Source organism: Alnus glutinosa, chromosome 2 (genome assembly GCF_958979055.1).
Source record: "Alnus glutinosa chromosome 2, dhAlnGlut1.1, whole genome shotgun sequence".
NCBI classification, from domain to species: domain Eukaryota; kingdom Viridiplantae; phylum Streptophyta; class Magnoliopsida; order Fagales; family Betulaceae; genus Alnus; species Alnus glutinosa.
This window is the reverse complement of record NC_084887.1, coordinates 7231841-7303299: the sequence shown is the minus strand read 5'-3', so window position 1 is coordinate 7303299 and position 71459 is coordinate 7231841. Positions and strand designations below refer to the sequence as shown.

The following is a 71459-nucleotide window of genomic DNA, read 5'->3' as shown; positions in this document are numbered from 1 at the left end:
GTATCTGTTTTAACAAACAAATCACAATGGATATCATTTTTCAATCGAATGATTTGATGTATTCATTGGTTAAAACATATCGAATATTCAACTTTAAATAAGTAATTATTCAATCAAAAAACATACATCAATCAATTGAATTTGGACTTGAACAATAAAAAGAAAAACGAGATTATATAAACAAAATAATTAGAACGTACGTTATCAATGACAAGATTTCATCTACAACCTTAGTTGAAGATTTTAGCCTCTCATGACTAAAAACAACACGCTAGCTTCAATCGAAAACACAAAGAAACAAATTAAAATAATGAAGAAAGAAAGAAGAACAGAAACTAAATAACTTCAAATAAATTAAAGCGATAAATTAAAATGACAAAGAAAGAAAGAACAGAAACTAAATAACTTTAAATTAAAGGAAAAATGAAAGAAGTATAAACTTACAAAAGAAAAGAACAAGATAAGAGCTAAAACAATGTTATGAAGAAAATTGATACTCTAAGTGATGCCTAGCATAGGGTATTTATAGCAGAAAATTAGGTTAAACCCAATTTTTACAAAATGACATCTCTACCCCTCAAAACCCTAATAGGAGAAAAGAATGCTAGGGTTTAGGGCCATATTTTCAAAATGGCACCTTTGCCCCTCAAAAACCCTAATAGGAGAAAAGTGTGCTAGGGTTTAGGGTGTCAGCAGCCGTCAAAGCATTGAAATCTGTGCATGCCACGTTAACCCTGATAATCACTCGAGCAACTATCTGGGTATGTCGCTCGAGCACTTGTGCACCTTCCAAGTGATTGATTCTCTAAAGATGTTGCCACGTCAACCCTAACACCCAATCTTTGAATGGCTCTAAAGACTTATTCTCCTGCTTCTTTGCAAATCCCACAAAAATACTACAATTTATCTCAAAGTCCTGCAAAATACTAAAACACCAAAACTAACTAAGAAATTAGAAAATAACAAAGTTAAAGGTTTAACAAATGCAAATTAAGAGATCTAAATATACAAAATTTGACACTCATCAAATACCCTCAAGTTTACATTTTGCTAGTCCCTTAGCAAAACAAAATGAAAAATTAAATCAAAGCAAGAAACATAAATCCGCTTTAGTGGGAGAGACGATTGCATTTTGCGTATGCAACAAGCCTTTTAAACCCCTAGGATTCCCTAGAGGACGAGTGAAGTCTCGTGAGGGTTTATCAGGAATGATACCCACAAACATTTTAAAGCACTATGTTGTTGTCAAAACAAAAACTTCCACACAAACACATGATTCATATATCATGAGTAGCCTTAACAAGGTGAACATCACAAATCATTTAACTCATAGCTGGGAAATTGAGATAACACATGCTCCAATAAGTGCAAAGTGAGATTAACATAGACTCATGAGGTTTCAATTTTTCTCAAAGTTTGTATACTCCAAAATTTATAGGAATTTTATCAAATGAAAAATACCAAGGCTTAAATTAAAATGTAATTTTTTTTTTTTTTGGTAGGCTGTGCAATGCTTAACTCTCTTAAGCTTTCTAATTGACCTATAGCAAGTGTTGGGCCAATGACTCCCAAACCAGATGGTTTTATGGCACTAGATGTAGAAATATTCCTAAGAGCTTAATTACTCAAGTCAAAAAGGTTACAAAGCCAAACTAGTCATACAATCAATCAAATTTAAATTTCGCATCTTTTTACGCAACACTCAATGCTTAGTGAAGCAAGAGGCCCGGTTACTCAATGAGAACTCAAACTGATGAATTTTTATTTTTTATTTTTTTCAAGCCAAGGTTTCATCAACAAATCATCCTACAAATCTTATGATACATATTCCTCAATTCAAATTTCATGCCTCACAAAACCAATGCTAATGTGTTTGTAAATTTCAATTAAAACAAGTGAAGTCTCTCTAATCCAGCAGATGAGTCAACAGATTTAGATTTCAAATGATATGCAACTTTCAGGATGTTAAGCAAATCATAGTAAGATGTAATCACGCTCAATCAACAACATAGCAATTTTTTTTTTTTTTTTTTGAATAGGGTAAACAGAATTATCCAAGGTGTGACCAAGTTAGTTCCCAGGAAAGTGAATGGGGTCAGAATGACACTTTTAAATCCTAAAACTTTCCTAGCCAAAACTTTCCCAATCATTGCATTATTGGATAATGCCATAAGCTTTTTTTTTTTCAAAAAACATTTACATAAAAGCAACAAAACAACAAAATAAAAGACAGAAACATAAATGTCTACCCCACCCCCAAACTAAAAAGACAAATTGTCCCCAATGTGACCAGAAATACAATACCAATTGGGTGACGCAAGTCAAGTGTAACGTAGCAGAAATTCTCCCCCAAACTTGAATGATAGACACTTATCCTGAAAAATACAACAATATCAAAACTAACAATCAAGTGACAAAGAAAATAATGAGGGTTGCCTCCTAAAAGCGTTAAGTTTTAAGTCTTCAGCCAGACTTTCCTCTAGAGACAACAGTTACTCTAAATAGCTTGGATCCTTCAATGGGGTCGTCTCAATTTTCGAACTCTTAAACTCCAAGAATGGTTTCAGCCTTTGTCTATTGACCTTAAAAGTCATATCATTCTTAAGGTCATCGATCTCAATGGCCCCATAAGGAAAAACAGATCGAACAATAAATAGGCCCGTCCATCGAGATCTAAGTTTACGTGGGAAGAGATGCAACCGTGAATTGTAGAAAAAGACTTTCTGACCAGGTTCAAAAGATCGTCTTAGAATATTTTGGTCATGGGCCCTCTTCATTCATTCCTTGTATGACCTGGCACAGTCATAAGCATCATTCCTCAACTCCTCCAATTCATTGAGTTGGAGCTTCTTCTGTGAGCCAGCTTTCGTGAGATCGAAGTTCAGTTGCTTGATGGCCCAATAAGCTTGATGCTCTAGCTCCACCGAAAGATGACAAGCGTTGCCATAGATAAGCCGATAGAGGGACATGCCAATTTGGGTCTTGAAGGCTGTGCGGTATGTCCACAGTGCATCATTCAAGTTCAGAGACCAATCTTTCCGTGAAAGATTTACCGTCTTTTCAAAAATTCTCTTGATCTCCTGACTAAATACCAACACTTGTCCACTAGTCTGAGGGTGATATGGGGTTGCAACCTTGTGTGTGATGAAATATTTCTTCATCAACTGCTCAAAAATCCTATTGCAGAAATGCTTACCTCCATCACTTATGATTGTTTGGGAAGTACCAAAACAAGCAAAGATATTGTCCTTCAAAAACTGAACCACCACTTTGTGGTCATTGGTTTTACATGCAACAGCTTCTACTCATTTGGACACATAGTCCACAACAACATGGATATATAGATAACCAAAGGAGTTTGGGAAATGTCCCATAAAATCAATGCCCCACACATCAAAAATCTCAACAATCAGAATGGGTTTAAGAGGCATCATATTCCTTCTAGAAATACTCCCTAGCTTCTAGCAGCGCTCACAAGAGGTATAGTAGTGTGAGAGTCACGGAATAAGGTAGGCCAATAAAATCCACACTGTAAAATCTTTGCAGCGGTATTCTTTGCACTAAAGTGGCCTCCACATGCATGATCATGACAAAAGGAGATGACATTAGATTGGTCATGCTCAGGGATACATCTCCTAATGATTTGATCAGGACAATACTTAAAAAGGTAAGGATTGTCCCAGAAAAAGTACTTCGCAATGGCCATAAACCTGGATTTATCTTGCCGCCCCCAATGCAAAGGCATGTGACCAGTGACAAGATAGTTCACTATATCTGCGAACCACGGTGAAGGAGTGTGAGCAATGTGCATCAATTGCTCATCAGGGAAGGTCTCAGAGATGGGAGTGACTTCCTTAGTGAATTCCACAGTCAATCTAGACAAATGATCAGCCACCTCATTTTCGAAATCCTTCTTATCCCGAATCTCTATATCAAACTCTTGCACCAGTAAGATCCACCAGATGAGGCGAGATTTAACATCTTTATTGGAGAAAAGTACTTCAATGCCACATGATCTGAGTAGATGATGACTTTGGATCCTAGCAAATATGATCGAAACTTATCCAAACAAAAACGACTGCCAACAACTCCTTCTCAATGGTAGAGTAATTGAGTTGGGCATCATTCAGAGTCCTGCTCACATAGTAGATGACATGGGGGAGTTTATCAATACACTGCCCCAAAACAGCTCCAACTGTATAGTCTAAAGCGTTGCACATGATCTCAAATGGTGCACCCCAGTTGGGTGGCTTGATAATGGGTATGGACGTCAAAATCTTTTTTAGAGCCCCAAATTCGTTCTTGCAATCCTCATCAAATATAAACGGGGTCTCCTTTACCAACAATTTGCATAGAGGCCTGGTGATTTTGCTAAATCCTGCATAAATTGCCTATAGAATCCTACAAGGCCCAGGAAAGAACGAACCTCTTTAACCGTACGTGGGGGTGGAAGGTTAGAGATCAGATCTATCTTTGCTTTGTCCACCTCAATCTCACGATGAGAAATGACGTGGCCAAGCACAATCTACTGCTTTACCATAAAATGACATTTCTCCCAATTTAGCACAATGTTCTTCTCTTTGCACCGTACTAAGACCAACGTGAGGCGGTGCAGACATTCCTCAAAAGATGAACCATAGACGGAGAAGTTGTCCATGAAGATCTCTAGAAAACGTTATACCATATCGGAAAAGATGCTGACCATGCACTGTTGAAAAGTAGCGGGTGTATTGCATAACCCAAAGGACATGCGATGATAGGCGAAAATTCCAAAAGGACAAGTGAAAGTCATATTCTCCTGATCTTCTGGGCCCATAGGGACCTGGTTGTATCTCAAATAACCATCCAAGAAACAATAATAAGCATGCCCCGTCAAGCGTTCCACCATTTGATCAATAAAAGGAAGGGGAAAATGATCCTTCCTGGTGGCGGCATTCAACTTGCGGTAGTCGATACAAACTCTCCATCCTGATTGAATACGAGTGGGTACCAACTCACTGTCCTTGTTCTCCACTACCGTCCATCCAGCCCGCTTTGGCACAACATGAATTGGGCTCACCCATTTGCTATCAGAAATTGGATGTATGATGTCTGCATCCAATAACTTGATCACTTCAGCCCTTACAACTTCTTGCATAGCTGGGTTAAGCCTTCTTTGTGGCTTCTTCGATGGTTTGGCATCCTCCTCCGAATGTATCTTGTTTATAACCATCGAAGGGTTGATTCCTTTGATGTCTTTAATGGTCCAACCAATAGCCTTCTTGTGCTCTCTCAAAACATCTAGTAATTTCTCTTCTTGAGCATCAACTAAGTCTGAGGTTATAATTACTGGTAAGGATTCGGCTGGACCTAGGAACTTATACTTAAGACTATTAGATAAGGGCTTAAGTTCCTTCTTGGGAGGCTCAGGAACTACTACCTCCTCTTCCTTACTGCTTGATAAGTCTTGAATTATTTGATTCAAGATCCCTTAACTTGCATTTGTTATACCTAGTTTGTGTTGTAAATATAATATTTCGTGTAGTTTTGTGTTTTATCTTATTTTCAGGTCTTAGTTGAAATCTAATTCAAAACACTTGAATTAGACCTGAAAATACATCAAGGGTATTTTAGTTAATTCCAGAGTTCGAGATTGCTCCTGCCAATTGAAGAATCGGCTAAGGCAAATTGATCGATCGACTTTATAATCGATCGATTGAAGTTCATCAGTCGAAGAAAAGTCAATCAAAACTCGATCGATCGAACCAGGACAAGCCCGATTGCGATCGAGCGAAATGCAATCGATCGACTTTATAATCGATTGATCGATTTCTCCGTCTTCCAGAAAATCAGATATTTCAAGATCTTTTGAATTCTTTATGCAATTCAAATCATAAGTTGGATTTTGTGGACAGAAATGGACGCCGACCAGCTCTGTTTGTGTGGCTAAATTTAATTCTTGATGGTCTTTTGTAAATCCAATTCTCTATATAGATGAGATTAGAGATTTATGTTAGATCATGCATCTTTTGAGGTTTGTTCGGATTTTCTCAGGTGTATCACTTTAATTTCTCATGTTTTAGTCTACTTTGATGCACGATTTCTGGGCTTAATTCCATAGAGCAATTTCTTCTTCTTTTTCCTCTTTGTTCTTCATGTTCTAGCTTAGGTTTTTCTCCCTTTTTGTAATCCGAATTTCATAGTTTTAATATAGTTGTTTTTTATTCATTTCTTTCTTGTTTTTTTACTGCTTTCCTTTAAATTCATGCTTAGATTAGATTCAATTCATGTCTAGCTAAATTAGTTCTTAGGGTTGATCAAAATCCCATCCAAAAACCATGAAGTGTTCTTGATATTCTTAGGATTTTCTTGAGATGTTCAATGATTGTTAAGGGCTAGAGGATATCAAAACCCATGCTAAAAGGTTTTGTTATCAAGATTCCAATCTATTTATTCATGAAAAAGAGTTAAACTTGTCTATGAGTTTTCCTAGATTTCTTGAGTAAAATCAACATTCTTAGAAATAAGAATGATGTCTTTTGCAATGGTTCTATATGACTTGATGTATGATTACCTATTAGAGTCACCTTATAGGGTATGTTAGGGAACACCGATCATTTCATATCTTTGGTAGTGTAGAATGTCTTTCCATTGTAGTTTAATCTTTACATGGAATAGACCGGTGTGAAACTAGATACCTTATGATTGTGGCCTAGTTAGGGTTTTCGTATATCTTGTATACTTATTAGGATATGTTGTAGAATAGTAAGCTAGGGAGCATTAATCACTCCACACCTTTCACAGTGTAAACGTTTTTCAATTATAGACTAATCTTTACGTGGAGTAGATTAATGTAAAACTAGGTTCTTTATAACTACGTCTTAACGAAAGTGTTTCACGTCGAGGTCGTCGTAATGGTTGACGCCCATTACGCGCTCATATCATGCATGTTAGGAAGATCCATATAGACTTTAAGCATTTCTTTGGTTGAGGATTGGACAAGATCAATAACCTAAGTTTTCTCTTAGTTTGTTTTCATTTTCCGCTTTCATTCCTTCACTTTATTGTTGTAGCTTCAATTCTACAACCCTTGCTTTTATTTTTACTCTTAAGTTAAGTTAGATACGTTCCTTTAGATATCCTATTATGCAAAACAACCAATAATCTTTGTGGTTCGATCACCCTTACTATAGTACAATCGATACGTACTATTGCGAGTGGTAAACTTATAAATTTAAAATCCACGTAGCTGGTTAGCCCGCTACCAATTTTTGGCGCCATTGTCGGGGATTAACAGTTGTTTTATAGGATATTTAGGATTGTATTTAGTTTGATTTAGTACATACTGGAAATTCTGTTTATAAGCTGTTTTCCTTACTGCCTACTTTATGTTTTTGCTGTTTTTAATGCATAATTCGGTTCTGTCTGTTTTCTGCAGAATTATGTTTCTGCAAAAAAATCGATCGATCGACTTCTGTTTTGAGCAGCACTGCTTTTCTGCTGTCTCTGGACCGAATCTACATTTAATTTCTTACTATCCTGTGCATATTTAGACTTTAATTTTGTTTTAGATTTATTTTTCTGCATTTCTGTTGCATTTTTCTTTTCTGCAAAGAATCGATCGAGCGATTATATAATCGATCGATTGAGGTTTCGAACAATCGACCAAAATGTCGATCGAGCGATTTTTCTTGCAGTAGCACTCCAGTTGCTGCTGCATTGTCTCACTGCAGAATCGGTTAGTTTTCTTCCTTTTTCATTTCATTTATTTTATGTACCTTGTATATATAGATTAAATTTTGTTGGTGCATGTTTGGTCGTTGTTCATTATCATTGCCTATTTTTCCATACGACCCAAACTTAGAGCGGATTTTTAGACGAAGTAGATCCAAACGGAACTCACGTCTAAGAGCCCATTCTAATTCACTAATGGCTGAAGAACCAAAGCCCGTGTTGTTGAGGGACCACTATGTTCCCTCAACATACACACCTACTTCAAGCCTTCAGTTGCCGGATATTACGACAGCTCATTTTGAAATTAAGTCCGGATTTATTCAAATGCTTCCATTATTTTACGGACTTAATACTGAGGATCCTTATAAGCATTTAGATGAATTCATTGAAATCTGCTCCACCATAAGGTTGCAGAATTTTACAGAGGATGCTTTAAGGATGCGTTTGTTTCCGTTCTCCTTAAAATAAAAAGCTAAGTATTGGTTGACTTCCTTAGAGACTAACTCCATTACTTCTTGGGCTCAGATGCAACACGAGTTCTTTAAAAAGTACTTTACCATAGGAAAGACCAATCATATACGAAAAGCCATAACTGGTTTTTCACAGATAGAGGGAGAACCATTTCATGAGACTTGGGAGAGGATGAAGGACCTTTTACGAAAGTGTCCACATCATGCTGTTCCTAAGTGGCAACTTGTACAGTGCTTCTATGATGGCTTGACTGAGCCTCATAGACAGATGGTAGATGCCTCATGTGGGGGTACTTTTATGTTGAAGAGTGAGGATGATGCATGGACACTTTTTGAAAATTTATCAGAAAACTCTTTACACCATTCATCATCCGGTCGTAGGACAAACACCCAGAGCCAAACTCTTTATGAGGTTTCCCAACCTTTGGACTTGAATGCCAAAGTGGATGCCTTATCTAGAAAGTTAGATCAATTACTTGCATCTGGTTTTGTTCCTGTAACTGCATCTCATATACACACACCACATGATGCATGTTCATTTTGTTACGATCCATCACATCAGGCCCGAAGTTGTCCTATTATTGGACAGTCTTCTGAGCCTCCTTTTGAGCAGATGAACGCAGTTTACTCTAGACCGGTTAGTGATCATTTTAATAATTCTTATAACCCGGCCTTGAGAAACAATAGTAATATGTGGCGGCCTAATGTTCCACAATATAATGGACTGCAAAACCAAGCATATCAGCAGTCCAACAATCAATTTTATCAGCCACCACATAATAGTCGTCCTCCCAACCCACAATAGCAATCAGCCCTTTCACCTCCTAGAAATTCTACATTTGAGAAAAAGGTGTTGACCAGTCTCAGTAAATTTGAGTCTCAGACTCAAATTCTGAATTCTCACTCTCAGTCTATAGCAAAGCTAGAAGTCCAACTTGGACAACTAGCTAAGTCCCTTAATGAGAGAGAGATAGGGAAGTGTTCTAGTCAGCCTGTTACAAATCCTAGGAGTGGAGGGGTAGCCATTGATCCAAAGGTGGGAGAGACAAAGACTGAACCAATAGAGCAATTAGAAAAGGAAAAACTTGCCAAGGGTAAGGGAGTGTTTACCGAAGCACCACACTCCACCACACAATTCCTTGAGGCACATTTTAAACCTGAAGTGCCATATCTACTATGTCTCGAGGATCCTAATTGGAATGGGCACGAAACGATAAATTTTTCCCAACCACTGCCAGACACAAATCCATTCATTAGCAGTGAGTTTTGATGGGTCTGGCTGAAAACGTTAAACTTAGCGCTCCTGGGAGGCACCCCATTCATTTTGTTGATTGTTTATATTTCATTTTTATGCTTTTTATTGATTTGCTGTTATTTTTATACTTAAAGGGGTTTCGATCGATCTATTTTTATTTCGATCGATCGATTTTTGTTTCGATCGATCGACATCACCCAGTAGGCCACATGACCAGTTTTAAAACACATGTGTTCCTCATGTCCTCACATTTCCTTTCTTTTGTTTTGAGCATGTACTTTGATAGACATTGTGTTTTCTTTTGGTTATTTTCTGTTTTCCACAATGTACTCTTAACATGCCATTTTGATGTAACAGACAGAATTTTTGTTTTCATACTGCCGTTGGGAATGTGAAGTTTTTCTTTTATTGTATATTACTTGTATATTACTCTTGTTTTTAGTTTTGTTTTTCAGGTTAAGTGTTTTTACCTCTAAGTTTGGGGGTATGCTTTGAGCCATACCTCCCCATTCAGGTTTTCCTTATCCCTTAACCCTGTTTTCATTTTGTATACATTGGGGACAATGTGTTATTTTAAGTTTGGGGGTTTAGAAGTACACTTAGTCTGAGTTTTGTACAGAAATTTTTGAAATTTTTTCAAATTTCTTTGTGAATATCTATGTCGTTTTGTAGAAATTAGTTGATTTATAATTGTGATTTGTTTTTCATTAACAATTTTAAAATTTTGAACACATGATCACACAATTAGAGATTCTAAGTCTACTTAATTACTTTTGGCTATGAGATTCACTTGTGAAATTTGAAAAATCATGACATACATTGGCATATTGTTTGAAGGGTATGTGCTTAAGTAATACCTTGCATATTTGTTTTGAGTGTCTCAGATAAAAATCAAAATTACTTGTTAGATGGATGACGTGGGCATAATATATATATATTAAAAAAAAAAAAAAAAAACCTTCATTGAGTAACCGGACCTCTTACCTCATTAAGCATTGAGTGTTCACTTCAAAAGATGTAAGTAAATAAAAAATTGTTAGTTTAACTTCGTAGTTCTTTTTGACTTGAGTTATTAAGCCATTTGGGATGTCCTACATCTAGTGCCCTAAAGCCATCTGGTTTAGGAGTCACTGGCCTAACACTTGGTACATAGGTCATTTAGAAGCTTAAAGGAGTTGAGCATTGCACAACCATAATAAATAATAAATAATAATATTAAAGTATGCCTATGCCTTAGTGATTCCATTTGATAAGAGATACAGAGAATTTTGAGACACTGGAGCATGTATGTAGGTTATATTCTTTGAAAGCCTCATAACTATATGTTAATATCAAACTGCATCATTTTTAACATGTGAGATCTTAGCCGGCCATTTGTAAGCAAGTAGACTATGATTTTCTGAACTGTGTGAAGATGGAGTTTATTAGTTTAAAATGGTTCGAATTATGAACCATTATTGTGATGATACTTTTTTTTATTAGATAACATGTATATTTTGTAAAGATAATGTTTGTAGGTAGCATTTTTGCTAAACCTTCACGAGACTTCACTCGTCCACTAGGGTAGCCTAGGAGTTTAAAAGGCTTGTTGCATGTGCTAAATGCAATCGTGTTTCCCACGAAAGAGGATGTAGATTAGTTGTTTATATTTTAAATTCTAGTTGTAATGCTAGGGACTAGCATTATGTAAGTTTGAGGGTGTGATAAGTCTTGAATTATTTGATTCAAGACCCCTTAACTTGCATTTGTTATACCTAGTTTGTGTTGTAAATATAATATTTTGTGTAGTTTTGTGTTTTATCTTATTTTCAGGTCTTAGTTGAAACCTAATTCAAAACACTTGAATTAGACCTGAAAATACATCAAGGGTATTTTAGTCAATTCCAGAGTTCGAGATTGCTCCTGCCAATTGAAGAATTGGCTAAGGCAAATCGATCGATCGACTTTATAATCGATCGATCAAAGTTCATCAGTCAAAGAAAAGTCGATCGAGCGAAACTCGATCGATCGAACCAGGACAAGCCCGACTGCGATCGAGCGAAATGCAATCGATCGACTTTATAATCGATCGATCGATTTCTCCGTCTTCCAGAAATTCAGATATTTCAAGATCTTTTGAATTCTTTATGCAATTCAAATCATAAGTTGGATTTTATGGACAAAAATGGACGCCGACCAGTTCTGTTTGTGTGGCTAGAATTAATTCTTGATGGTCTTTTGTAAATCAAATTCTCTATATATATGAGATTAGGGATTTAGGTTAGATCATGCATCTTTTGGAGTTTGTTCGGATTTTTTCAGGTATATCACTTTAATTTCTCAATGCTTGCTTCATCAATAGTATCCTTAATGATCTCCTCAAGCTCAGTATTCTCTAATGGTTGTTTGCTGATATCGAAGATGTTCAATTTCACTGTCATGTTGCCAAAAGAGATCTTCATGACCCCCGTTCTACAATTGATTAGGGCGTTAGCCGTAGCTAAGAATGGTCGCCCTAGAATTACAGGTATTTGACTCCCTACATTCTAGACTGCTTCTGTGTCTAGCACTATAAAATTCACGGGGAAATAGAATTTATCAACCTTAATCAAGACATCCTTGATGATTCCCCGTGGTACCTTCACTGACCTATCAATTCTCCCAACCCCAATTGCAGGTAAACTGAATAAGGGAGGAGATTGACACTTGCTCCAAGATCTAGCAAAGCCTTCTCTATTTGGCTAACTCCTATCATGCAGGAGATGGTCGGACATCCAGGGTCCTTGTACTTGATTGGCAGCTTGCATTGAAGGATCGAACTGACATGCTCAGTCAAGCAAACCTTCTTCGGGACATTGGTTCTTCTCTTAACTGTGATCAAGTCTTTCAGGAACTTGGCATAAGACGGCACCTGCTGGATGGCATCCAAAAATGGGATGTTGATCCGCACTTGCTTGAATACCTCCAGAATGTCCTCAAACTTCCCTCATTTCTTGGGTGCAAGCAATCTATCAGGGTATGGCGGCTTGGGTACAAAAGACCTAGGAGGATCCTCAATAGTGGCTGTAGATGGCTCCGTATCTCTCTCCTCTGTGCTGCCACTTTCTTGCTTTTTTTTGTGTAGCAGGGTTCTCTTCAGGAATAACCACTTGGTTGTCCACTTGTCTCCCAGACCTAAGTGTGACAATGGCTTGCACATGCTTCTGCCCTTGCACGGCATTTGATGAACTTCCCCCATGGAACTACAACTTTGGGTTGGGCACGGCTGGCTGGGGAGCTTTCCTTTCTCTATCTCGCCCAGGTGACTAGCAATCTGCCCAATCTGGGTCTCCATCTTGGCAATTGCCTAGGTGTTCATCATGGTAGCATTCTTCATGTCATTGATCGAATGGCCTATAAGCTGCATGAAGGCCTTGAGCGAGTCTTCCAAAGTTTGACAGTGAGGTTGGCACTTGAGTGGGTGCTTGATATGTCGGTGCTGGCTGAGTTGAACGACCATGAAACCCAAGGGGGTATTGGCTTTGAGAATGATGAGGGGCTCTTCCCTGGCCCATGGGCTGGTTTTGCTTCCACGAAAAATTTGGGTGGTTCCTCCACCCAAGATTGTAGGACTCGGAGAAAGGTCCCTATGCTTGCTTCCTATAGTCGTTGAACGCGTTCACTTGTTCCATCGGGCACTCGACAAAAGCCGGAGAAGATGGATAACTTATCCAAAGTCTTGTAGGCTTCATCCCCTGTCAAACTCAAGAATACTCCCCCATTCATTGACTCGATCATACTACGGTTGGATTGGGTCAATCCTTGGTAGAAGAATTGAACGAGTCTCCACTTTTCATATCCATGTGGGGGGCATCTTATCAATAGTTCCTGAAATCTCTCCCAACCCTCTGAACACTTCTCATCCTCCTCCTGAATAAAAGAACTGATCTCCTTTCTGTACTCATTCACTTCAAACATTGGGAAAAACTTATTATAGAACTTGTTCAACAAATTTTCCCAAGATGTAATAGACCCAAGCATGTTTGATTCCAACCATGCCTTGGCTCTATCGTGAAGAGAGAAAGGAAATAGTCTCAGGTACACCGATTCCTCAGAGAAGTTCTGAAACTTGGATGTGACACAGATATCCTTAAACTTCTTCACATGGCTATAAGGATTTTCATGATCCAAGCCATGGAATGAGGGTAGGAGTTAGATGACATGAGGCTTTAAATCAAAATGGGTAGCATTGGTAGGTGGCAATACTATACACGAAGCAGAGTTTGTCGCAACAGGTGCAAACAAATCCCTAAGTGATATAATATTATCCACGTTTTCCACTCTCGGCTGTTCATTCTCTCCCCTAGGCTGCTCCATATTCATGTTATCTCCCATCTCAACTGATTCTCTTTCAACAGGTGCTCTACGCTTTCTCTTAAAAACCCTTTTTAGGTCAGGATCTAAGGGTAACAATTCTAAATTTAACAATCTCCGACCAAGCATACACAAAATGCCAAAACAAAATAAACTAAAATTTAACTAAAAGAAAATAAATATATAAAGATGCAAGTGGGGCAAACAAAATTCTCCAAAAATCCGGTTCGTTCCCAGGAAAGTGAGGCGGGTTACAAGGACCACTTAAGTCCCAAGACCTTCCTAGCCAGAACTTGCCTAGGCACTTGATGTGAGTTTTAATTGTACTCACAAGCACACGAGTCGTTTGCAATATAGTGTGTGCAAGTACGAGGTCGAATCCACGGGGAATTGTGTTGCAAAAATCAATTTCTAATTAAATTAATCATATTTTAACTTAGTGCCGAATTTTTGAAATTTTTATAAAGCAAAATAATAAAATAAATTAAAATTGAATAAGAACAATTAAAAAAAAAAAACTAAGATTTTAGAATCCACCTCACCATATCAAACAACACATTCTTGTATTTTATTCATACACCCAATAAACAATTAGGCCTCATTGATTGTTCAAAGTCCAAAAAAAAATGCATATTAAATTATTCAATGAATCCAACCATTAAATCAATCACAACGAATACCCAATTGAAATTAAATCATCCAATATATCCATTTTGACAAACAAATTACAATGGATATCCTCTTTCAATCGAATGATTTGATGTATTCATTGGTTGAAACACATCGAATATCCAACTTTAAATAAGTAATTATTCAACATCAAATATCCAACTTTAAATAAGTAATTATTCAACATCAAATATCCAACTTTAAATAAGTAATTATTCAATCAAAAGACATACATCAATCAATTGAATTTGGACTTGAACAATAAAAAGAAAAACGGGATTATATAAATAAAATAACTAGAACGTGCGTTATCAATGACGAGGTTTTATCTTCAACCTTAGTTAAAGAGTTTAGCTTCTCATGAATAAAAACAACATGCTAGCTTTAATTGAAAACATAAAGAAACAAATTAAAATGATGAAGAAAGAAAGAAGAACAGAAACTAAATAACTTCAAATAAATTAAAATGACAAAGAAAGAAATAAGGACAGAAACTAAATAACTTTAAATTAAAGGAAATATGAATGAAGTATAAACTTACAAAAAAAAAAAAAAAAAGACGAGCTAAAACAATGCTATGAAGAAAATTGATGCTTTAAGTAGTGCTTAGCATGGGGTATTTATAGCAAAAAATTAGGTTAAACCCAATTTTTACAAAATGACACATCTACCCCTCAAAACCCAAATAGGAGAAAAGAATGCTAGGTTTAGGGCTATATTTTCAAAATGACACATTTACCCCTCAAAAACCATAATAGGAGAAAAGTGTACAAGGGTTTAGGGTGTCAGCAGTCGTCAGAGCATTGAAATTCGCACATGCCACGTCAGCCCCAATAATCGTTTGAGTAACTATCTGGGTCGCTCAAGCGACACCATGCTCGAGCACTTGTGCGCCTTCCAGGTGCTCGATTCTCCAAAGATGCTGCCACGTCAACCCTAACACTCGTGCTTTGAATGACTTTAAAGACTTCTTCTCTTGCTTCTTTGCAAATCCCTCAAAAATACTGCAATTTATCTCAAAGTCCTGCAAAACATTGAAACACCAAAACTAACCAAGAAATCAGGAAAATAACAAAGCTAAAGTTTTAACAAATGCAAATTAAGAGGTCCAAATATACAATATTTGGCACTTATCACGAGTCATTCTTTAAAAAAATGGGTAATTACTTTTTCCCCCATGAACTACCAACTTTTGGGCAAAGTTCCCACAAACTACCAACTCGACCAAAATAGAGCATTCAACTATTAAAGACAACCATTTTTCCCCTCTTCCGTCAGTCAGAGGGGTTAAAACAAACGGTCAACGGGTCACGTTTTACCCTCATTTTCTTCATCTTTTCCCTCCATGAACTACCACCATCTTCCAACATGCCCCCATGTAAAACAGCACTTGACGGTCACGTGACTCGTTGACCGTTTGTTTTAACCCCTCTGACTGACGGAATGGAGGAAAAAGGTTGTCTTTGGTAGTTGAATGCTCTATTTTGGTCGAGTTGGTAGTTTGTGGGGGTTTTGCGCAAAAGTTGGTAGTTCATGGGGGAAAAGGTAATTACCCCTTAAAAAAAAAAAAAATTCAAGTTGATTCTCTTTGGGGTTCAAATTGTGATCTATCTTGTTTGCAAGTCCTACCACCATGAAAATATCAACAAGTTACCCTTTTTTTTTACCTAACTGAATCACCTTAAGGTTTATCTAGGGGATTACATTTCTTTGAAGGCTAAGGATGTTAGCTTGAGCAATTTTATGTTTGATTGAACACAAATGTTTAGAAATGTATTTTATGTAATATCCATTGTTTTTATAATCTCAACATTAATTGTTTTTTTATGGGTTTTTTTTATTTATTTTTCTATGAATGACTTAGCATTTGTTGAAGTTTTATTACATCGGTCTGCTAACATGTCAAATGAGACACGGTTAACCTTAGCGGTAAAGTAACATAATGATCTATTTTAAATTGGACAAAACTTAATGACTATATTCTAGAAATTGAAAACGCAATGACTCAATCCAAATCAAATGAAAATTTATGGGCTAAATACGATTTTTTTTTATCTTTTTTTTTTTTTTTGAACAGGGAAAAACCTTCATTTTTTTTTTCCTGACTTGGGGAGCAACTGCCTTAGCAAATAAACATACAATAAAACATCTTTTTATAATGAGTTCCACTAGAGGAGATGAGAGAGCAAGTTCTGATCTGAAAATAGCTATTACAGTTCAGTGCTAAAATCTACCATGGCTGGTTACGGGGGTAAGTAAACAATAAAACACAAATTAAAAAGCCATAACATAATCTAAACAATACTGGCCGGCAAAGAGTACAGGGAGTCACCGGTGACCGCATATGTATACCACGCGCCCTCACCAGAAGACCCCTCATCATCAGAAGAACCACAAAAAACTCTCGGGATCCACCGACTGCAAACTGGAGGAGATGAAGAACCAACACGCACCAGCGAATGAATAGCACTTGTTGGCGCGTGCACACCAGTCTCCCGTGTATGGACAGCCGAGGAAAACAGGCTTGGTTGCAGTAGAGGCGGAGGACGACGACGAACACCCTAGAGGTGTGCGTGACATGCATAGATTGATAGGGAATCATAGATCTAGCTTCAAAAAAGGCTCGAAAACCAAGCTTTGCAAATTGCCTAGATCAACCCAACAGGAGATTGAAGCCCACAAACTCCAAATCCTCAGAAGGATTAGAGAAAAATACCTTCACCTATTAGTTTCACAAAGCGCTACCGAGAGAGAAGAAAGCTAGCAGCCCACGGTTCAGTGTCGGGCCGAACCAACAATGATGGAAAAGCAAGAAATAAAGCCGAAAAAGCAATACAGGGGGTCGGGGGGCAAGCCCCCTCCCTTCAACCAAGAACTAAAGAGAGACCTAGCGGCTAGGTTTTCTCTCAAAGAGACGTAGACGTTGGTTTTTTTTTTTTTTTCCTAATTTTTAAAAAAATCAAGGCATACAAAACTTTTTGAAAAGTTTTAGATATGTTGTCAAAGTTTCATATGGATTATTTTTTTTTTCTCAATTTACTCTTAAGTAATCAAATTATCTTTCCATTTTTTTTTATAATATATTTGGATTATTCCTTTAAGTTAATGTGTTGATGAATATATAGACATTCTTTATATATTTTAATTTTATAAAATATATGGCTGTAGTTAATGTGTTGATAAATATATAGACATTTCATTGATTTCAAAATGTAAAAAAAAAAAATCAAAAAAAAAAATTAAATAAAAAAAAAATCGAAAACAACTAAATAAATTAACTTAAAAAAAATAAATTACAATTTACAGTTTAAATAAAAATTAAATAATGTTTAATTGTTCTTTTTCTTTGTTATTTATATTATTTAATATTTTTGACAATCAATTTTGTTTGAACTATTTAATAGTTTCACATTTTGGGTATTCAATTTGAAAGGCATTACAAGTTGACATGAAGTCCTTCTATGCAGGGTAGGAGGTTAATCTGTCTTTGTTTTGTACTTCAAAGCTCGTGGGCATCCAGCTGTGTAAAAGTTCTGGTCATGAAGGTGAGCGACAATTGTACTTAAAAGAAACAATTAGCTTTCAACAAAAGCAACAATAATGGCACTTAACCATTTAACTGCCACCCAATTTTCAACTCTTTGTTGTGAATGGCCTTCAATTGGGGGTGTTGGTGGGGAAAGACCCTCTTTTAGTCTCTAGTTCTGTTATGTTCGGTAATGTTTTCTAGAGGGTGTTTTTTATTTATTTTTAAAAAAAATGTTTTAATATAATATAAAGGTAAAAAAAAATATTTCGTGTTTTAGATTATTTGCTAATTTTTTGTTATAAAAACAGAAAACAAAAAGAATAATGAAAAATCGTTGATTAAAACATTTTAGATGATTAATTTGCTTTTTAATTGTGATGTGACATAAATATAAAAGTTATTTTTTAATATTTTGTGTTTTGAGTTGATTATTATTAATTTTTTTTGGTTTAAAAAAAAAAAACGTCACAAAAAATGTGAAAACTAGTCTTTTCGAAGTATTATAATCAAGATGCAAATTCTAATTTGTGGATATAAATAATTTTGTTGTAGTGGTCAAGTCAAATAATAAATTGAACAAAAGATTCCAACCATTTGGTGTCGTGTCTATCTCATTGGCATGGCAATGATGCTGCCATCTATAGTGACGTTTGCGTTAGGACAAAAGGAACTAAATAAGTTGTCTATTCGATCTTGACATATCCTTTATGGCTCCGGACAAAGATATCGATGTTACTACAGAAAATTGAGGTATATTACAATAATGTTATATATATATATATATATATATATATATATATATATATATATATATATATATATATATATATTTAAATTAATTATTGTATTTGTAGGATTTGAATAATTCTAAGAGTATATTAAGTGTCTATAAAAAAAATGATATGACTTTAAAATCATTATTAGGATTGTGATTGATAAAATAGTGATTTTAAAAGCCGCTTTATTTATTTTATAGACACTTAATGAACTCATGAACACTTAATGTACATGTAGAATTACTCGTAGGACCTACATGTGAGTTCTTGTGGGTCCTACAGATCCAATGATTAATTTAGAAAAAAGATATACAATAAATATAGAAAATTCATTTCTCATTTTTTTAATATCAAATGCTTCTCACGTGCTTTTTAATTGTATTATTCTAAGAAAATATGTGGTTTTTATGCTTAAATGACTGATTTGTAAGAAATTTATGTCGATAAAAAAATGGGTTGGCCACTCATTTTTGCCTTAAATCTCTCATTTTTCGTAGGCCTTGCCAATAATTTTTTGGGATAATTGCACCGTTGGTCCCTGTGGTATGCCATAATTATTTTTCACTCCCTATTGTTTAAAAAGTTCATAGGAGGTCCATGTGGTATGCAATAATTACGTTTTACTCCCTAAGTCGATTTTCCGTCCACCATTTTGACGGAATCTGTTAGCCCTTCACGTCAGCGCCACATGTCGCCAATAAGATGGCGACACGTGTCCATCTTAATAAAAAAAATATAAATTTATTAAAAAATAAATAAATAAACTTATTTTTTAAAAAAACAAAAAAACAAACAAAAAAGAAAAGAAAAAAGGGCAGGCTTTGGGTGGTTAGGCCACTCCCAATGGCCAAGGGTGGCCATCGGGCCACCCCCATTGGCTCGGGGTGGCCCAGCCACCCCAAGCCTGCCCTTTTTTCTTTCTTTTTTTTCTTTTTTCTTTTTTTTTTTTTTTTAAAAAAATTAAGTTTATTTATTTATTTTTTAATAAATTTATATTTTTTTATTAAGATGGACACGTGTCGCCATCTTATTGGCGACACGTGGCGCTGACGTGTAGGACTAACAGATTCTGTCAAAATGGTCGACGAAAAATCGACTCAGTGAATAAAACATAATTATTGCATACCACATGGACCTCCCATTAACTTTTTAAACCATAGGGAGTGAAAAATAATTATGGCATACCACAAGGACTAACGGTACAATTATCCTCAATTTTTTATTGACTGTTTTCTAGTGTTCATCAAAATTAGAAAATAGAGAAAATACTTTCTAAAAAAACTTTTATAAAAAACAAATGCAGCTTAGTGATTCATTAACAATTGTATCAGCTACCCAATTACCGTACATTAACTGGGCCATGCATCACAAGTGAATTCATTTTTATTTTTATTTTTTTACAAACAATACAAATTTTTCTGTGGTGAGTGAATCCCAATCTCTTATTTGTAAAAGAAGAGAAATAAGGTTAGATTATAAAACCATTGGTAAATAGACCAAGACTTTATATGTGTTTAGTAAATTTTTTAATTAGTGAATTTATGTATGTTTTGATAAATCAATAATGGAATGATCACCATTATATTGATCACTGTCAGCAATTATTTCTTGAAATTCTTTAAAATTAAATAGAAAGCATTTAGAACAACAACAACAAAAATTAGAAAGCATTTAATGATGATGACTATCATTAATTTATTTCAAATCTTGTTTTGGCAATATTGTAGTACAAAATAGCATTTTTTTTACAAAATTAAGGGTGTATTTGGTAAAACATTCATTATTACTTTTACAAAATTAAGGGTGTGTTTGGTAAAATATTCATTATTATTATTATTATTATTATTATTATTATTATTTTAATGAGACATGCTATTTAGTACATTTTAGTCATTTTTTTATCATTCCATTTTGAAAAAAAAAAAAAGAAAAAAGAAAAAAAAAAGACTATCTTTTTTTTAATGGTAAGGAATAAATTTTTACAATGATGTTCCGCAAAAATGTGCCTTGTCGTGATAGTTTTCTAAGAGCCTGGCATTTATTGTGAAAGAAAAAGTTACTTGAATTTGAAAACCGGCTTGTGTTTTAAATGAATATGATAAACAAAAGGAATAGAAGTTTAATGGTGCGTTTGGAATTGGGATTTCATAAATAATAAGTGTAATTTTAAACTAAATCGCAGACATAAACTGTTTGAGAACTGTGTTTTTAAAAATTGCGATCTGTTTTTTCAAATCGCAAGTAAGAATTTGCTTGTTTGAAAACACAGAATTTTAAAAGATAAACTGAAATTTTGTCAAACGTTTAACTGCGTTTTTAAAAATCACTTTTAAAAATCGCAAATTTTAAAATCGTTATTTTAAATTGCACTTTTTGAAATCGTAAACCCAAACGGACCCTAAAGCAAATAGAGGCTCACGTCACACACACAATATTGGTTGGTTGCCTTTGCTTAGGGGTGTACATGCGAGTAGATATTAACTGTCTACATTCACTATTCGACATCCGCACATGCGGACGCGGTTAGCAAAAATTACTATTCACATATGTATATGCAGATAATGGTTTTAGGGTATATAAGTGTTGTAATTAACCGCATCTGCATGCCATTTATATATATATATATATATATATATATATATATATATATATATCAAAATGACATCATGTTTTGTTAGGTATATGTTATATTTACATTGGTTTGATTGGTTGTGTTACTTTCTTGTATGACACTTAGGAAAAAAGACAAAAGTAATGTGAAATCAATATATTTCAAAATGTTATGGCTTAAAAAAAAATTAAAACAAGGTCAAAACATTGAAAATGAGCCTAAATTATTTTCAATATTGTTTAAAATAAGTTGTAATAAAGACCCAAACAAAGCCAGAAGGCTAAAATAAGCTTATTAACTAATATGCGGATAGCGGATAATAACTATATTTGATAACCACAAAAACCGGATGAATGTAGTTAATAAAATATAATGTAGATTCGAATATTTAAAAGTGATATTCGCATTTTGTGGAAGCCACTGCAAATATTGCAAAATGATTGAAGTTAGGTTTATGTTAGAGCTATATATGGTGTTCTATTTTCAGCTTATAAAATAAATTTGTGGTTTCAAAAGTTAAATAAATAATAAATTCTTACTGCATTGTATAAGATAATAGTAATAACACCATATAAATTATACAAAATACCAAATATATTAATAATAAGGCTACAGAATCCCACACGCATTATGAAAGATGGGCACAGTCCAGAGACATCAAATCTTCGTTAGTGGTAAAATAATGAACACAATTAGTACTGTTTTACATACCATTAATTAATTTTATAACACGATGTACTTAATGTTTCATGGGATGTACAATTGGTATAATGTTGTTGTAGCAATCCTTGTCAGCACTATTGACAACACAATAAGGACTAATATATTAATATGGATGTCTCTCTTTAGTCATGAGGCCATTTAGACAACTCTACTCGACTACTCCTTTATATGTATCATGCACATGATCAAATCTATATACACACACACTATATCATTATATATAGCGTAAATTAAAAAGTGAAACTTAAAATTAGATAGAAGCTGTATACATCCAATGAATGCAGTGTCCTATATTTTAACCGTATGCCATGTCAAGTCAACTTATAATGTAACATGTTTCCTATATACGTAATTAATATTATTTGAAAAAAAATATATATATGAGTAGCTTGAGCCACCCCAAAATGCATGTTCTTGGGAGTGGTTAGGCTACCTTTAAATAGCCAAAGAGTGATTTCGGCCACCCTCATTTGGTCAGAGTCACTCCATAATTTTTTTTTTAATAATATTAAAGAGACATATATGACACATGACAGTTTTTAATTGGTCTGACATGACGTGCAATGCCGTTAAAATATTGAGCGGAAGTACCATATACTTTTATTGAATGTATATAGGTACCATCTGTGCAGGGGCAGAACATCATGATTGGTTGGGGGCTTCATGTCTTCCTTAATTTATTTATTTATTTTAAAAAGAAGACACCCTTATAACTCTTTTAAAATCAAAATTTTACAACCCCCACCCCCATTTTTTTTTTTTTTTTTTTTTTTTTTTTTTTTTTTTTAAGTTTTACCACCAAACCTAAAATACTAGTTTCACTACTACATTTGTGATAGTTTTTAAAACCGCATGGTCTATTTGATATCATGTTAAACTACAAATACTTGAAACGTCTTTAACCCTAAATATTTTGCCAATATGAAGACTAGTGTCCTTTCTTTGGTGGCTTCGGTCTAGCCATCATCAATGCTCATTTATCTGTTGTTGTTATCAAGTCTGCTTATTGCTACAATATGTGTTGTTTTAAGCAAATTCGCATCTGGACTCACTACAAAAAACTTATTTTTTAGTGATGTACATTTAGTGACGTGTCAGGAGGTCTAATATGTCACTAAATGTTAGTAACTTGTGATTAGTGGCCTTTTAGGCGACCCCTTTCTTGGCTAGTGAGTCAAGAATCTAATGGTTGGGCCATTCATTTGGCCTCTTCCCAATAGGTTTTAGGTTTTGTCCCACATTGTATTGGTTGTACTGAAACCTTTGTTGGGCTGCTCCACCATTCTTTTTTGTGTGCGTGTTTTTGTTTTTTATTTTGTTTTTATTATTATTTTAATTTTTATGTGCTCTTCCCATTCCCATTCTCATTCACCTTCCCCTTCTCCTTTCCCTTTGTTTGAACTTGCTTAGAATAAATAAATAAATAAATAAAAAATTTGCCAATCTGAATTAGATGTCATCAAAATTTCTCAAACAATACATTGTCGAGTGGACAAAGTTTTCCTTTAATTTTGGTTTTATTAAGCTAACATTTGTCTTTAGAACATGCGATTTTTATATGTATTTTTAAGAGGATTAACAAAATATGTGATATCTGTCATTAAAACATATAATTTTCGGATGCATTCCTATGCTTTAAAAACATATGTTAATAGACTAAATTAAAAGAAAATTCTATCATTCTTCAAATACTATCTCGAGTTGTTCGTTGACATTGTAAGGTCAAACCTCTTGATTATGGCCATTTATGGGTCTTACCTCTGCATGTAAAACACGATTTATGAGACAAAAACTTTTCTGGCTACTTCCTCCAAAAATTGTATAGGGACAAACATAATGACATCTTAAGCAGTAAAAATGATAAAATTGTAGGCAATTTGCCTGTTTGCCTTTCTCTAACAATTACTGTACTAATATGAAAAGAAGAAAAAGGTGAGGTGAGATAGGAAAAAGAAAAAAGATATTAACATGGTTCTATATATGGTAATAATTTATGTCTACAATAAACAAAATCTAAACGGCTACACTTTTTTTTTTTTTTTTGACAAATCATTGTATTATGTAACTCCAAAATAAGGGGTAATTATATTTTTCCTCCATGAACTATCAATTTTTGCACAAAGCCCCCACAAACTACTAACTCGACCAAAATAGAGCATTCAACTACTAAATACAACCATTTCCCCCCCTTCCGTCAGTTAGAGGGTTAAAATAAATGGTCAACAGGTCACGTGACCGTCATGTGCCGTTTTACATTGGGGCATGTTGGAAGATGGTGGTAGTTCATGGGGGAAAATAGGTAGAAAATGAGGGTAAAACAGCATGTGACGGTCACGTGACCTGTTGACCGTTTGTTTTAACCCTTTTGACTGACGGAAGGGGGGGAAAATATTGTCTTTGGTAGTTGAATGATCTATTTTGGTCGAGTTGGTAGTTTGTGGGGGCTTTGCGCAAAAGTTAGTAATTCATGGGGGGAAAAGGTAATTACCCCCCAAAATAACATATCCTGGGATCACATAAGGACAAAAAATTCCCTCATTACAATGGCATATATGTTCAGTGGAATTTCTTCCAACCAAAACCTACCTATGCCATGGGTGGCAGCTCCTCAAGCTAGACCATGTGCTGCTGAATTAGCTTCCCACTTAACATGTACAATCATAACGGAGCACATTAAGCCTAGTTCTCGTTTGATACTCTCCACAAAGTGACCAAACCTGCCAAAAACAGGGCTTTCAAAATTGATCGTCTTCACAATGCTCAAAGCATCTCCTTCCAAAATTACATCCTAATAGCCCATCTCCTTAACGAGGATCACATCATTTAATGCCGCTGTTGCTTTTGTAACATCGGGTTCCACATCAATTTTTTTGGTAGTGCTTCAGACTGCCATGATACATTCGTTACTGTCGTGTGCTACGATATCGATGCCTAGACGACCCTACTTTTTATTGACAGCAGCATCCCAGTTTGTTTTAATCTGTCCTAAGGGTGGCAGTTGCCACAGAGTTGGGGACGAGTCAATGGAAGAGGTGGGGTACGGATCATAATAAATATGGTAACATATAAATCATTGTAACTTGTGGTATTATATAAAAAACCATAGTAATCTATAGTATTCTAAATAATCATAGTATCCCCAAGGAGTAGCTCAATCGATTGAGGACTACGCCTCATGAAGCAGATGTCACTAGTTCGAATCCCCCCTCCCCTCTTGTGTGGACATATCAAAATAATAATAATAATCATATTACATAGTATTCAATTCACCGTATCTCTATAATTATGCCTTTCCTACAAAGAAAAAAAAAAGGAGTACATATATATAAAGAAAAAAATAAAAAAAATCAGCCACGCCTAGCCACCATGGTTAGATCATTCTCAGCAACCGTTGTAGCTGGATGAAAGCCCAACTGCCGTAATTGGGTCATAAACCAGCTTTACTTTTTTTTAATATTTTATAATATAGGGATATATTTTCATTTTAATATCTTTTTGACAAAAAATGAACGAAGGTCTCATATTTAAAATGATAGTAAACCTTGAATCTTAAATTTGAATACTAAAAATTAAAATCAGATAAAATATAGGAATGTTCCATCATATTTTTCCAAAAGATTAATGTAGGAAACACAACAGGATAAATATGATAACACACAAAACCATTATATCCTTACTATTATAATATAATAATCTACAATTTTCCAATGTTTTCATAATATTCTAATATCTATTACTGTTGGACCAATATTAACAATAGATTGCATGATTGCATTAAATAAACTAAAATTACAGGGTCCATGTGCATAAATGATTAGGGCACATTCATATGTTTACCTCTTACCCATATGTCCCCTAGCCTCCTCCTCTTTGGTAAGGTATGTGAGAGGAGCTGCCTTGTCCGATAACAGATCTATCCATGTGAGGCATTTTGTGAAGGTAGGAAGCCCTCACAATTTCTCTCTTATTACTCATGTCTCATTCTTTTTAGGCAGGAAAAAAAAAAAAAAAAAAAAACAAAGATCCAAATCTTGTATGTGCCTTGAGACATAAGGCATTACTATTCTCATTCGAATTCCTGTTAACAAATGAATAATAAGAAAAGCTCTCCTGTCCGCACAAAGAACTCCACAAGCGATATCGCTACTCAAGCTGAGTTCTATGGTCGAATGCAAAGCCTGTCTCACATTCTCCATTAAATTTCCCTCCAACCAATCTACAAAATATGTAAAAATTAATAAATATGATGAACTCAAGCCTCAAGGAGAGAGGGTAGCTTGGAAAGAAAAGAGAAGACGGCAAAGCTAGCACGGACCGGAGGTGACTGCGCGCGTTGTGGTGTTTGGGCAACTTTTTTTTGCTTTTTACGGTGGAACATTTAATTTAGCTCTGAGTGCCACGTCACTTTGCCCCAAGCCTGCGTCAGTTTGGCGTGCTTTTCCGTCTCTGGATCGAGGACGGTACCAATTTCACCCTCTCTAACCGCGCGTGTTCCGTACTTTTTTTTTTTTTTTTATAATCCGGAATCATGGATTAGAGAAGTAATTAAGTTTACATTCAAAATGGTTGGAAATAAAACCCTTTAATCTCATATTAGTGTTTGCCAATTGTCAATCTGACTAATAAACTCAATATTATCCTTCAACGATAGTTCAATTGGCCGGAGACTATGCCTTATGAAGCTTATAAAGCGGATGTCACTAATTCGAATCCCTCTTCTCCCATCGCATGGACATGTCAATAAAAAAGAAAAAGAAATACACACAATATTTATCATAAAATCATCAAAAACTATATGTAATAAAAACAAGGTTATATTTTTAGTATAATTTAGCACTAATACAGTTATGTTTAATACAAGAATTCCATTCACAGAGTTGGGAGACCAAAGGAGATTGAGATCCCCAACAATTTTATTGTAACGTGAAAGAATTTTTATGGGTTCACATGTCCGTGTATGTTTCAAACACGTACCCATTTCCATTTGTTTAAATAGGTAAACCCCATAAGAGCACATGTTTACTGGAGATTCAAATCCGACCAAAATAGCTATGCTCTTAGTGCTTTTTAAAAATCCTTGTATTTGTATATATTTATTTATGAATTAAATATATTTTAGTCCCCCAAACTACCACCATTTCTCCAGATAGCCTCTCAAACTACCAATGCTTAGATTCTGGCCCCCCAAACTGTCACTTTCTAATTTTTTGGCCACATCCGTCTATTTATACCGTCAATTCTAATAGAAATTGGTCAAAAACCTGAAAATATCCCTTCCTTAACCGTGAGAATTTCAAAGTGTAGGAGGGGTATTTTCGGATTTCTATTTAGAATTGACGGCATAAATGGACAGATGATGCCAAAAAATCAGAAAGTGGTAGTTTGGGGGGCCATTCGAAGAAAGGGTGGTAGTTTGGGGGGTTAAAATATATTTATCCCTTTATTTATTTATTGCACATATGATTATGTTTTGGAATTTGATAGGGTCATTCATACTTTAGCCCCAGGAAAAGCTATTGGCCATGTCATTACATAATCTGAAATTGAAAGATGTTAATTTTAAGGTTTAACTAGTTAATTAAATCAGATTATCCCGTCTCAATTATATATTGTCAACATGAATAACCAATAGTGATCAAACTAAAATTTAATGAGTATTATTTGATACATATTGATTATATAGTATTAATGAATTCTTAAGATGTGATCGCAGCTTTAAATATAAATCCAATAAAAATCTAATTGAAATCTTACCTCAATTCTCAAAGTCATAATATTGATTTTTCTAACACAAATAGGTCCATATCCTACTGTTCAAAAGATTCATCACAGAGGCGTGATGAATCAGAGAGAGAAAGGCATGAGTTTTTAACCTTTTTTTTGAGTGAAAGAGGCGTGACCGAAATATGAGAGAGAGAGAGAGAGAGAGAGAGGCGTGAGTTTTTTTGTGCCAATAAAATAATGTCAATGAAAGTGAAAGTGCTACCCAATTATATCTGAGAGGTCTTAGTAGCTTGCTTAACATTTATTAGCACAATAATTATACATCAACACATATATTAGAGGTAAGATATATATATATATATATATATATGAAGTCTATATGCATGAATTTCACACTTAATATGTATTGGTGTACAATTGTTGTGCACATGATATGTGAGACCCACATGTATGGTCCCACACCTAATGTGTGTGCAATTGTTGTGTATATTAGTGGTGTAAAAATTATTATTCTATCTAATAGGTTTAATTTTTCTTGGCTCTCCTTTGATTTGGAGAATTCCAAGAGAGTTTGCTGCATGTGAGTTTTATTTTTGGAATTTGATGTCTGTACTACACCATCACAATAAGTGCACAACACTCCCTCACATGAGGGTGGGCCTCACACATTGAACCCCACCCTCTTGCGAGGGAGTGTTGTGCACTTGTTGTGTTGGTGTTGTAAATCTAACATTTTTTTTTTATTTTTAGAGTTTTTTTTTTTTTTTCTATTTTTAAGAAAGGGGTGATTTAAGTAATTTGTTACCGGTGCTTTAATAAGTTTTTAACTTCTAATTGTGTGTTACAAAAATATAAAAAGAAAAATTACCACGTAAATAAAAGAGGTAAAAAAAAATTTCACTTAAAATGTCAATGTGTTCATATCATTTGCCTTAAAAGACAGACAGCGAGTCAAGAGATGGACGCGCCTTGAAGAGGGACGTGGTGGGGTTGCTTTTGGGGGTCATGAGATTGATGTATATCATTATTTTATTTCTCCCGGGAGTGCACGGCCAAATCTCTCTCTCCCTCTTTAACTTTCTACTCTGCTTTTGCAATTAATGCACAAAACCACCACCACCTCTGCATATATGTAAAATCAAACCAAACTCTCTTTCTCTCTCTTTTCTCCCTGCCAAATCTGATCCCAATGCCTGAACTTGCCCAAACGCCAGAGGTAAATTGCTGCTAATACCCAAGCTCATACTTTTCAGTGTTCACTATCCTCAATCTTTCCCCTCCGAAACCCACTTTTTCTTTCAAAGTTTGCATGCTTCATTCTGCCGTTCGGCCCATTCCACTCTTCTTTTCCCTGTTTTCTTAACTTTCTATTTTTTTTTTTTTTTTTTTTTAAAGTTATTGCTATGTGTAATTGCTTACGGTTACTACTAATCCCAGAAAGCTTTTATAGTGGCATCGAGTAATGATGAATGATCTGCGTGTACAAGTAACAGCTTCTATCTTTATTTTATTGTCATTTTGGCAGTAACAGGAAATCAGTAGTGTTTTGTGTTTTCCGATGCTGTGGTTTGTCAAAACTGAAGCTTTTAGCTTAGCTAGACTGGTTGTGAGGAAAATTTTGAGTTTTTAAACTTTTAATTTCTATTGTGTACCTCTATAATTTCTCGGAAAACAAACAGGAAATTCGGTCTTTTCTTGTTACCCTGTTTTACTTGTTTTTTATTTTTTACGAAAATGACGCAGTAATTGCTTGATCTCTTTATACTCTCTTTCTGGGTTTTCTTAAGTATTTTCTGGGTAACCAAACGGCACCTTAGAACTGGGTCTTTTTTCTTTGCTTTTGATTTCTTTTCTTTTAATTGTATAATCGAGAAACATTTACTTAGATCTCTTATGCGCTTTTTTTTGGGTTTCGTTCTTTGATACTGTTTGACAAAATCATACCTTTGTTTCGTCCTTTTCTGCTTTTCCAGCTTTGCTTTTCTCTTTTGGGTTCTCTCTCTAGTGGGATTTTCAAAATTACTACACATTTTTTTGATCTCTCTCTCTCTCTCTCCTGTTAAAAAAGAGTCCACTGACCAATCTCCTTACCTGTCTAGGTGCTGAGAACAAAAAGGGTAAAAGGAAAAGAATAATTGGAACCTTAATTATGACTTCTCTTCGTTGATGGGTTGTCAAGTTCAGTAACATTTCCTTACCCAAAAAAATAAAGAAAACCTTATCCAAAAAAGGTTCAGTTCAATTTGAAAATTTTGAACCGGCTGGGTAGTTGGGTTTTTTTTTTTTTGAACACCTCTACAGTTATAAAACCATCTTAAAAGATTTCTTATCCGTCAAACGGAGATCTGGAGCTTTAAATATAGATTTAATGTGAAATTTTGTCACGGGATGCAAAAAGTTCTGTTCTTGGCTCTTTGTGTTGACCTGTTTTTTGGTGCTTTTGATGTGTTGAGCAGGAAAGGTGAGTTTTTTGAGAATCTGAATCGCCTGGATATTCGTATTCTTGTCTTGTTTTTATTTCTTTCTAAGCAATACTACTAGTAGTAGAAGCATCCTTCTTTGTTTTTGTTTGAGAGATTTGTTCCTTAAACCTCGCTATGGGGAGACTCTAGTTGCCTCTTGGATGTGTCATCTCGCCTTCCTTGGAAATTCCGTTGGCCTTAACTCATGCAGATGGATTTTATATGAAAAAGGCAAGACATTGTTTGATAGGAGGGCCTTTCATTTTTCCTCCTTTCGTGTCCTTTGAAACGTAGTTTGTGGATTAAGTTATAATAAATTATCACCTTTTAATTGTATCAATGTCAATCTTAATGGAGGACAAATGATCTGGACAGCCTTTAAGTATATTATTTTCCTTGTTCACATGGAATATCTTTTAATACAATTTGTTTGATTTGTTGAGTGTTTTATGCTTGTAGCCATTGCTGGGTTCTGTGGAATTATAGATTAAATTATTCAATAAACTAATTTTGTTTTGTTTTATTAGTTGGTTTCAATGTCAATTCGCGTAACTTCCAAAGGGTTATACATTTGACTAAGATAAAATGAGGCCAGTTTTCTACGTGGAGGTGTAAAGTGGCTTGTGGTTTGATGCTTGGGGAATCTTTGGTGTTCGGATGGTCTTTATCCTTGGTTGACCACTCTAGTAATCTCAATTTGAGATCTGTTCTTGCCAAGGAGATATTTCCCCTTATTCACAATTGATGTAATGCCATTTTTCCGGAACTGAGCAAATGGGGGCTTGTGTGTCAACTAGTAGTCGGAGTACTTGTAGTAGCAGGAGCAATGGAGATACAGTATCTCCCTCTTGTTTTTGTGGGCAAAAAAGAACTAGGAGAACGTTCTCTGACCACGTTGTTAGCCTGCAGCATTTACCATCCATACCGAACCGGATCTTTATGAATGGAAAGAGCCGTGCTTCTTGCATATTCACGCAGCAGGGCCGCAAGGGTATAAACCAGGATGCCATGATTGTGTGGGAAGTAAGTTCTGTTCCTTACATCGGAGTCTAAGTATATTTGGTGGTTGATTTGTTAATCTGGTTTGAAATTCTGCAGGATTTCATGTCCGAAGATGCGGTATTTTGTGGTGTCTTTGATGGACATGGTCCACATGGCCATCTTGTTGCTCGAAAAGTGAGGGATACCCTGCCGATTAAGATATTATCGTTCTTGCATTCTTATCAGTCAAGGCGGGATGGGTCAAATACAACTTGTTTCAAAGGGAATCTAAGATCAGATGGTGGAGATTCAGAGAAGGATTGTTCAGCCGAGGATAAATTGAATTCCATATGGAGAGAAGCTTTCTTAAAGTCATACAAGGCCATGGACAAAGAGCTGAGGTCTCATCCAAATTTGGACTGCTTCTGTAGTGGTAGCACTGCTGTTACCATAGTGAAACAGGTACACCCGAAAGCACTACCCACTCTGTCCCTTTCACTCGTTTTACCTCTTCTCATTTGCTTGTCTTTATAGGGGTCAAACCTTTTTATGGGATATATTGGGGATTCTCGAGCAATTATGGGATCCAAGGACAGCAATGATTCCATGGTAGCAATCCAGTTGACTGTTGATTTGAAGCCTGATTTACCAAGTATGCCTCATATGATATACTAACCCGTCAATTTTCTTGACCATATGCTCGTTGTTTGCCCCTAATTCTGTTGATGTGATACAAATTGCTATAGGGGAGGCTGAAAGGATTAAACGGTGTAAAGGTAGGGTCTTTGCCTTGCAAGATGAGCCTGAAGTGCCTAGGGTATGGTTGCCATTCGACGATGCGCCTGGATTAGCAATGGCTAGAGCATTTGGGGATTTCTGTTTGAAGGAATATGGGGTGATCTCCATACCTGAATTCTCTCACCGAATACTTACAGAGAGAGATCAGTTCATCGTTCTTGCTTCAGATGGGGTAAGTTCTCCATTCTCTGATTCCTGCATTGGTTCTTTCCCCATTTTTATTTTTTCTAATTCCTGTATGTTAATTCAGTTACCCTCTAGTAGGAAGAAGCCACGGGAAAGGGTAAACCTAGAATTTGACATTTCTAAGTTTTGAATATGGCTCACCAGAAACTAGGAAGAGCGAGTTTCTTTTTACAACATCCGTGGACTACATCCTACAATCTCCAAACAAAGAATAAAATTCATAAAATTGATAATTACTCTTCCTACTGATAATCCAGGGACTATGAGAGAAATTCAATTTGTGTTTGTACGTGTGTGTGTGGGGTAAATGGCTTCCAGAAACCAACATTCAAGTAATAGAATTAGAAAGAATCTCTCATTTCATCTCCAAGCATAAAGAGTTGGATGGACCTTATCTTGGCCTAATAAACCAACAATATGAATCTTTAGACAGTGGTATTTGTATTAGGTGTCAGGTTGACCGGGCTGTATTGTCTCACAAGCTCTGTAAAGTTCCATAGTAATGCTATTTAGTAGACTGTTATACAATTGACATATAACTAGGATAACAAGTCGGTGAAAATTAGTCATTGGTTTGTTTTTTTTACAAGCTCTTACTAGTCCAAATGTTGATTTTCACCACGTCATCCCAATCATATTGTATGTCAGTCTATTAAATAGAATTTCTTGTAGGATTTTTGTGCTTGAGTGATGTCGAGCCAAAAATGAGTAGTTTCGTGCTCTTGATCTGTTGTATGGCTTCATAAAAATTCTATTATGTTGATTGAAACTATGATGATTTGTAGAAGTCATTTCTCATAAAAACTAGTGATCAATAGCTCGTGTTATTTCAGTTAGTGATATGAGATATGACATATTGCCATTCATATGGCCACAAATTGATTATTAGTTGAGTTGAAAAGAAGCAGCATATCTGTAAGATGGCTACTTTAGATAGTCAAACGCCATGGCTTTTTAGGATTATTGTATTGGTGGGGTTAAAGCGGTTGTGTTAAGGTTGCAGCTTACCATACATGACTTACCCTGCAGCATGTTTTCTTCACATTTTTGCAGAATTGCATAGTTTCTGATTGGGGGTGTGAAGATCGAACTGGGTGGGCTTTATATACATATATGTATATGCATCAGTCAGATGCGAATGCTAGTGCACTTGTGCACACATTCACGCACACGCATAAGAACATAAAGTCACTTTATGATTGAATTGCTCTTTTCTTTGCCTCCTCTTTTGAACGGTTCTAATTCGGTGTCATTACAGGTTTGGGATGTCTTGACCAATGAAGAGGTGGTTGAGATAGTATCAATGGCTCCAACCCGGTCATCAGCCGCAAGGATCCTAGTGGACTCGGCCGCTCGTGAATGGAAACTCAAATACCCAACTTCGAAGATGGATGACTGTGCAGTGGTTTGTTTATTTTTGGATGGGAAAATGGACTCAGAGTCTGATTATGATGAACAAAACTTTTCTTCTGCAACCCTTCAGAGCAATCATTCTGGCAATGCAATTGAATCAGACGATGGCCAGAAGTCCGAGCCATCTCTGCAAAGGAACTTTACGGTCAGGTCATCGGAAGAAAACGATACTTACGGACGACTAGCTGTTGAGGCCGAGGGGAATGGGGAAACAGTAGCAGCTGAAGATCAAAATTGGTCAGGTTTGGAAGGTGTCACACGAGTGAACTCGCTTGTTCAACTTCCTAGATTTTCTGATGACAGGCCAAACCCTGAAGTTTTGTGATTTCTGTAGACATGATCGAAATTGGGCTGGTTTTGTTGTATTATTACCTTGGCTTTTGCACCTTACAAAATCCAAGAAGAAAAAAATTTCTTGGTTGGTGGCATTGTGTCCAAGGCTTTGTCTATGTACATTTGAAGGCACAGTGTTTGTTCTCTTGTACTGGCAAAAATTTAGTGGGAATCACTTTCAACTTTCATCAAGGAATGATCTGAATCAGCATGGTTCCAGTTCCTGTAAAGATAAACACCCAACTGCTTAAAGTTATTTACATAATGCTGAAGTTGTATTGGCAGCAATTTCGTTTGGATTTATGATTTCAAAATTTACAATTTGCGATTTAGAAAACGTAGTTAAATTTGGCAAAATTGAAATTTAATTTGTAAAATTACAGTTTAGCCTGTGCATTTTTTAAAAAGTACTTATGGTTTGCGATTTGACAATAATAATAATAATTCAACGTTTTAAAATCACAATTTTTTAAAAATTTAATTTCAAAAGGTTTTTTTTTTTTTTGCAATTTAGCTTAAAATTGTATTTTTTATCTATCAAATCGAGCCTTTATGGTTGGTAATGTCACCCTGAAGCATGACCATCATTCAAATAATTTAAAAGTAACTTAGTGTTATCCAGCTGAAGCCAACAATTAGTGCATGAGCACTCTCGAATTATTCAAACGGAAAATGGAAAATTGGTCCAGGGATTTGTAGTTGGGATAAATAATTTTTTAGGGTTTTGGAAATAACAAATAACTCTTTGTGGTCCAACTGTGTAACACATAATTCATTCTGCAAAATTTCCAGCCATTTTTTCTCGGGAATATTATGAAATTACACATTGATCTTAGCTTCTCTTGAACGAATATCATGGTAGTGCTTAAGAGAGAAAGAAAGAGAGAGGAGAGGAGATAACGCAATAGAAAAAAAATAATGAATAAATAAATAAATTGAGAGTAAAGAGAATGCTTTTATATTTTAATATCTTTTCACATTTGGTGAATAAACAGTGCTCAGCAAATATTTCAACAATTTAGTAAGTCTAATGTAAAACCTTTTATACCAATTTTAACATTACGAATAGCTCGAGGAAAGTGCTAGTGATTCCGATAGATTTTACTTGTAAATTTGAGTAGTCATTTTGCAAAGTGGCATTAGAGTCGGCATGCTTTTAATATGACTAGCACTTTATTGTAGTGGCGGAGCCAGTAATCCATATTTGTAGGGCCATTTTTTTTTTCTTTATATATATATTATGTTTCTATCAAAATATGATAAATACAATTTGAAATCGAAATGAACTTTTTTATAAAACAACGTGTGTAACAAAAAGTATATCAGTCAAACTTCATAAATAGGAATCAAAATTGATATATTAATAAGATAACATGTATGCACTAATATAAAAAGAAACAAAAATGCAAAAACAACCATGTAGGGTCATTGCTTCTTGAAACGGATAAATTGTTAAGTATACAATTTTTTATTTTTTATTTTTGAATTTTCCCAGGGGTCGTGGCTCCTTCTCGCCCTTTAGTTGCTCTGCCCCTGCTTTCTTGGATTGTAACGACTTTGATAACAAATTTATCTTAAGATAGCAAGATAAAATTCAAAAACATTGCATAATTAAGGCTTATTAGAAACTTAAGATAGAAATAAATCATAAAATCAACTCCTACAAGAGAAAATTGGCTAGTCTTGGTTCAATTTGTCACTTGTAGATACGATCGATTACCTTCATTGAAACATATATGTAGAGACTGGTTGTCTAAGACTACCCATATAATTATTTTTAAATCAAATTTTTATTATTAGTGTTTTAATAATTTCGTCCTCCGACATCTAAAATTTTTGTTCCGCCCCTAACCCTATCTTTGTTCTGCAAAATGTGGTTAGAAGGGAGTGAGTTTAAAGAGATAAACAAGTGAAGGGATAAAGGAATGGAAAACGATTCTTCAACTACCATGGGACATGGAGGCAAGCTGTTATATAAAGACTTAAAGAGCTTTTTGAAGAAAGGCTTCATTTTCAAACTTTTCTAAAAAGACAATTTAGCTTTTTTAAGAGAAAAAAAAGTTAAAAGTAACATTGATTACCTCTTTTATCAATTATCATTTGGAATGGTCTCATGTTCTTTCTTATCAACTAATAATATCTAATTTGACCATATCTGCCTCTCCAATTGTGAAATTCATAAACTTAAATTGAAAATACACATGAAAAAGAGATTTTGAGACTAGTGAGTTTGCCTATCTTGTGAGATGTGGGGATGCTTTATACATTGCTGAAGAATTTTGGGTTTAACCTACTAGATGAAGCATCCAAAATTCTTTAATATCATTACAAAAACGCAAAGCGCAATCAAATATACAGGGAGTGTACAAGAAAAGTGTCTAAGGAGAAGAAGAACAAAAAAGAAGAAAATCATTAAAGCTAATCACTAAGGTAGCTAAGATCGCAGTAGTCCAATAAAACAAAGAAAAAAAAGAGAGATATTAACTCCTCAATTGTCTTTTCTTTATCCTCGAAGTTTCTATCATTTCGTTCCCTCCATAAGCACCACAAAAGGCAAGAAGGAACCATTTTTCACACAATAGCACTCCAAGAGCAACCACCCGTCGACCAACAAGCGAATAAATTAATCACTTGAAGCGGCATAACCCAAGACAAACTGAAGTGTCTGAAGATAGCATTCCATAAGGGGTAAGGATCCAAAGACTCTCCATTCATTTGGAGAAGAATGTGGTCCAAAGACTCTCCATTCATTTTGCACATACAATACCTATCAATCACAATGACATGCCTCTTTCTAAGATTATCCAAGGTAAGGATCTTTCCTAGCGCCGTCGACCAAGCAAAAAAACCACTTTCAAAGAAACCTTGGTCCTCCAAATACTTTTCTAAGGGAAAGGATCTTCCTCTTTGAAAGCAAGGACCTTATAGAAAACCAAAGTATCATCCGCGAACAACATATGTCAAATGTTAACCACTGCAGAGCGTCTAGATCCCACGGAGAAGTCTGATAGGAGACCTCTGTGGACAGTAGTAGTGATCAACTTACTTAGAGCCTCCATAACAATGAGAAACAGAAGAGGAAACAGAGGATCACCCTGCCTCAGCCCACTAGAGCTACTAAAGAAACCAAACGGAGTGCCATTCACCAAGACAGAGTAGAGCACCGAAGAAATGCAATGAGCTATTCAAGAACACTATTTCTCTCCAAAACCACATCTTTTCAACATATACAATAAAAAATCTTCGTTGACATGATCACCGGATTTGATACGACTATCCAAACACTCATTTGCTATAAGAACTGAATCAAGGATTTGCCTACCTTTCACAAAAGCATTCTGAGGTTTCGAGATAACCTTCTCCATAACCCTTCTTAGTCTATTTACAAGAGCTTTAGCAATGATCTTGTAAACTACACTTACGAGACTAATAGGCCAAAAATCTTTAAGATCCAAAGCCCTAGACTTCTTCGGAATTAGGCAATAAAAGTGACATTAAGGCTTTTAACAAACTTGCTATGGGCGTGAAAGTCTTGAAAAACTCTCGTGATATGAGTCTTGATCACATCCCAAAATTCTTCAATTCTGCTTTGAGAAATGTGTAGTGCCTAAATGTAGTTTTTTTTTTTTTTTTGGGTAAAAAAGTATAGTTACAATTATCTTGATAAAGTTACTAATTACTGCACTCAGTTCATTCAAATGGGTATTATAGAAATAGGACATCCATTTACTAGTAGCTTCGGGTTTCTGTCTCAGGATTAGCACTCTAATGGCTGCACTTTAGGGTACGATCAAACCCCTGAATTGAATGAAGAACATTCGACATAATATTGCTTATTTGAATATTCATGATCGTCAATTTATATAGTAGTTTCACAATTAAGTGTGAAAAATGTTTCTAGTGTTATGCCAAGTTTCACTCAGAATATCAAGAGACAAAATTGAATAACTTTCAATTTTTAGATGTGAAAGCTTAATGTAAATTGATCAAAAGTGAAGATTTGTAGGGTTCCTCAAATAATTTTTGAAAATGGAATCACAGTCAGAGTATTGTAATCAACATTTAGCACGGAATATACTAGTGCAAATGGTTCCGCCATGATTAGAGATCCTAAGAATTGGTACATTCCTAAAAGCCAAATTCAGTCTTGAATGAGAAGTCTCAAGTGGTTTGGTGAGGGGGACGGCATAAGTTTGAAGAGAATAACTTTTATAAGGACTTGGCATAAACCAGGTCCTTTGTGCCCTCCAATAAAGAAAGGACACATAAGAAATTACACCAAATGAGAATAAAGAGGAAAACACAGAATTTTTACTTCTCACAAAACCCATTGTTTTTCCATTCAGATAAAAGAATCCACATACCCACTGCCCACCCCACTGCCACCGTCGCCGAAGCCCTCTCCTCCATCAAGCGCTGTCGGACGCCACCAAATGTTCCCCTGCCACTACTCCAACAGGACCCAAACCGCAACGAAACTAGAGCCATTCTGGCTTATGTCTGGTTTACTTTTGGTTTATGGGAGCATCAGACTTGCGACAAAAGGTAGGAGAGGGAGGTGGCGGTGGCTTAGTGGGGTGGGCAGTGGATACATGGGTTCTTTTATTTTTTATTTTTATCACGACTAAATGGGGAAATGGTGGGTTTGTAAGAAAGAAAATCCTGTGTTTTCCTCTCTATCTAATTTGGTGTAATACACGATGTGTCCATTCTCTATTGGAGGGCAAAAAAGACTTGATTTATGCCAAGTCCTTATGGAAGTTATTTTCAAGTTCAAATCACCATGGTCACAATGCTAGGGGGCAAGACTCATACTCATTAGTCCTTGCTCAACAGTACTATGCCCTTGGAGGGGTTAGAGCAAAGCTATGGCTTGGCCCGTCTTGAGGCAGTGCATGCGGTCTTCCGCATTGCGGGTCCATCTAAGTCTCTCCTAATTGGTGCCTTAACGGGGCAAAATGCTACTACGATTACGCCCAAGTAGGGGGTTTCAACCTCTGCTTGTCCCCCTTACCCTTTTTCAAGTAGATGAGAACCACTTAAATTGTCACTTTCCTTTAATTCATTTCATCCTCACACAGATTATAAAATCAAATGTTTCTTCTAAGATGTAAAAAAGAAGTAAAAATGTGCTGCTTGCTATCACAACTATGTCCTTTGTTTCATTCCTGAAACTATCCTTCATTTTCTACTGGACAGTACACAAGCTATCCATTGATCAGAAAGAAGCCTAATTAATTAGCTTTTATACCTCATGGCAAAACTATTTCCAATCATGAGGATTAAACCATCCAACTATATTTAAAGAATTAACTATTCTAGTTATTGATACTGAAGACTTGGTCCTATCAATAAATTTGAGATAATATTAGATGCATCAACATCCCTCTGTTTAGCATATTTGTCTGGGGGAAAGTCTAAGCAGCAACTCCAAAAGATGTTTTTCTATGAGCCAAAGAAAATAAAAAAAAAAATAAAAAAAATCATGATAACCAAATAGTCAAAAAGATGTGACATGGCTTTCAATTGTCAAACTTCATTTCTTGATGTAAACGCTGAAAAAAACTCCCCATAATCAAATTCGGACAATCAATAAGTTAATCACAATAATTCTACATGGGTTACTGTATAAGCAAATTTTTACTGACTGCACCGAAAAGTACACATGGCAGAGGTTCATTGGGATCAAATCCAGACAAGGAGTAGAAGTTAATAGCGAAAACAGATCTCAGATAACATCATTCATTAATTCCACAAAAGATTCTATCCATCACACAATACATGAAGAAAAGCCAATAGGAAAGAGACTAGAAGACAAAAAATATAGTATCAAAATTTCTTTTATAACAAAGGCACATGATTCCTCAAAATCAAGAAATACATTACAACTCTAAAATCACATGATCTGAATCTGACCAAGCCAACTCCGGCAAGTGCCTTCCAGCTTGGAACTGTTTCGAACATTGCAGCCAAGATATGTCACACAAATTCCCAGCAAAAGAACTGTTTAAATGTGAAATAAAGTGTAATTATTAATGGATACTAATCATTTATTCCACACAATGTCAGTCAATGTAAAATTCTAGTTTCGTGTTAGTGTAAATGCCTCCTAAGGCTCCTATGTTAAACATTCAGTTGGCTCACAATAATCGTCAAAATGCTTTCTTAAACATTCTGTTCTCAGAATCACCCTAAAGAAAATATTTCCATCCATTGATTCCATCGTACTTGCAATTTTCAAGTACTTGAAACCAAGCAACAAAGGCTAAAAAAGAATCAAAGTTTTAAGCAAAGCTTCACAAAAAGAAAACAGGTAACATGGCAACATCGTCCTAACATGATTCTCATCCAACACTATTCAAGGTTTGAAGAATCACAAATTCTTGTTAAAAGCCATTTGTCAATGGGATTGTACCCGAATAAGACACCCATTTTTTTTACATCAAAGTGCAATTTTCAGATCAAAATGTGTACCAATGCAATGACCAAAATGATAATAAACACATACAAAATAATGTTCTCAAAGTCCAAGTATATTTCATATACAAACTCATAGTATATAACCAAGTATACAATATCATAAATTTAAATATTTCTCTTCTCTCCCAATTAAATTCTCAGTGAATCGTCTCTACCCAAAAAGAAACAAACAAAAACCCATAAAGGGTTTAGCGAGTTAACCATAAAAATCACAGATAAACACATCAAACACAATATATATAAAAGAAGAAAAAGAAAAAAGAAAAAGGAAAAAGGATTCGAGGTGGACCTGGCTAAAAGAAATATGGGTCGTCTTTAGGAATCAAATGCCAACGATCTCGCAGAGAATGAAGCAGAGGAACCCAAAGAATATGAGGAGGAAAAGGTAATCAACGACGACGAAGAGATTCGTTGACCCGTGATTCCTCTTCTTGTACTTGTTCTTCTTGTTGGTGGCGGTGGCCTTCTCGTCCTTGGGTTCGTCCAGCGCTTCCAGCTTCGCCATTGGGGTCAGGGATCTGGGGGTCGTAGGTGAAATTGATTTTGCAGATCTTGGGCTCTTTTTCAAAATACCGGTAAATTATAGGGTTTTTTTTTTTTTTTTTTGACTTTGTGTTTGGTTTTGCAATTTCTGTGTTCGTCTGGAGTATATTGGGCCTCAAGCCCACCGTATAGCTAATACGACACAGTTTTTTTCTTTCATTAAACTCTTTAAATTAAACGAAAAATGCAAATAAATTCATGTAATTACATCGATTTCCAATAAGCTTGTAAAAATATTTTTGAGAACTTATTATGATATGCAAAATATAAAATAGGTTCCAACACCGAAATTTTGAATAATTTTTTTTTTACGGAAACATTAAATACTACACCAATACCAACTAAAATTAATACACGTTTCATCATTATATATATATAAAAATGCACATACCCTTTTTAAACTATCATCTAATTGTCAATGTACCTCCAAACTAACAATTGTGTCAATATCTTCCTTTAAACTACCAAAAAAAATGTCAATGTGCCCCAAATGACAAAAATATCCTTCATAAAACTATAAAAAAATTCTTAAAATTATATAAAAACAAAAAAAAAATTCAAAAAAGAAAAGAATAAAAGAAATAAAAATCTTTTTTTTTTTTTTTTTTTTAAGATTTTGATTTTATATAATTGTCAGTTTGGGCCACCTCCTAGGATTTTCAATTTTCTCTTATTGTTATTTTTTTAAAAAAAATTGACTTAAAATAATGGTTTTTTTTTTTTTTTCAATCTTTCAAAAAACAAATTGTTATTTTAAATTATTATTTTTTAAAACAAATTGTTTTTGTTTTTTAGTTTTTTAGTTTTTTTTTTTGAATTTATAAGGATATATTTGTCTTATTTCAATTTTTTTGGGGGGTTATTTTGTGTCTTTTTGTTGGCTTTAGGGAGGGACATTGACATTTTTTAGTAATTTAGGGTCCGTTTGGGTTTGCGATTTTAAAAAGTGCGATTTAAAAATAAAGATTTTAAAATGTGCGATTTAAAAAGTGATTTTTAAAAACGCAATTAAGCGTTTGGCAAAATTGCAGTTTAACCTTTTAAAATATCACGTTTTCAAAAAAACACCCCATTGTCTGCGATTTGAATAAGCATTTTTCTACGTTTTCAAATCGCAATTTTTTAAAAATGCAGTTTCCAAACGGTTCATTTTCTGAGATTTGGTTTAAAATCGCACTTTTTTTCTACGAAATCGCAATCCCAAACGCACCCTTAGAGAGAAATTAACACAATTAGTAGTTTGAAGGGTAACATTAACAATTTGGTGTGAGTTTAAAGAAATATGGGTATTTTTCTAAAAAAAAAAAAATAATAATAATTATAAATGCACATTAAAAATAAAAAATTGGAACAAGAGTAATTCATCCACCCCTTTAACCAAATGGGAGGTGGCCCAGCTGGGGTGATGATATGCCTCAAATTTAAGGCTAAAAGGTCGTCAACCTTTTTATCAGATCGATTCCATTCTGAAGTGATGGGGATGCCAAAAAAATGTAGCTCTAACTTTACTTTACTGTGAGAAGGTACATCCAAGACAATATCATTTACACTTAAAAAAAAAAAAAAAAAGCTTTTTTAGTAATTTCACCAAAGTTATTAAAAATTACTTTCTCTATTTTGGTGAGCCACTTTTTTATTCACCAAGTACTAGGAATTTCTTGTTGTATCTTCAATAGATATTGCTACACTAGTCCTTAAAGAGTTGGTATACATGGAGACTGAGATAGAATACATCGGACGTGGGACAGAATTAAAATTGTTATGGCAACGTATATTAACAACATAAACTAAGAATTGAAATTTGAAAAAAGAATTCAAGAAGAGGGAAAATAACAAAAAAGAAAGAGAAATACCCTAACTGTCCCAAATATGCAAACATATAAATAACTCTGAAAGACTAAAATTTAATTGATACTTTAAAACTTGATTTCAAAATAATACAGACATGCCTTTATATAAGCAAGTTTGAGCATTTTCCAAGCAGAATACTTGGAGTAAAATAAAAAAATAAAAATATAAAACATAACTGTAAACTTGGAAACAAATAAAATTATTGTTCAAAAAGTAAAATATATTATTCTAAAAATAATCTTCAAATATTTTGTAAGATGATTTTCATTCTTGGGTTGATCTTGTTTAAGAAATAATCTTCAAAGCTTATGCTTGATTTTCTCTGCATCAACATCTTTTACAAAACTTTATGATGTGCTGATCTACCATTTGATTAATAACAAATATTTGTCTCAACCTTAACACAATCCCCACCTCTTCCTCCAAAGAAGAAATTACAGAAATAAGGACTTTTATTTATTTATTTATTTATAAGTAATTACAGAGGTATAAACAAAGGCAGCAGGTAAGAGATTATAAGGGTCCATACTTCTTCACATTCCAATTGACAATCTCAGGCTTCAAGAAATAAGTGTAACATGGTCAATCACTACTTGTGACTGCCTTAGAAAAGTTTCTCTTATTTCCACGCTTTCCAAATCATTTACTCCTGGCAATAGACCACAAAAAATACTGACATATATTAGCACATTAGGATGGAGGACATACATAATATTGAGGAAGATTTTTGTTTCAAACCAGGCCTTAGAGAGACACTGTAACAGCAGATAGTTATACCTTAGGAGGTCCTGATGAAGAAGCTGGATTTGCTTCAGATGATACGTCAGATATTCGTGCTGCCGATTTCTCATTTGAATAACTACAAAGGAAAAACTTATCCAGTGTTAGAGAGAGAGAAGTCTACAGCAACAATTTTAGACCTTAGCAAGTTACCATACCTAACAACTGGTTTGAAAATAGGAAAGAAATAAGAAGATTAAGCTCATTTAGGGCATTTATAGTGTAAACATGTCTAATGATGAACCATGTATCATGTGGCCCTCAACACACTTCCAAAAAAGCAAAAAAAAAAAAAAAAAAAAAAAAAATGAAGGAAACTACTGACTTGACGTACTGCTGCTGATAGTCATCAAATGTGGCAGGAGAGACACAAGATAAACACAGATTTATATGCTATGTACGAAATAGAAAAGAAAGGTAAATTATGTAAAGAGGATAGTGTCGCCTTACCAATACTAATTTGTATATAGTTTTCCTCCAAACTGAAGTAGAATAAATTATTCAAATCCAATTTATTAAACTATCATCTGTCTAAAACGCATGTGATTTTCACATGTATTTTTAATAGAATTCTCACGTGCATTTTGGACAAATAACAATTTAATAAGCTGGACTAGAAAATTTTCTTTTAACCCAATTTGAAAAAGAAAAACAAATAAAAAAAAGCTTTGTCCACACAAATTATTGCCCCCAACAACTACTCGTAAATTTTTTTGATATTTTTAGTGTTTCCGATGCAAGAACCATTATATATTTAATTTTATACCATACGATGTTCGTTCTTTATCTCCCCCAATTGATCAATTGCCCTTTTTCATCTAAAAAAATATGCTCTTCCATCTAAAAAAATTGTCATAAAGATTCGTAGAATCTAATGGCTTCTACAAATCATTAAAAATTTGAACATTCTCTCTGGGTTTTTTATTTTTTTAATTTTAATTCTGATTGGTATAAGGTGACTAAACTGTTTATAAAGATTCTGCTGAATCAGAAGCCAGAATAGATGAAAAGATAGGCATTGTCAAATGGGTGCAATGGCAACACATGCAAGCTTGTATATAAGTTCTCACATATGAGTACACTACAAGATATAATAGACATCTTTAGATACTTACGTTGAGAGTATGGTAACCCAGACGAGCTCCACGCAGTCCACCCAAAGAAGCCTTTGTTCAACAGGGACAACACCATAGGTTATCAGATGGGCAAATGGCCAAAGCTTCCACCCAGCCTGTAAAGCAAATCATAACAATAAAAGATGCTGTTCCTCACATATAAATTGAATACATGACTTGCTGATAAATCAAATTTATGTTGGACAGAACTCAAATGAATCAAATTGCATCAAACGCCAAAAACATAAGAACTGTAAGAACACCACTTAATAAAATTCTTGTGTTATTCTTCTTAGAACTTTCAATCATTTTTTTTTTCAAGAGAGGAAAAAAGGAAAAACATAAAATTTACTCAGTAATGCCTTTTCACATATTTACGTTGGTCTTTAGGTATAAATGGACTACAAAGACCGCTCACTATAAATTGAAAAACAGTATCTCTTTCGATCTTTTAGTTTTCAAATCTTTTTTTTCTTAATACTCAAATGTGCTTTTTTAGCACTTAGACCTGGATAACACAAGGACTTAAATACAGAAGTCATTTTGAGCTTCCCAAGTACTGTCAAAGAAGGTGGATATTAGTTGCTCCAGTCTAGACCACACTGAACTGTTATAGAAGCTCTGTACACGTATAATCAAACTTCAAAATTTAGACAGTAAGTAGATCACATTGGTTTGTTACAAGGTTGAAAACTTCTAATAAAACTATCATCATAATTTTTTTACTTGTTCTTTTTACCTTTATGATAAGACTAATTGTGCCAGTGAAAGTGTGAGAGAAATCTAAGATCCATAAAGAATAAAAACTAAAGAGCAACATTTACATGGGATATATAGGTATTAAATTAAGCCAAATTTATGGACAGCAGATCCAATTCTTTTATTTATAAAACTAGATAACAACCATGGTAACAAACTAGTTGTCAGACACAATCTAAAGATGTTTAGAGCAACTATAGAGGTAACCAGGATGGTTTCTTACAGTCAGCATGGGCCAAAATGTAGTCTTCAATTCATTAAAAATATTGGTTGGAGATTCAAAACGAAGGAACCCCAAAACCACAAAATAGATGCTGTTCCAAACTGCCGCCCACACCGTTTGGTCAAAGGCAACTTTGGCAGGGACAACCCACCAATCTTGGAAAGGAAAAAGAGCCTGGAAACCAAAAGTAAATGATTTCAGCCATTCACAGAAAATCAACAAATAAGCCAACCGACCAAATATGAACAACAATTATCACCTCACAAAATTGGTAGTAATAATGAGAAAGGGATCCGTGGAGACTAAACCCCACCAGGCCTGATCTGAACATACGCTTCCGGTCAAACTCAAAAAGAGGCTTTCCTTCAAAACACTGCAAATTCAGTAGGAAATAACAAGAAAAATTAGCAAAAACTCGTTTTCACCCAGATAGGTCATTTAAGATAATCTCCTTCAAACACATACTTGGGCAATCCAATCTCCTAGCGAGTACACGATCCCACTTATTGTCATTTTGGCTAAAACAGGGTTTTCTTTGAGAGCTTGTTCGTACGCAATCCAGTTGTGTTCAGGTGCATACCTTAGTACCTCATAAAGGGTCCATCCCTGAGAAAATTAAAACAACCAAGTTGGTCGTGACAAGAAAATACAATCACTGAAGAGGGAACATTGTTCTTTCTTAATGGAGAACAGAAAGAAACTCAATAGTAGTCCATTTCTTCATTCTTTTACAGAATTTATTTCCACAAAAACAACTTTCCACATAAAAAGTATATTTTAACAATATCCCATCAATTTTGATGATTGTTTTAGTTTGTCGATCTAATTTTTTTGGGGAAAAAATCCTGTAATGTAAATCACCGCTTATGTCAAAAGTTTAAGCTGATAGGAAGAGGTAAATTTACTTTAAACATGTGGACTCAAACTGCCTTTTAATAAGTGATGCCTAACACGAAAAACACTTAACTAAAATAGGAAGTAAATGAAAGAGCCATGGTTTGAATTCAGGATTTCTACTTTGATACGATGTTAAATCACCACTTATCCTAAAAGTTTAAATGAATAAAAAAAGTAAATTTAATCATTTAATCAATACATTAACAAATATGAAATTGATTTCTATTATACCCCACTTTCTCATGCCAGAGAACATATTTAGGCTGAAAAACAAAAAACAAAAAATTATCCGAGAAACTAATTAAGCAAAAAATACATCACATTAACAAAAGCTCATATAATAAAACACAATCTTGACAATTAAAGGCTGTTTCTTTTTCTGGGTAAGTGGATCTAAGGTTGTTTTAAGAGCCAAAAGAGAGAAATTTATAAAAGACTTATCAGAATATACGCAATCAACAATGGCAAAGCCAAGTCACACAAATACCCATCTTTAAAAGAAAGAAAATATAAGCAAAAACTTGATATACAAGGCCACTCACATGCCAGTATTCATTGTCAATAGTGAGCAACTTGGTGACAGCAAAGGTCCCAAATCCAAGCACAATAGTAGCATTGATAGCTTTGCTAACCAACCTATCATGATCATCATCTTCTTCTCTCTCCTTGGAAGAAGACACAGGCTGAAATTCTTCAGACCCACTGAGCAACAAAAGGCTTTCTTCGTCCTTAGCAAGATTATTCTTCACTGGAGCCACCTCTCTGTCCTCTGTGACCGACCCAATTACCCAGTTCCGTCTTTTCCGGGTTGAGAAGCTGAAATTGTTTGAAGGGTTGGACTTGTTGAAGAGTTGGGTGGAGAGGGCAGTTGAAGGGCAGTTGGGTCTCTTGGTTTCTGCGATGGATTGGGAGAGTTGAGGGAGTTTGTGGGTGGCGATGCTGCTAAGCGTAGCCATGGCAAATGTACGTTCTAGAAGAGAAAGATGAGAATTTCAAATCAATTTTGAATATTATTGTATGGGATCACGCGCAACAGATTCACAAAGAAAAGGGTTACAGATATTATTGCTTCTTCTTTCTTTCTTTTTTTTTTTTTTTTTTTTTTTTTTAGATACAGATAGTATTGCTTAACACGCTATCAAACCGACCCATGAACTTCATTTGATAAACGCTTCCCAACACTAATTTAACGGCGTGTCACGTTAAAGTCCACTCACAATTAGATACGTTGTTTCACGTGCTTCACTACTATTATTTAAAAAATAAAAACGAAATTTGTTCAAAAAAGAAATAAAAAAATAAAAACGAAATGAAATTTTATTAAAAAATAATATTATGGTGGCTCGGTCCACTTCCTATGGCCAGCCAAAGGATGGTCGAGCCTTCCCAAATGGTCCAAACCACTTTTTGACTATTTTGGAATGGTTTGAGTCACCTAACGCCGGTCATATTGGGTGGCCTAAACCATCCTCTTGTCATTTGGAAGTAGCTCAAGTCCTTCTAAAAATATTTTTTTTAAAAATGATATTAATGAAACATGTGACAGCTGTTAATTAGTTTGATATGTCATGTTTTAAAATTATTAGATGAAAGTACTGTTTGCAATTTTTTTTAAACCAAGGGGTTCATTTGATTTTGCGTTAAACCACATGTAACCGAAACATCTTTAATGCTAAAGAAAAATAAGTCTATGTTTTTTTCTTTAAATTAACTTTGTTTTATCTTGGATCTTAAAGTTGTAATTTTTTTTTTTTTTTTTTTTTCCTTCTAATCGATACACATGATAAGAGTTATAAAGGATGGTCTTTGTCACTGATTCTTACATAAGAAAAGAAAGGACTACAAGTGAAAATGCTTCCATAAATATTATGAGTAGTTGCCCATTTAACTAAAAGGTGTGCCCTTTAATTGGCATATTTGCTGACCTTCCATGCTGAGCTGTCGAGAAAGAGGATGAGCTTTTGCTGAATGTTTGTAGCAATACTTGTAATATGCCATTCTTGTGTGAGAGAAGGATTGTAAATGCCCAAGATCACCACTAGGAAATCACCTTCCTAGCCATGAGAGACTGTTATGTACGTTCATTGCTAACAAGGCTGCTTGTGCTTCACTGGAGCTGGCATCTTGCTGTGGTAGTCTTTTAGCGTAGGCTGCTATTATATCACATTGATTGTTACTCACCATTACTGCTACCACTGCAAAAAGAGGATTTCATTGCCACATCAAAATTGACTTTAAGATGTTCAGGGTGAGAAGTTGTCTAGTCATCAGGTTTAGGGACAGTGTTTTTCCAAGCATTTTTATGAGCAATGTAGGTTTTGTGGAGTCTAGTTTAAGGATGGTAGGGACATCATGTTTTAAAGTCCTTGTGGATGATTTGGTTCCTGGTTTTCCAAATGATATCCAAAGTTACAGCAACATGAATTTGGAACTCATGAATCTCATCAAGTGGGATGGTTATGTGGGTATATGGATGGACGATCACTTTAATCCATTAGAAAATTGGGAGATTCTCAAAGGGTGGGGTGTCAAGGGGCTAATGGGAGATTCTCCAAAAGATTTTAGCTGTGGGCCAAGGAGTATATGATGCATGGATTTAGGTTGAAAATGAAAGATGAGATATAAGAGCACTCTCAATGGCTTATGTATTTTCATCTTTAGGCTAGAATAGATAACCAAAGTGTTAAAAAGAGACTCCATTGGTTTATTTATTCAAACTCTAGAATAGATTTTACTTAATTCTGTAAATAGTGCAACTCTACATGTAGAGTTGCACTATTCACATATCTATTTTTTTTTTCTCCACCTTCTCTCTCTCTCTCATATTTTTTTTTCTTATTTATTTTTTTTTCTTTCACTCCACGTTCTACATGAAGCATCAGTACTGCCAATGAGATTCCATAAATATCTCAACTAGTTGTGATATTTTACTTGCACAAGTAAGAATATTCCAAGTTGCTTTACGTCTATTGTTTATCCCATCATTTTCATGCTGCCAAAGCCACTTATTCATTTGTTTAATCACTAGTAATAATAAAGGATAATTTTTTTCTTTAAATTGGTATGATCGTTTAAAAATTATTGTGTTAGAAAAATGACAGATTTAACAAAATGATTGTTAAAAAATATGATTGTTAGAAAAATGGTGAAAATGACCATAAAAAAATTGCATTAGAGAAATGACCGTTTTAACAAAACGACCGTTGACAAATATGACTATTTAAAAAAAAGGACGGTCAAAAAATACGATAATGAAAAAAGTAATAAAAAAGAATAAAGAAATAATATAGAGTTAAGAATAGATAATCGGATGTATGGTGATAGGTCTTAAATGTTGCACATTCAAGCCGTTTAATTTGCTATTGTTAAACCCTTAGCCTCATTGTAATCTAACATTTTGCATGGTTTTAGTGTTTTTAATAGTTTCAGGTGGTTAAAGCAAAAAGACCAAAAAGCCCTCAGAATTGAGCTTAAAATGGATGAAGATTTCTGCCACAATCGAAGTCGATCGATCGACCAATTAAGTCGCTCAAGCGACTTGTAGATCAATCGACCAATCATGTCGATCCAGCGACAAAGCGGCGCCGAAATGCAAACTTGCACGTTGCAGTTTTGAATATGGATTAAATGCATGGAAGCATGTCAGAGGCGTAGGGTCTAGACTTGGGTGGCACTATTTTCATCATGAGGATGCTTTCCTCTCTAGGAAGGAAAGGTCCTATAAAAATAGGATCCAACGCCCACTTTGTTTCGTCCTCTCTCTTAGTTTTTTAAACTTTAGGTTAGTTTTCTTTAGCAAAAAGAACAGAGCAACAAAACGTGAGGGAGAGTTATTTTGACCGTGTGTTCGTGGACAGTGCATCATGGGGGATTGCTCAACAACATCAAGTGATCCAAGGACCTCCATACGTGGCTAAGCTCTCCCTAGGGTTTTGATAAACCATGTCCAAGTATCAATGGCTTAACTATGTTTTGTTCTTTGGATATTTTATTTTGGGCATTGATGATTGTACTACTATGAGGATTACATTTTTGTAATTGATTTTAATGATTAATGCAATCTTGATGAAATGTTATATTGTCTATGAGAAAGCTTTTTAAGTTGATTGTACTCAAATTATATTTATTGTTCAAAATATGATAAGTATAATGGTTATGCAATGGTATTATTTGAACATGCAACAAGACATTTTGATAGTTCATGCCTAGGATAGACAAGTCATGCTACACCTTAGATTAATGTAATTTAGGTAGATGATTTGTACTAATCCGAAGATGAGCTACGCTTAATCCTTATTTGTTTGTAACCAAGTTAATGAATTTGATAGGGGATAACTTCACAAAAGGGTACCCAACTATAGCGCTTTTTCACTTAAGGGTACTAATATAACAAAACGTTCAATCGAGTGTAAGAATTTATCAAAACCATTCAATGTAGGGTATTCCGTCACCCTCAGTTCCAAATCGATGACGGAACCCAAAACACGTGCGTTTCACGTGATATACTTAAGCATTTCTTCCCTTTATGCCCCTCATAGCTCTAAAAAAAAACTAAGGGAAAACTTCACAAAAGGGTACCCAATTATAGCGCTTTTTCACTTAAGGGTTCTAATGTAGCAAAACGTTCAATCGAGTGTATGAATTTATCAAAACCGTTCAATGTAGGGTATTCCGTCACCCTCCGTTCTAAATCGATGACGGAAGTGGAGTCACGGGACTTCCACGTGATTTTTAAGGGCAAAGTACCCGTTTTGCCCTCATCTAAAACCCAATTCACAACACATAAAACGCAACAAATAGCATCACATAAAATGCAACAAACAGCTCTAGACCCTTGATAAGAGAAGCCTGTTTTCACATATCAGAGGTGAAATAAGCTTGAAGCTTTATCTTTCTGTGAAAGAAGAGGTTAAAGATTTATAGCCTAATGGAATAGTACCCTTTGTTTCTTCTTCTACTACTCCTTTTGGGTTTTCTAAGAAGACGAAGAAGTTGCAATGACCAAGCTCAACCATGGCGGCATTGGCACAGCAGCAACTGGTTCAAGAAAACAAGCAAACACAGCAAACGCAGAACCATTCAAAGCCTTTCGAAGCAAACCCAGGTGAGATCAAACCCGTTGTGGTGATGATGAAGATCCCCATGTGGCAGTGGACCACCCCTTTTGGGGAAGAGGTTGTATAGGAGGTGGAGCTCGTACATGGCAGGGACGTTGGGGGCCACAACGGAAACAACGTGGCCCCTTTTGATACCGAGCGATGCTATCGAAGAGGCCACTTGGAGGCATCGACTGTGGGAGAATGGCCTGGAAGGCTTGCAGCAAGGTGAAAGCTGAAGAAGATCCGAGAGAAGGGAGACGTGGAAAGCGGTCTTGCACACCTGTCCCAGTGGCGCTGTGCATGCACCCATTGAATAGAGACAGAGTGATAAGTGTAATTGCATGCACTAAAACAAAGTCCTTGCATGCTAGCTACAGAATAGCAGCACTCATGATGTACGTGTTGAACTAACCTCTTGAGCAAGCTTGTCATGATATTTTGGATTCACAAATTCAGTGACACCAAACTTCTTTGTTGTCAAAGAGATTAAGAATATACCATCGTCAATACATAAAAATAGCAACTTAATAAGATTATGAAAACAAAACAAACTCACCTCGTTGGATTCATGTTCGGCCACTTCCTCTGTTTTAACTTCCATAAACAGAGTATAACTTCCTCTGTTTTAACTTCCAAATTTTCCGAACCATGCACCGCCACCAGGGCAAGAACCAAGTTTTATTGAGCCCAAGAACCTAGCTCTTCACCAGTCCTCGTTTCACACGGAACTGTGGTCTGTGGGCATTGGGCACACACGACAGCAACTAAGAATATGCGGCTACGAAATTTCCCAAGCCGCCCTTGTTTACTGAACTTAAAAACAACGACGAAGACAAAGCTTCTTTTTTTTTTTTTGAGCAAACAAGATAATAGGGTTACAAGGTTCAAAACCCAACCACAACCACAGTACAGAAAATCTAATAATGTCTGGCTTGCCCAACCAAATATTTAATTGTTTGAAACAAAGAAAGAAAAAAGCTCAACGCTTCTTATAGACACCAACAGTCTTCCCCCTGCGGCCTGTGGTTTTGGTGTGCTGGCCATGAAGACGAAGGCCTCAGTAGTGCCTTAGACCACGATGGTTCCTGATCTTCTTCAACCGTTCCAAATCATCTCTCAACTTTATGTCCAACGCATTGGAAACCACCTGAGAGTACTTCCCATCCTTGTAATCCTTCTTCCTATTCAAAAACCAGTCTGGGATTTTGAACTGCCGAGGGTTGGCAACAATAGTCATGAGATTGTCCAGCTCAGAAGCAGTTAGTTCACCGGCTCTCTTGTTCATGTCGACGTCGGCCTTCTTGCAGATGATGTTGGCGAAGCGGCGGCTAATACCTTTGATGGAGGTGAGAGCGAAAATTATCTTCTGCTTTTCGTCCACGTTCGTATTGAGGACACGCAGTATGTGCTGGAACTCCTCATTTGCCACCAGAGACATTTTGGACTTGCAGAGACAGAGCCTGTGAAAGAGAGGATTCGGAGGTAAAAAGCGCAACGGTGCGGGAGGTCTGAGGTTGAAGACAAAGCTTCTGATCCTTGGCGGTTGAGGATGTTAATACGGTGTCATTTGGGAGCATTTTATAAGTTTTGTCCTTTATATGTATTTGAGCATTTTCTTAAGGGGCATAACAAGAAAAACGCCATTAAAAATCACGTGGAAGTCACGTGACTCCACTTCCGTCATCGATTTAGAACAGAGGGTGACGGAATACCCTACATTGAACGGTTTTGATAAATTCATACACTCGATTGAACGTTTTGCTACATTAATACCTTTAAGTGAAAAAGCGCTATAGTTGGGTACCATTTTGTGAAGTTTCCCCAAAAACTAAAAACAAAAACCATGCGACCTTCAACCTCTTAACTTGTATTAGAGGACATCAACCTTCGAGGACTCCAACCCCATCAAATTGGCACACATCCAGTGATCATGCTGAAGCCATCCTTGAACTCTCTCATTCCCAGCTCTTCTCGGCCTCGCCAACAAGATTACCAAACTCTGCCTTGCATTTCACCTCCTAAAGCCTCTCTCTCCAACAATCTTCTTCTCCTTCTCTGAGTCGAAGAGAATTCGTATCACAAACCACGACTATTTCAGTTTCTCTTCTATCAGCTCCCTCGGCAAGGTCCGAAGATGCACTTTCGGATTGGGAGAGAGTGTACCTCCCCATCGACCCCGGCGTCGTCCTGCTCGACATCGCTTTTGTCCCTGATGACTTGAATCACGGTCTCTTTAATTCTTATTTGGCTTCTTTCATTTTGTTCGTGTATCTTCTTTCTGACCCTAGCATAACCACATGGCTTCTTGTTATGGTAGGTTTTCTTTTGGGGACTAGGCAAACCATTATGGAAACAAAAGATGGTGGAAACACTTGGGCTCCACGTTCAATACCCTCGACCGAGGACGAAAATTCCAACTATAGATTTAATTCTGTTAGCTTCAAAGGAAATGAGGGGTGGATTGTTGGGAAACCTTCAATTCTGTTAGCTTCAAAGGAAATGAGGGATGGATTGTTGGGAAACCTTCAATTCTGTTGTACACTTCAGATTCTGGAAATTGCTGGGACAGGATACCACTAAGCTCTCAACTTCATGGAGATGTGGTAAGCTTGTATTAGATGTTGGCCCCATGTCTATTTAAATCATACGTCGCTTTGGTTTACTTGAATTCGTACTTAAGCCGACTCATGCGGCCATGTAGTAGAATCTGTTTTCTAAAAATGTTATTCTAGGATTAACTTGTAGCAGCATTGCAATATTTCTGTTGGCAAGACTCCCATGTAGTTTAGAATTGTAGTGTACCTGTAGGAGTTGGTGTTGAAATCATGTTTTGTTAGGAAATCCTTATGGCTCTCTTCACCTCTGTTTTAGAACATGAAAACAAAGGTGAACAGAGGATCTTCTCCTTGGAGGCCTTTTCCTTCACGTCCGTATTTTAGAATCAAGCTCATCATGAGACAGGGGATCCAGTGCATGTCATGGAATTACCCAGCTAGGTATCGCATGGAAACTACACCACTATTATCTAAAAGCTACATGGTAACCCCTCTCTCTCTCTCTCTCTCTTTCTCTCCTGTGGGGTAGTGGGGTGATCGAACTCTTTTTGTTCTGAATTATGAACTGAATTGAACTCTTTAACATTTGTTTTGGATTGTGGGCTGCTGTTTAATTGTAGTTATATAAAAATATATTATTATATATAAGCTCAGATTCAGTGGCCTAGTCAGCCACTCTTTTCAGACAATTTTCTCCAAGACAATTTTTAGACATTTGTTTCCATCTCATTAAGTTCAACTTTAATTTATTTTCTAGCATTTAATTTCCGTTATTAGTTTATAAATTAAAAATCACAAAAACATCATTTTTCTAAGGGATAAATTATGATTAATTTTTATTAAAACTTGATAGACGCAACCAATACAATCCTTGTGGATCGACACCCTCAATATAGACGCTATCCTACAGTAATTCGTGCTATTGCGAGTGGTATTATTATTATTGAAGTATAAAACGACCACATCATATGATGCCTTTTAAAACCCATTAGCTAAACTAGATAAAGTAGGTTTTGGTTCGTTATTCTAGATTGAGATATACATAAGCCATTGGAAGTGCTCTAAGAAGGATTCTTGGTCAGCTTGGGCTTTGAATTTGTGAATATTGATTTTGATAGGAAATGCAACCTAAGCTATTTTCCAAAGAAGATGTTTCAAGCTTTGTTGGAGTTTTAAACTTTATAAGGCTTTCCAATCCTCTAGATAAAGGGGACCCGAATGAGTGGGATGGTTGTTTTGGTCTAATTTGATGGTTGATTTCATTGTGAAGTGGCCAGAGGTGGAGGAGGTCCAAATCCATTTATCTATGGAGGGCTTGAAGGTGAAATGGATTCTAAGAATATGTTGGACGAATGTGGTGTCAAAGAGATAAGTCATCTTGTTGAAATCCCAGATCCTGGAATTAGGAAGAAGGAGATCTTAAATGTTGATTTGAGGGATAAGGGATTAAAGAGAGCCGAGTTGGACATGGGTTTAAGGCCAAGAAGGGTGGGAATCCATGGGACTTCCAAATGTTAATGTTTAGGTTAGAGAAAACAAAATAACCATTTTGAATATAAGGTTTTTGGTACTTAGAATACCCCTCCACAATGATTCATTTTGGGGACTTTGCAGTAAAAAAAAATTATTTCTATTGAGGTACTTTGTTTTGAGGGCTTTGGTCCAAAAGAGGTTGTCCAGAATTAGGATTTTCCATCCTATTTTAGCAAGTAAGATCTGTTTTAGGACTTGGTCCCTAAGGGATTTGGGCATGCAAATCTTCTCCTAAGCTAGGGTGGTGAAGTGATGGGTTTTAGACTTATCAAAGCCTCATCGTAACTTCTTAAAGATCTTGTCAAGGTCATGACAAAGGGTTTTGGGGAGGAAAAAAAGAGACATGGTGAAGGTGGGAATGAATGAAGCTATACATTAGATAAGAGTGGTTTGGGCAACTTGGTATAGTACTTTGACTTTCCATTCAGAGAATTTATGAAAGATTTATTCTTGATATCCTTAAAGACTTTCCTTTTGTTCTTCTAAATGAACATAGGAGGCTAGGGTATTTGGCTTTGGGATGGATGGGTTTATGGCCAAATATAAAGTTTAATTCTGATTGGGTTGTAATCTTGCTATTTTTTCTACATAGGATTGATGATTTATCAAAGTTAACTTTCTACCATGACTAGAGAGTGTGCTTGTTAAGGCATATGATAAAATGAAGGTTGCTTCTCTAGTTGAGGATTGGCATAAATTATTAGAGTACTAGTAGCAGTTACTCTATAATGGTTCCCTTCCTTAAATATAGGAAAATTTCATGTAAAACACCAAAATAGCTTCCACAGTAGATGCCCTATATTTAGGGTGCATTTGGGATTGCGATTTCGTAGACAATAAGTGCGATTTTAAATCAAATCGCAGAACATAGATCGTTTGGGAACTGCGTTTTTAAAAATTGCGATTTGAAAACGCAGAAAATATGATTTTTCAAATCGCAGATAAGATAATGCTTTTTTGAAAACGCTGAATTTTAAAGGTAAATTCGCGATTTTAAAGGCTAAACTGTGATTTTGTCAAACGCTTAACTGCGTTTTTAAAAATCACTTTTTTCAAATCGCACATTTTAAAATCGTTATTTTAAATCGCACTTTTTAAAATCGCAAACCCAAACGGATCCTTAGATAACTCCATTGGGTATCTACAGTAAATACTTAGGGAGTTATTGTACATGCCCAATACAATATTTTAATAAAGAAAAACGTCTCTCACTCTCTGACTCTCTCCTTCACGGCTTCATAGCCTTCACGATTGATCCTCCAACGCTGCAATATGCAACTTCGGGTGCAACACGTCGTGCAAATAGAGAGTCTCCCAATGAGTCTCCCAATCATCCAGAGGGTCTCCCGGTGGGTCCTGTGCCGACCTCCTCTTCGACAATCCCGTAAGAGCTTCCATGAACAATGGAATGGTGGGAGCTTTAGAAACAGAAGGCTCTAGGACGGCAGTATTGTGCGGTGGCCAAGAGCGCCCTTAAAAGGCTTTGGGACGGCGGCGCTGTGTGCAACACACTCAGACCAATTTCTTCTTTTCCGATTAATGCAAAGTGAAGAAGGGTCTCTTTCCCAAAATAAGACGCTTATTTTGGAGAAGGAGAGAGCTGCGATGGTGATGAAGTATGGAGGGCCTGCACTTGACAGGGGAAAAGGGGGGATTTTTGCTTCTGTGTTTAGGTGTGATGATGGAGAACACGAGAGAAAAAGAGAGAAGAAAAGAAATGAATAAAAAATAAAAGTAGGAAAGAGAAAAAAGAATAAAATAAGAGTTAAAAAGAGTATTTAATTAATATATGGAAAGTTAAGAGAATCTATTGTGAGGTGTTTTTTTATAGGGAAGCAAAAAGTAGTTTTGTTTCCTAAATTTAGGGAAAATAGTTGGGTAACTGCTATTAGTGCTCTTAAAATCATCAGCAAATAGTACATGTGAAACAATAGGACTTTGTTTGGAAATTTTGATACCATGAACGGATTTTTGGGCTTTTAATTTAAGGATGAACCTTGAGAGGACTTTAGTGCCAAAAACAAAGAGGAAAGGTGATAGTTGTAATACCCTAACTAACTAATTAGTAGGGGTGGGCACGGGCCGGTTTTTACGGTTTTCCCATACCCGATCCTCAAGTCATGGGTTTGAAACCTGTAATCCGCAACCCGTAATTTATATTGTTAATCCATTAGGTTTTGGGTATTATGGGGCGGGGTGGATCTTTTCTGACCTCACAAGCCATCTATCAAGGAGAGAGAGAAAGTTATGAGATTCAATTTCTAAGGGAGAGAGAGAGACTTCGAGGTTGAAGAAAAGTTACATTGAAGAAGAACTTGATGCAAAGTTTTATATCACTTCCCAATGCGCGTCTTTAATATCTTTAACACACTTTGGTTTGAACTTCCCTAGTCTTGCGTTGCATCTAGCTATATATCACTTCCCAATGCATATTTAATATCTTTAAGTTTTTAACCCACTTGTTCTTCAATGCAAACTCGCCCTCACCAATACGCCTTGTTTTACCACCAACTGTTTTGCACTCCATCCAGCTAGCTTGCACTCCTTGAGAAAACGCGTGTCTTTAATGAGTTTACCCAAATACCTTGTCTTCAATGCAAAACCGCATTCCTCAATACGCATCGTTTCGTCCACCAACTGGCTTGCACTCCCGCCCCCAGTTGTTATGCGTCTACCAATGCAGCTTCATTCCGTGCCACATGTGCCTCAAGAACCTTTTCATCCGATAAGCCTTCTTGATGCCCATGTTCTCCTTCAATCTCTTGCGGCCTCTCTGAAAACCTTCTCATTCGATAAGCAATTGAGGATGACGAAAATGCTGGGGGATGGAGGGAGGGAGGCATCCTCAAACACTGGGGAAGGGAGGGAGGGAGGGAGAGAGGCATCCTCATCAAGTTTTGTCTTTTGCCTCCATGCCCTTCCTCTATGACTAACTATATCAAGCCTACCAAAATTTATTTATTCTTTTGGATTCTTTTCTCTTCATTGTAGCCGAGCATGGTCGGCTTATTCTTCTCTTGTTTCTTTTATGAAGGGAAATAGCCATAGGCTTTTGTTCTTTTTGAAAATTTCTTGATGATTTCTTATTGTATTTTTGGAACTATTCTAATAACTAATAATATTTTAAGAACAATTCTTTTACAGTGAACTGATACCATAATTTATGATATGATACAAGAGTTTCCATGACACCCAAAACATACATTCTCAATTATTGTTTCATAATTTTTTTAATATTAATAAAACACCTATAATCATGATATAGGTAGAGACCAGGAAGCCAAGATGTGTTAGTTCTGATTCTATTTAGGAGGTGTGTTATTGCCGAAGGCTGACATAGTTAAGTTTTATTGATTCAGGTGTCTGATATTTCAGATCAATCTTTGAGTAGCAGTATCGATGTAAGGGATTCTCTACCCCTTCTAAAATTATTTTATGTCATATTATTTTATCCATTGATTCTAACATATTTACGAATAATTGTTCTCGTTATGTATTTCAAATTTATATTGATGCATGAATGATTGTTTTAAACTAGTTTTGAGATGAAAGTTGTTGCTGGAAATAATATTCTTGAAATCAACGGTTTTAAGAAAAGCTTTAGTTATAAAGGACTTTTAATTATAGTAAATTGCTTAGTTGGTTCCCGAGATGGAAAGTTATTACTTTCTGAATATAATGAAAATAGAAGTGTAAAAACCCTCACACACGTTGCCTTAAGAGTTACAAAGTATAGTGAAAAGAGTAAGAATAGTTATGAAAATGAGAAAGATTTTTATAAATGACGAACGTGTATGGAGGAGACTATTATTTTGGCCCCAGAGATATTCACAAAGATTCACAGAGGCTTAAGCTCGTTAAGCTCGTTACAGTTGCTTGGATGGAAGTGCAACCGTTGAAGGACTTGGAGAAGGCGGTAATTCATCCCTAGGTCATGCTAAGTGCACTTTAATTAATTAGCTGACAGGGCAGGCATGTGGCCACAGTTTACCTGCCTGGGGTCGCATTGATCGCGCAACCCTAGTACACAAGGCGTAATAGTGTACATGGGCCCTAAATATGAGAAGTTTATTTATCAACCAGTAATTTTATGCTTTACGAAAAATGCCGAACTTATATTTTATATTATGGAACTATTTAATCACAAGTGTATTTTAATAATCGTTTTGAAGAAAATGAAGTTAACTCAACTGTTTTATGGTTGAGGGTTAACTTACTGAGCATTTCTCGCTCACCCCTTAATTTATTTTGTTTTCAGGTTATGAGCAGAGAGACCTAGGCGGCCGAGATGTGATCTAGTCTAGTATTAGGATATTACATTTCCGTTGCCTTAATAAGTACACTCGCACGATAAATTTAGTTTTCTTTGGATTTTCATTTATTGTATCAAACATAATTACTCTTTTCGGAATAACCGTTTCCGCATTTATTGAAGCTCTGAGTTTTAAATTTATTTTCTAGTAATTTATTTAATTCAACATATTAGCTAGGTTATCTAGCAGACCTTATGAATCTTTACAGTTTGGGTGTATGAAAATGGACGAACCTAACCCTTAGCGGTTTGGGGGCGTTAAATCTATCCAGTAGAGGATGTCGAGGGCTACTGCAAACAACAGATAGCAGGGGCGGGGGAAGATAGGGGGGAGAAACGTAGCCACTATGCGCCAGCTGGTGTGAATCACTCGCTGATGTGTGCAAGCCACGCTTTGGTGTGTGGGTGTCTGGAGGGGTCACGGTTGGTGTCAGCAGAGGCAAAAGACGCCGGGGAGCATGATGGAGAGGCGTGTGCCGTGCTGAATGTGGAGGAAGAGCGCAGATCTAGCTTTAAAAACTTTGACTCGAGATCCTAATCAAAGTCGGCGGAAGACACGGTGGAGGAGGGAGATGGCCCATGAGAGCTGCGTTGATGTTAAGGAAATAAGATAAAATGCCTCCAAATAGGTGGATAGGGTTAAAGAAAACTCAAGCAAGATAGGAGCCTCAAAGGAGGCGTTAGCAGAGGTGGAAAGTAGGAGGAGAGAAGAAGAAAGGGGCGAGGAGGGAGAGGGAAGCATAGAGCTTCCCTCCTCCCATGGTGTTTGGGTTAGGAGGCTTTTCAGAGAGGAGTTTCAGGAGAGATGGATATTTGGTTAGTTTTTATAGCTTTATTCCTTCAGATTTCTCTCCTTTCTGGCTCAAGTATATGTGATAGGTCTAATTTAGCTCAGTAGTCATTTTTATCTATTATGATTAATGTTGGGAATAATTCTATTCACACTAGCCTCTGGGTCAATACTGACCCAGAAAATGAGAAATAGCAGAGCTCCCAAGATGGTCCCATCCCGAGAGATAGGTACTAAGCAAGCAAGATAGCAAGACTCTCGGGATAGTCCAATCCCAAGAGGTAGACACCGAATAGCCATTCCCGAGAATGCAAGGCAGAAGGTATAATCAAATTAGGTCCCGAGAATACAAACATCTCGAAATCGAGATTCGAGTTAGCTAGTCAAGGCCCGAGACAAGCCAATCCTGGAAAATTAGGCATCAACTTCATCCCAGGAATTCCAGATGTGGATCCCACGAACTAAGGTAGACGTTATGGCTCAAAGATCATGCCTAGCCCCTGAAAATTCGGGATTGAGAATAAGTCCTGGATATTCAGGAAAGGATCTCGCTTTAAGGATAAGAAGGAAAAAATCCTGAGATATTCGGAGAGGAGATCGTGAATCTGGAGAGATCCAGGATCATCGGCACTCTCTAACCGCATCAGAAAGACTATAAATAGGCCCAGGCTCCAGGTATAAACTTAGATTGAATTTTTGCAATTAAGCAGACTTTTTCTCTCAGAAACTGACTTAGGCATCGAAGCGAAACCCCCAGATGGGTCTCTTCATGTTTGTTGTTTTGCAGAGATATTGAGGAGCCTAAGAAACGAGCTGTGTTCACGTCATACTGGAAACTATACTAACAATTATTATGTATGAATTAGTCATTTAACAACTTTTTTTGGTGACAATTTTACGTTCTATTGAAATTAAATAGTTTTTGCTTGCACGAAGTGTGAATTATCGTTACTTTTAATTAGCAACTCCAATCTTAAAATTAGACTCCTCACATGATCGAGTGGTAATTTGTTTGCTATATAGCTTAATGAATACCACGCGTCAAAGATGATCCCAAAACTAAATTAAAGTAAGATTAAAGTAATTAATAATGCACAACTTAACTCCATATACATTGATTCAAGAAAAAGGTAGGCAGAATAATATTTATAATAACCTTAAATTACTTAATAAAAATAAAAATGGTATTTTCATTTATTTTGAATCCACTTAGTGATTTTTTTTTTTTTTAGAAAACTTCACTTGCCACTCCCGATCTTTCATTACTTTTACAATCATACCCTTAAACTTAAAAAAAATCAATTTAGTGTATTCATTTTTTATTTTATTTTTAATTTCAACTATCCGCTAAGATTTTTCATTAAATCTTAACAGAGTAGTGTCAAAATTTCAAAAATACTCCACTTTTTTTTAGAAAAGAAATATAAAAAGTGATAAGTCTTGAAATATTCTATTCAAGACCCCTTAATTTACATTTGTTATACCTAATTTGTGTTGTAAATATAACGTTTTGTTGTAGTTTTGTGTTTTGTCTTATTTTTAGGATTTAATTGAAATCTAGTTCAAAACACCTGAATTAGACCTGAAAATACGTCAAGGGCGATTTGGTCATTTCTAGAGTTCAAAGTTGCTTTTGCCAAGTGAAGAATCGGCTAAGGCAAATCGATCGATCGATCGACCTTATAATCGATCGATTGAATCATCAGTCGAAGAAAAATCGATCGTGCGACATGCGATCGATCGAGATAGGGTAACCACGAATGCGATCGAGCGAAATGCGATCAATCGACTTTATAATCGATCGATCGAATTTGGATATTTTCGGAACAATCTGGAACAATGTTGACATGTCACTCTTCCTTGATATTTTAAATATCTTAGATTTTTATTAGATATTTTCTAAATATTTTTAGATATTTGTTAGATATTTTCTAGATATTTTTAGATATTTTCAGATATTTCCAAAATATCTTAGATATTTCCAAATATCTCTTATCTTATCTCTTTTTTTGATATTATTTTGTAAATCTCTTCCTCTATAAATAGAGAGCAACATGAGAGGTAGAGGTATGCGTCTTTTGGGGCTTGGATTTCTCAAGTGTATCTTCTTAGTTAATTTTAATACTTTTCATTTCCTTTTGTAATTTGAATCTTCTTAGATTAATATAGTGTCATTAGTTTATTTAAATTTTGTTTTCTTTTATTTCTTGCTTAGATTAGTTTACTTCATGTCTAGCTAAATTAGTTCTTAGGGTTTGATCAAAATCTTTTCCAAAAACCATGAAGTGTTTTTGATGTTCTTAGGATTTTCTAGATGTGTTTGATGATTGTGAAGGGCTAGAGGATTGCAAAATCCATGCTAAAAGGTTTTGTCTTCAAGATTCCAATCTATTTATTCATGAAAAATGGATTTGCTTGTCTATGAGTTTTCTTGGATTCATGAGTAAAATCAACGTTCTTGAAAGAAAACGATGTCTTTTGCAATGGTTCTTTTTGACATGATATGTGTTTACCTATTAGAGTCACCTTATAGGGTATACTAGGGAATACCGGTTGTTTCACACCTTTGGTAGTGTAAACCGTTTTTCAATTATAGTGTAACTTTTACGTGATGCGATCGGTGTGAAATTAGATACCTTATCATTGTGGCCTAATTAGGGTTTTCATATATTGTGTATGCTTATTAGGATGTATTTTAGAATAATAAGCTAGGGAGCATTAGTCACTCCACACCTTTGGTAGAGTAAATGTTTTTCAATTGTAGACTAATTTTTACGTGGAGTTGTTTAATGTGAAACTAGGTACTCTAGGATTTCATCTTAACAAAAGTGTTTTCGTGTCGAGGTCGTCGTAATGGTTGACGCCCATTATGCGCTCATATCATCCATGTTAGGAAGATCCATATAGACTTTAAGCATTTCATTGGTTGAGGATTGGACAAGATCAATACCCTAAGTTTCTTTTAAGTTTGTTTTCATTTTCCGCTTTCATTTCTTCACCTTATTGTTGTAGCTTCAATTTTACAACCTTTACTCTTAATTTTACTCTTAAGTTAAGTTAGATACGTTCCTTTAGATATCCTATTACGCAAAACAACCAATAATCTCTGTGGTTCGATCACCTTTACTATAGTACAATTGACTCGTACTATTGCGAGTGGTAAACTTATAAATTTAAAATCCACGTAGCCGGTTAGCCTGCTACCAAAAAGTAAAGAGATTTAGGCGTTGGTAAGGATTTAACGAAATTTGCAAAAATACCCACTCCTGAATCTTTTTTTTTTTTTTTTTTTATTTAAAAAAATAGGTATTTTGAAAATTTTGACAAAATTTAACGAAAAATTCTAATGAAGAGTATGATTGCAAAAGTAATGAAAAATCAGTGGTAATTAGTAAAGTTTTCCCCTTTTTTTTTTTTTAATAACAAGAAGGTATACACAATGAAATATCATATGGAGAAATTACCAATAACTAAAAGCTAATATTGAAACCAAGGCAATGAACCAAATTCTCAAAACATCTTTTACCTCCTATATGAATGAGCCTAATCCTTAATATTGTTTGTTCTCTCTATATCATAGGTTAGTCTTTTCTTTCTCAATCATTTCAAATTTCAGAAGGTTTAAACTCAAGGAGGACTATAACATGAGAAAAAAAGAAACAGAAAAAGAGAAAGAGAGTAATCCATCAATTTAGTTAGGTAGAATTTTGAGAAAGAATGTTTTGACTGATCACATTATAAGGTGATAATACAACAAAAATACTTTTAGTTATTTTTTTTCATAGCTCCTGCATGCATTTGCGAGCAGTACTATCTAAAGGGTAAATGTGTTTTAATATATATATATATATTGTTTTTGTTTGACATAAAGTTGGTTATATTTGGTACATGAGACGACTATTTTATTAAAAAAAAAAAATAGTTTTGATTAAAAAAAAAAATATATATATAAAGTGAAATAGCTTTAAAATAGCTATTTCCAATGTCTCACTGCCTACTCTTAATAAAAGTTATTTATTTATTTTTTAATGAAATAATCATTCTCGATAATAATCTTAACCCTACTGTAATAATAGTTTTGGGCGTTTTTTATTTTTATTTTTATTTGTGTTTTGAAGTATTTATTAATGTTTTTGTATTTTTTTTTTTAAAAAAAAATCTAAAGTCCCATTGAAAAAGGTCCCACCGAGACTTGAACTCGGGTTACTGGATTCAGAGTCCAATGTCCTGACCACTAGACCATGGGACCTCCTTGCATGAAAGTTCAAACATAAACTTGAAAACTCTACGTACTGTCTTCAACTCTCATTCATTTCATTTCTCAAAGCTCAGTCATTCAACTCCCATAGCCCTGATGAGAAGAAGCCTCCTCAAAACTCTTCCCCATCTCTCTGCAACCCATCTCCATCTCCATCCTCCTCCACCTCTCCGTCCGTACAAAAATGGTTGGCGACTCCCACACCCCTCAAAACCGGGCCCCACATCACCTTACACCTCACATCCCAGGGGTGTATTCGCCACCTCTCTTCCCCCACCACCAGAATGGGTGGAACCCTTCAACGATGTCTCTGACATAGCCTCGACCCGCAAAAACCTCGACCCATCTCCTTGGGTGGCCCAAATTCTCAATCTCCTTGATGGGTCCTCGGCCATGGGGGCCAACTTGGACTGTTTCTGTCGCAAGTTCTTGATCAGGTTGCCCCCTAGCTTTGTTTCATTTGTTTTGCAGTCTGTTAAACTTCGTGAGCAGCCCGGTATTGCTTTGCAGTTCTTTTCTTGGGCTGGTAAGCAAAAGGGTTATGCCCATAGTATTGAATGTTATGTGTCTTTGATTGAGGTTTTATCTTTATGTGGTGATGTCGATAGGATTGCGTGTGTTCTTAAGGAGTTTAAGGAGATGGGTTTTATGATGACGGTGTCAGCCGCTAATTCTTTGATTAAGAGCTTAGGGAGTGTGGGAATGGTTGAGGAATTGTTGTGGGTGTGGCGTAGAATGAAGGATAATGGGATTGATCCGGGTTTGTATACGTATAATTTCTTGGTGAACGGGTTGGTCAATTCGATGTTTATTGAGTCAGCTGAACGGGTTCTTGAGGTAATGGAAAGTGGGAGAGTAGGACCGGATGTTGTGACGTATAATACGATGATCAAAGGGTATTGTAAGGTGGGAAAGAGGAAGAAGGCAATGGAGAAGTTTAGAGATATGGAGGTGAGGAATGTGGAGCCTGATAAGATTACTTATATGACTTTGATGCAGGCATGTTATTCCGATCGAGATTTTGATGCTTGTTTGGGTCTTTATCATGAAATGGAGGAGAAGGGGTTGGAAATTCCAGGTCATGCTTATTGTTTAGTGATTGGTGCGCTTTGTAAGGATGGGAAGTGTGCAGAAGGATATGCTGTGTTTCAAAGTATGATTCAGAAGGGCTGTAAAGCAAATGTGGCAATTTATACGGCTCTCATTGATTCTTATGCAAAAGGTGGGAACATGGAACAGGCAATATGGCTTTTTCATAGGATGAAGAATGACGGTTTTGAACCGGATGAGGTTACTTATGGGGTTATTGTTAATGGCCTGTGTAAGGTTGGGAGATTGGAGGAAGCCATGGAGTACTTTGAGTTTTGTAGCAGTAATGGGGTTGTGGTAAATGCTATGTTTTATTCTAGTTTAATTGATGGTCTTGGAAAGGCTGGGAGAGTGGATGAAGCTGAAAGGCTTTTCGAAGAAATGGTTGAGAAGGGATGTACACGGGATTCATATTGCTACAATGCCCTTATTGATGCCCTGGCTAAGTGTGGCAAAATTGAAGAAGCATTAGCACTCTTTAAGAGGATGGAAGAGGAAGGTTGTGATCAGACAGTTTATACATTCACAATACTTGTCAGTGGACTGTTCAATGAGCATAGAAATGAAGAGGCATTGACGATGTGGGACATGATGATTGATAAGGGTATCACACCAACTGCAGCTTCTTTCAGGGCTCTTTCAATTGGCCTCTGCCTTTCAGGAAAGGTAGCTAGGGCTTGCAAGATACTAGATGAACTAGCTCCAATGGGTATTGTCCCCGAGACAGCTTTCGAGGATATGATCAATGTGCTGTGCAAAGCTGGCCGCATTAAGGAGGCCTGCAAGCTGGCTGATGGGATTGTTGATAGGGGTAGAGAAATACCCGGGAGGGTTCGTACTATTGTAATCAATGCCTTGCGGAAAGCAGGCAATGCAGACTTGGCCATGAAGTTGATTCATAGTAAGATTGGGATTGGATATGATAGAATGGGCAGCATTAAAAGGCGAGTGAAGTTCCGGATTCTGTTTGACAGTTGAGTCTTCCGCTAGATTTTTTGCTATGTAATCGAAAGTTGGCATCAGAGTGTCTACCCTGTAAAGATATGGAGCTGTTTTTGACCCATCCAGTTCATCCTTGTAGTTTATATATTCAATTAACAGTCAGAATTTCCCATAAATTTTTGAAATGCATAGTGAGTTTTATGAATTGTCCTCATTGTGGTGGCAGACAAGATTAATCAATAGTTTTCGTCTGCTTGGGGCTTCCATGTGGTTATGTTGAATATTCGTGTGATCTTTGGGTCAGCAATTCAGCATGGCTGGTATGGTTTCTTCCTTTATATCATTAAGAACTTGTAATTTTATACAAATAAACCATTAAAAAATGTATACTTCAGTGGGTTTTCGTATGGTATCTAAAGAAGACAATATTAGCTACCATTAGTTCTATGTATGTTAATGAAGTGGAAGAAAAAGCCAGCAGGATTTATTTTGACGAGGGCGAATAATTTTGTCTCCTTCCAGATATATTCTCTCCGTCTCTAGGCATGCTTCTGTGGGGGAAAGGTTGGAATCGACTGAACTTGATTGTTGGCAGTCAGAGAAGAACTCAGGTGCAGGTACTTTTCCTATTAATTATCCTGATGGGCACAATTGAGTCGCGGGTTGTTAATTTCTAACAGGCCTGTCATTTGACCAAGTAAAAGCTTTAGCTCTTCAATAAGTTAGTCCTGAATTGCAGAGGAGCCAAGTGAATTAACATATTAGATTGCTAGATGTGAGGTGAAATAATTTTTTTTAGAAGGTCATGTTACGATCCTTTGGCTTAAGTGCAATCTTAACCATGTGTATATAAGTTCTTAAGCACCTTCTTAAAAGCTGATTTTCAAGGGTGAGTTTTACATAAAGTTTGTATCATTTAGTATCAGAGCTAGCCACCATAGTGAGTATGAGATCATATGCAATTCGTCGAATATATATAGGATCAAAAGGATTGCAGCTTTGTGGTCGATTCACGGAGGGGGCAACTTATAGGCTAGATAAAAATATCTTGGTATTATGTATGAGCATCATTAAATACTAATAGATGAGTGGAACCGCCAAAAGAGAAAGCGTTACCATCAAGTCAGTGTTTATAGAGTGGGCCGCCATGGACGTCGGTTGCGAAACGTGGTGGTATGTTACGATCCTTAGTGTCCCACATGACTTAAGTGCAATTTTAACCGTGTATATAAGCTCTTGGACATCCCCTTCATTCGATTCGTATCATAATTTATAACTTATGCAAGTTATAGGTCAAATGTTTATCACAAGTAGGTTAGTTAGACAATAGTGGTGGTTGTTCTCTGCCAAGCTAAAAGTTCCTTTGACTCAGAAATCTTAAAGCTTGTCTAACATGATGCTACTTGACTTTAAGTGAACTGCATCCGGATGATTTGAGCTTGTGATTTTTTTTTGTTTTTTCTTTTTTTGTATTACCTAGAAAATAGATGAACGTGTAAAGACAAGTACTAAAATTGTTGTGCATTAATATTAGAGAAATGCTACATGTATTTTCTTGTGCTTATTCATGATATGACAATGAAAACTAATCATTAGATTTTAGATGGGTTAATTAGTATATTTCACATTAATAGTGATTCTCATTGCTATATCAGAGATTAAATACTTGAAAATACAAGTAGTAATTTTTTATTTTTTATTTTTTTTTAAATTTTCCCAATCAAAGTGGGGAAAGAAGAATATGTAGCATTTCTCTTAATATTACTTAATCACTGCTGAAGACGATCATGTACTTCACTTTAAATTGGAGTACTAAAGCATACCTGGTAAGTCAGCAACTTGTTTCCTATTAAGGGCTCCCGAACTCAAGTTTGTATTAATCTACTATTCTAACTATATACTTTAGAACTAAGCAGAATTCTTTTGGCCAACGTTTGTAGTAGTTCAGCTTAATGAAACCAGTATGCAATAGCTTTTCTTGAAAAAAATAATAACTTTGCATTTGGGTTTCTTATCCTTGTGGCCTTGGTTCATAAGTGTATAAAGGATTTAGAGTAGTTTTGATTGACTGCCTACTTCAACCGTAGAGCAGTGAGTTCTTTATATAATAACAATAGTGTTAGTCCTTTAGTAGGACTGTACAAGATTTGAGATTAAGCTTTATCACTTAAGCTTATCAATAGCAGAGAATTATAAACCTAATGCTATACAACTTCTAGTCTAGATAATAGGATAAGCTATATAGCTTCTAGCCTAGATAATAGGATAAAACAAATCCTTTTAAATCTAGACAGATTTATCTTTATCAGAAGATAAAGATATATCTGATCTAATACGCCCTCTCAAACTCGACATAGGCACCCTGACGTTGAGGTTGAACTGAGCTGTAGAAATCTGCTTGAAGGAAGTGGTTTTGTTAGGACATCTGCAAGTTGATCTTTTCCAAAAATGAACCGAACTTCTAGATACTTATCTGCAACTTGATCCCGAACAAAATGGTAGTCTATCTCAATGTGCTTTGTACGCACATGATAGATTGGATTGGAAGTGAGATAAGTTGCACCAATGTTATCACAGTATAAGATTGGTGCATGTGGAAGGGAAACTTAAGGTCATGTAGGAGAGTTTGACTCCATATCAATTCAGCAGAGGCATTCGCAAGAGCTTTGTGCTCAGACTCTGTGCTTGAACGTGACATAGTGGGCTACTTCTTGGAGCTCCATGAGATCAAATTTTTACCCAGAAAAACACAATATCCAGACATTGATTTCCGGTCATCGGGACAGCCAACCCATTCAGAATTCGAGAAAGCAATAAGCTGATGTGATGAGCGTTTGTGGATGCAAAGGGTGTAGTCAACTGTGGCCTTTAAGTAGCGCAGGATGTGCTTGACAGCAGTCCAGTGAGGGTCTCTTGGATCTTGCATAAACTGAGATACCTTGTTGACAGCAAAGGCAATGTCTGGACGAGTGAGAGACAAGTATTGAAGTGATCCAATGGTACTGCGGTATAGTGCAGGATCCGTAATTGTAGAGCCTTCAAACTTGCTGAGAATGAAAGAGGAAGACATTGGAGTAGCCACCGGTTTGGCAAGCTCCATATTGGTCTTCTTTAGGATATCAAGGATGTACCTTTGCTGAGAGAGATGGAGACCATCTGAGGACTATGTGGCTTCAACACCTAAAAGAAATGTAAAGGTCCAAGGTATTTGAGAGCAAATGATAAATTCAGATCCTGAATAAGCCTAGAAATAGCTCCGGTGTGTGAACTTGTGAACACAAAAATTTGAATCCCATGAGCATTGTAGATAAAAAGGGATGAATCAACCTTGGAGCTTTTGAATTGTAGTTCTAAAAGACATGTACTTTAGTCTAGAAAACCATGCTCTTGGCGCCTGCTTGAAGCCACATAAGGCTTTGTGTAGTTTGCAAACGGCCGTAGGATGGGAAGGATGCTGAAACCTGAGAGGTTGTGCCATATACACGATTTCTTGGAGATTGCCATGGAGAAAGGCATTGCTGACATGGATTGCCCAACCTGCCGTAACAGCAATGGATAGCACCGTTCGAATAGTTGTAGGCTTAACTACGGGGCTGTAAGTTTCTGAAAAATTGATCCCGGGTTGTTTGTGGAACCCTTTGGCTACTAACCGAGCCTTATACCGTTCTATTTGCCCATCAGCCTTTCTCTTGATCCGAAAGACCCATTTGCACCCAACTACGTTCATGGCTGGAGAGGGAGAGACCAAAGACCAGGTTTCATTTTGGAGGAAAGCATCGAACTCTTATGGCCTTGCGCCATTGACCATGTTGACTTGCCGGAGTGTAGCAGGTTGGTTCAGCTTCTTGGCCATGTAGGAGAGCTGTGAGTGCTTGAGGAGGTGGATACCTGACTCTGCCATCTGTCTGGAAATAGAAGGACTGATGCTGAAATGAAGACGATGACTCTTGCCCTGCTGACATGAAGAACAAATTGTGGAGAGCTTTGAGGAAACCATGGGCCACTTATTGGATTGAATAACACGGCTGACAATAGGGGAAGTTGGATGATCCAAGGAGACCTTTTCACCTATGAAGGCAGCAAGGGACTTGGAAGAAGGAGCATGAGAGGGGGGCCAAGGATAGAGACCAAGTTTACTCGGGCCTTGGAGGAGCAGTTGGCGGGTTTAGAGGTCCTTAACACAAAAAAATTGGGTGAAATTCAATCAAAACGTGATTGTCACGGGTGAATTGATTTACAGAAATGAGATTTTTCTGTA

The 71459-nt window shown here is 35.9% G+C and overlaps 5 protein-coding genes, 1 long non-coding RNA gene, 1 other non-coding gene and 1 pseudogene across 8 annotated transcripts; 2 read left to right on the top strand and 6 right to left on the bottom strand.

Moving 5' to 3' along the window:
- Nucleotides 1-2777: 2777 nt before the first annotated feature.
- LOC133860246 (uncharacterized) lies at nucleotides 2778-4619 on the bottom strand. Its single transcript, XM_062295886.1, has 4 exons — nucleotides 4538-4619; nucleotides 4087-4378; nucleotides 3476-4040; nucleotides 2778-3257 (listed from the first exon to the last, which is right to left on the bottom strand). Exons 1-4 carry the CDS (start codon nucleotides 4617-4619, stop codon nucleotides 2778-2780), a joined length of 1419 nt encoding a protein of 472 aa, XP_062151870.1.
- A 3676-nt stretch (nucleotides 4620-8295) lies between these two features.
- On the bottom strand, nucleotides 8296-8393 carry LOC133862107 (small nucleolar RNA R71; annotated as a pseudogene).
- Nucleotides 8394-28860: 20467 nt separating this feature from the next.
- On the top strand, nucleotides 28861-34167 carry LOC133860800 (probable protein phosphatase 2C 52). 2 transcript variants are annotated; one of them, XM_062296423.1, is made up of 6 exons: nucleotides 28861-29018; nucleotides 30792-31287; nucleotides 31363-31707; nucleotides 31780-31897; nucleotides 31992-32215; nucleotides 33488-34167. In XM_062296423.1, the coding sequence occupies exons 2-6, from the start codon at nucleotides 31039-31041 to the stop codon at nucleotides 33965-33967; spliced, it is 1416 nt and encodes a 471-aa protein (XP_062152407.1). In that variant the 5' UTR covers nucleotides 28861-29018; nucleotides 30792-31038; the 3' UTR covers nucleotides 33968-34167. The 2 variants fall into 2 exon arrangements, with proteins under 2 accessions (XP_062152407.1, XP_062152408.1); XM_062296424.1 differs by lacking the exon at nucleotides 28861-29018 and adding an exon at nucleotides 29874-30263.
- Nucleotides 34168-39678: 5511 nt separating this feature from the next.
- Nucleotides 39679-41096, bottom strand: LOC133861238 (uncharacterized). The gene is made up of 2 exons (XR_009898982.1): nucleotides 40745-41096; nucleotides 39679-39978 (listed from the first exon to the last, which is right to left on the bottom strand). It is a non-coding gene; the product is annotated as an uncharacterized LOC133861238 (long non-coding RNA).
- A 2187-nt stretch (nucleotides 41097-43283) lies between these two features.
- Nucleotides 43284-47720, bottom strand: LOC133862005 (uncharacterized). The gene is made up of 7 exons (XM_062297840.1): nucleotides 47166-47720; nucleotides 46192-46332; nucleotides 45986-46099; nucleotides 45727-45900; nucleotides 44745-44860; nucleotides 43627-43708; nucleotides 43284-43498 (listed from the first exon to the last, which is right to left on the bottom strand). Exons 1-7 carry the CDS (start codon nucleotides 47577-47579, stop codon nucleotides 43493-43495), a joined length of 1047 nt encoding a protein of 348 aa, XP_062153824.1. The 5' UTR covers nucleotides 47580-47720; the 3' UTR covers nucleotides 43284-43492.
- Nucleotides 47721-52567: 4847 nt separating this feature from the next.
- LOC133861398 (small ribosomal subunit protein uS13z/uS13y/uS13x-like) lies at nucleotides 52568-53220 on the bottom strand. Its single transcript, XM_062297185.1, has one exon. It carries the CDS (start codon nucleotides 53158-53160, stop codon nucleotides 52780-52782), a length of 381 nt encoding a protein of 126 aa, XP_062153169.1. The 5' UTR covers nucleotides 53161-53220; the 3' UTR covers nucleotides 52568-52779.
- Nucleotides 53221-65089: 11869 nt separating this feature from the next.
- Nucleotides 65090-65161, bottom strand: TRNAQ-CUG (transfer RNA glutamine (anticodon CUG)). Its single transcript has one exon. It is a non-coding gene; the product is annotated as a tRNA-Gln (tRNA).
- A 34-nt stretch (nucleotides 65162-65195) lies between these two features.
- On the top strand, nucleotides 65196-67406 carry LOC133860798 (pentatricopeptide repeat-containing protein At1g03560, mitochondrial). The gene has a single exon (XM_062296422.1). It carries the CDS (start codon nucleotides 65267-65269, stop codon nucleotides 67235-67237), a length of 1971 nt encoding a protein of 656 aa, XP_062152406.1. The 5' UTR covers nucleotides 65196-65266; the 3' UTR covers nucleotides 67238-67406.
- Nucleotides 67407-71459: the final 4053 nt, after the last annotated feature.

What these genes read in the sequence shown, in the direction of transcription:
- LOC133860800 (XM_062296423.1), top strand. Translation starts at nt 31,039, where the DNA reads ATGGGGGCTTGTGTGTCAACTAGTAGTCGGAGTACTTGTAGTAGCAGG. An exon ending in ATGCCATGATTGTGTGGGAA is followed by an intron (nt 31,288 to 31,362) that starts GTAAGTTCTGTT and finishes GAAATTCTGCAG; the next exon opens with GATTTCATGTCCGAAGATGC. An exon ending in CTGTTACCATAGTGAAACAG is followed by an intron (nt 31,708 to 31,779) that starts GTACACCCGAAA and finishes TTGTCTTTATAG; the next exon opens with GGGTCAAACCTTTTTATGGG.
- LOC133860246 (XM_062295886.1), bottom strand. Translation starts at nt 4,619, where the DNA reads ATGTCTGCACCGCCTCACGTTGGTCTTAGTACGGTGCAAAGAGAAGAA. An exon ending in GGGAGAAATGTCATTTTATG is followed by an intron (nt 4,379 to 4,537) that starts GTAAAGCAGTAG and finishes CAATTTATGCAG; the next exon opens with GATTTAGCAAAATCACCAGG. An exon ending in TCTACCATTGAGAAGGAGTT is followed by an intron (nt 4,041 to 4,086) that starts GTTGGCAGTCGT and finishes CATATTTGCTAG; the next exon opens with GATCCAAAGTCATCATCTAC.
- LOC133860798 (XM_062296422.1), top strand. Translation starts at nt 65,267, where the DNA reads ATGAGAAGAAGCCTCCTCAAAACTCTTCCCCATCTCTCTGCAACCCAT.
- LOC133862005 (XM_062297840.1), bottom strand. Translation starts at nt 47,579, where the DNA reads ATGGCTACGCTTAGCAGCATCGCCACCCACAAACTCCCTCAACTCTCC. An exon ending in TTGACAATGAATACTGGCAT is followed by an intron (nt 46,333 to 47,165) that starts GTGAGTGGCCTT and finishes TAATTTTCTCAG; the next exon opens with GGATGGACCCTTTATGAGGT. An exon ending in ATTACTACCAATTTTGTGAG is followed by an intron (nt 45,901 to 45,985) that starts GTGATAATTGTT and finishes TTTGGTTTCCAG; the next exon opens with GCTCTTTTTCCTTTCCAAGA.
- LOC133861398 (XM_062297185.1), bottom strand. Translation starts at nt 53,160, where the DNA reads ATGTCTCTGGTGGCAAATGAGGAGTTCCAGCACATACTGCGTGTCCTC.